The sequence below is a fragment of the Oncorhynchus mykiss genome, chromosome 1 (genome assembly GCF_057628025.1).
Source record: "Oncorhynchus mykiss isolate SJ-2025 chromosome 1, ASM5762802v1, whole genome shotgun sequence".
Classification (NCBI taxonomy): Eukaryota; Metazoa; Chordata; class Actinopteri; order Salmoniformes; family Salmonidae; genus Oncorhynchus; species Oncorhynchus mykiss.
The window spans coordinates 50,016,160-50,088,248 of NC_143022.1; the positions used below are offsets into that span (position 1 = coordinate 50,016,160).

Consider the following 72,089-nt stretch of genomic DNA (forward strand, 5'->3'; position numbering starts at 1 on the left):
GTGCCATTCAATATTCAAACAGTATTTCAATTTGTTGTTCATCAAGGAAATTCTACAAATCAATTCTGGAGATCAGCAATGTGTAGTAGTGTATAATTGTGTTAGATGACGATGATGATTAGTTTTCTTTGTGTTCAAATGCTCCCCCTGTCCTCCTCTCCCACACACAGATCCAAATGTCCCCACTTCGACCCCTGGAGGCACTGGGGGGTTATCTAAAGAAGAAGAGATCACTATTGGAATTTTAGCTGCCACCCTCGTTGATTGGCGCTACAATAGCCAGATTAAGTAAGCAGGCTGTTACATGTCCCTCTCTATCAGATAATACAGGTTTAACACTCATGTGTTATACAGTCACTATGCCTAGCCACCTAACTTGACTCTCATCATTTAACTATAATTGTTGCCTTCTGCATTTTTAAAGAGCTGTATGAGTGATTTACACATTATCATCAATGTGCTGTCTTTTGGCCAATTTATTTGAGTGATTGTCTCTTCAGGTGTCTTCCAGTGGCCTCTCCAGCAGTCAAATCAGGGGAACCCCAGTGCTATTCAGATTAACTGAAGAGTGTGATACTGTCAACTGAGGAAGAGTTGGACCTGCAGGGAATAGTGGTGTGCCAAGATGTGAATATCTCCTCCGATATATTTCTAACAAGGCAAATGTTGTCTAGGTTCTATTTAACCCCATGGTGTGTGTTTATCCTGCAACTGGAGGGGACAGTGTTCTCCTTAAGTTCAGGTGACGTTCAGCTCTATCAGCCAGGTTGCTTACTGTAGCAGTAGCACAATGCGTCTCCCCATCAAGCTGGGTTGTTACAGTATGATAGCTTCCACTCTGCACATTTACAACAGGCAAGTTTTAAAAACACTGCTTCAAACTAATTATGGTCTAGACCAGTGGTTCCCACATTTTTTATAGTCCCGTACCCCTTCAAAAATTCAACCTCCAGCTGCGTAACCCCTCTAGCACCAGGGTCAGCGCACCCTCAAATGTTTTTGTTGTTGCCGTCATTGTAAGCCTGCCACACACACACTATAGGATACATTTATTAAACAAAAGAATGAGTGTGAGTTTTTGTCACAAACTGGCTCGTGGGAAGTGACAAAGAGCTCTTATAGGACCAGGGCACAAATAATAGTATTATAATAATCAATCATGTTGCTCTTTATTTAGCCATCTTACATATAAAACCTTATTTGTTCATCAAAAATGGTGAATAACTCAGGTTAATGAGAAGGGTGTGTTTGAAAGGATGCACATAACTGTAATGTTGGGTTGTATTGAAGATAATTTTCTACACACTCTAATATTAAATAAGTCTCGAGGTATTGCTCGCCTGAGGTAGAGTACCTTATGATAAGCTGTAGACCACACTATCTACCAAGAGAGTTCTCATCTGTATTATTTGTAGCCGTCTATTTACCACCACAAAACTAAGCTGGCACTAAGACCGCTCTCAACCAACTCTATAAGGCCATAAGCAAAGAAAAAAATTATCACCCAGAAGCGGCACTCCTAGTGGCTGGGGACTTTAATGCAGGTAAACTTGAATCAGTTTTACCAAATTTTTACCAGTATGTCACATGTGCAACCAGGGGGAAAATATCCTAGACCACTACTCCACACATAGAGATGCATACAAAGCTCTTCCCCGCCCTCCATTTGGCAAATCTGACCATAATTCTGCTTACAAGCAAAAACTAAAGCAGGAAGTACCAGTGACTCGCTCAATACGGAAGTGGTCAGATGACGCAGATGCTACACTACAGGACTGTTTTTCTAGCACAGACTGGAATATGTTCTGGGATTCATCCAATGGCATTGAGGAATACACCACCTCAGTCATAAGCTTCATCAATAAATGCATCGATGACGTCGTCTCCACAGTGACTGTACGTACATATCCCAACCAGAAGCCATGGATTACATGCAACATCCGCATCGAGCTAAAGGCTAGAGCTACCACTTTCAAGGAGTGGGAGACTAATCCGGACGCTTATAAGAAATCCCGCTCTGCCCTCAGACGAACCAACAAACAAGCAAAGCGTCAATACAGGATTAAGATTGAATCCTACTACACCGGCTCTGATGCCGGCTTGAAAACTATTACAGACTACAAAGGGAAACCCAGACGTGAGCTGCCCAGTGACCCGAGCCTACCAGATGAGCTAAATGCCTTTTATGCTCACTTTGAAGCAAGCAACACTGAAGCATGCATGAGAGCACCAGCTGTTCTGGATGACTGTGTGATAACACTCTCGGTAGCCAATATGAACAAAACCTTTAAACAGGTCAACATTCACAAAGCCGCTGGGCCACAAAGCCGCTGGATTACCAGGACGTGTACTCAAAGCAGACCAACCGTCAAGTGTCTTCACTGACATTTTCAACCTCTCCCTGATCAAGTCTGTAATACCTACATGTTTCAAGTGGACCACCATTGTCCCTGTGCCCAAGGAAGCGAAGGTAACCTGCTTAAATGATTACCGCCCTGTGGCACTCACGTCGGTAGCCATGAAGTGCTTTCAAATGCTGGTCATGGCCTACATCAACAGCACCCCACCGGACACCCTAGACCCACTCCAATTCGCATACCGTCCCAACAGGTCCACAGATGACGCAATCTCAATCGCACGCCACACTTCCCTTTCTCACCTGGTCAAAAGGAACACCTACGTCAGAATGCTGTTCATTGACTACAGCTCAGCGTTCAACACCATAGCACCCACGAGCTCATCACTAAGCTAAGGACTCTGGGACTAAACGCCTACATCTGCAACTGGATCCTGGACTTCCTGACGGGCCGCCCCCAGGTGGTAAGAGAAGGCAACAACATGTCTGCTACGCTGATCCTTAACACTGGGGCCCCTCAGGGGTGCGTACTTAGTCCCCTCCTATATTCCCTGTTCACCCACGACTGCGTGGCCAAACACGACTCCAACACCATCATTAAGTTTGCTGACAGTGGTAGGCCTGATCACCGACAATGATGAGACGGCCTATAGGGAGAAGGTCAGAGAACTGGCAGTGTGGTGCCAGGACAACAACCTCTCAATGTGAGGAAGACAAAAGAGCTGATCGTGGACTACATGAAAAGGCAGGGCGAACAGGCCCCCATTAACATCAACGGGGCTGTAGTGGAGCGGGTCAAGATTTTCAAGTTCCTTGGAGTCCACATCACCAATGAACTATCATGGTCCAAACATACCAAGACAGTTGTGAAGAGGGCACGACAAAACCCTTTCCCCCTCAGGAGACTGAAAAGATTTGGCATGGGTCCCCAGATCCTCAAAAGGTTCTACAGCTGCACCATCGAGAGCATCACCTCCTGGTATGGCAACTGCTCGGCATCTGACCATAAGACGCTACAGAGGGTTGTATGAACGAGCGCCAAGTCTAGGACCAAAAGGCTCCTCAACAGCTTCTACCCCCAAGCCATAAGACTGCTGAACAATTCATAAAATTGCCACCGGCCAATTTACATTGACCCACCCTCATGTTTCATTTCTAAATGTCTGCGCAAGAGTGAAGGTTTCCCGCGAGAGAGTAACGGTTAATGTGATTGGATGTTAATTATTTGACGAGGCTACGTGTATTTGACATTGTTGTTATTTCGCTGAACACTAGATGGTTTCATTTTATTTTTAAAGGTGAAACGAGGCTACTCAGGTGAGAAAAAAACCTCAGCCAAATGTATAGCCCTGTAATAAAATATAAATGTACTGTCTGAAAATGTGAAGAAAAAAAATGTAATTATTTTTTTTTTTAAATGTGAATCACATTTTTATTTGGCGTACCCCTCGGGATACGCGTACCACAGTTTGGGAATACCCGGTCTAGTTTGAAGACCATTAACAGTCAGTTGATTAGCTGAATCAGTTGTGTTATACATTATTTACCTAAGCAGCCCATATATTTATCCCAGACTGTGAATACAATACTTTAAAAAATATATATTTAACTAGGCAAGTCAGTTAAGAACAAATTCTTATTTACAATGACAACCTACCGGGGAACGGAGAGTTAACTGCCTTGTTCAGGGGCAGAAGACATATTTTCACTTTGTCAGCTCAGGGAATCGATCCAGCAACCTTTTGGTTATTGGCCCAACGCTCTAACCACTAGACTGCCTGCCTCCCCATAAGGTATCATGTCATACTGGAGTTTGGGAGGAAAACAGGAAAATACTTTTCCGTGACCACTTGAAACAAATAGACATTTCTGTAACTAGGTTTGGTTGTGTAATTGACCTGATATGTAAATTCCTGTGTACAACTGCTCTGTGTTTGACTGAGAGAGCACTATGGGAACAACCCTGAAACAGAATACCGGATGAAAAGTTTAAACACTTTTAATCCGTTTGTATCCAGATTATGGATTTTGGTCAATAGGAGTGGAACTCTAAACCTGTTCCCTCTCCTGTCCCTTTCCTCTTTGTAGGGCAGGGTATGACCTCACCAGTTTTATAAATAGATGTGATTGTACTGCTATTCTCTTGCGATGTGCTGTGTAAATAAACACATGCTCGGACAGCGATCCCAGTTCTTTGCTGTTTATTCTGACCATAGACAAGGAAAGAGTACATAAGATGAGAAGCACTTGCACCAGGATATTGACGGCTGTAGAATCCTTTGCATGTAAATAGTAGACTGGGCTTTTTATAATTAAACATGTCAAACATAGGAAGGAATACAGATCATGCATGAACTACAAATATAAAAGGAAAAAACTTGAATTCATCTTGACATTATGACAATCTTTGATGGTTTGTAGTTTGCTAAGTAAACCCTCTTGATCACTCCAGATCGCTGTCTGAGCAGAATTTACAAATTCAAACACGTGGTCCCCGTATACAGTATTTTATTCTGGAGGCCTCTTCCTGGTCCACCTCTGCGGAATACTAACATCAATTAACCTCACCAGACATGCAATTACACTACAATGCAAAAACATAACTTCATATTTAACTTAATGTCACGTTCTGACCTTTATTTCCTTTGTTTTGTCATTATTTAGTATGATCAGGGCGTGAGTTGGGGTGGGCAGTCTATGTTTGTTTTTCTAGGTTTTGGGTATTTCCATGTTTCGGCCTAGTATGGTTCTCAATCAGAGGCAGGTGTCATGAGTTGTCTCTGATTGAGAATCATACTTAGGTAGCCTGGGTTTCACTGTGGGTGATTGTTCCTGTCTCTGTGTTTTGCACCAGATAGGGCTGTTTTTGGTTTTCCACGTTTATTGTTTTGTAGTGTTCGTGTTTATCTTTTTTTATTAAACATGAATCAATATAACCACGCTGCGTTTTGGTCCGCCTCTCCTTCACCACAGGAAAACCCTTACACTTAATATGTTCAAAAAAAGCATATCCAGCCCTCCTCACAGGGAAACCCCCTACAGAGAGAACGTGTTAGAGAGAGTGGTGCAATGGAACATTTCCCAGTTATGCTCATAGATTGTGGTAAGGATTTGGCGAGGGACACAACATTTCTCAGTCTTCAGTTCTGTCTTGTTTAATTTGTTGCTGTTTCTCCCTTTTTCATTTTTAATGTACTTCACAAATGGAAGCAGAGAATGTGTGGTAATTCTACTCTGTAAGTATGTGACAATTGTCTGTGGTCGTGTCTTGTTATCACCCCAACCCAGAAAATATACAGCAAATTTTGCTATGTGACAAACATTTGCAGTTTTATAGCTTCTCATGCTATTCTACAAAATATATTGGCGTGTTTGGGGCCCCCCCAGAGCCAGCTCTTTATTTTGACCACACTTTATTTTGACTTAATGCTGTTTTGAGTACCTTGTACACACATTGAAATCAAAGAGTAAAATATGTTCGCTGCATGGTCCTTGTGTACATGCTGTGACCAGCAGTTGGTGGAGGTGATCTTGAAGCGAGTCCCGCTCCGCTCAGCACACTACAGCTTGACTCGAGTCATTCCACATTGGTAGGCTAATTAAACTTTGTTGAAAATTAAGAAAATAGCCCACATAATAACAATATTCTACCACAAATTTACAAAAATATAGGACTAATAAAAGTGACATTAAAATATACTATACTAATTACTTGATAACACATTCGTTATAGCCTTCTGAAACAAAATAGCCTACTAAATACTCCAAGTCTATGTTGGGCAACCAGAATAATATTATGTGTGTTGCACATTACAGCACCAACCCTTTTCCCTCCTTATCGATAATAAACTAAGTCTGGAGGATTTGTCCTTCAGTTTAAACTCCCAAGTACTCGTTCTCATTCCGTTAATTTTTTCACAGGTCTTTTATGACGGCTGGTTGAGGGCGGAATCATAGTTTATCAAGCCAGCCTATCAAGAGACTCTTCTACTCTTCCTTACTTCCGCACTTTCATTCATTTCTGAACTTCTCGGAGTGGAAAGGAGTATACGCGTAGAGCGAGCAAGTTGAATGCAAGTTGCCGTAGGCAGTGTTTCAGAGACCCAAAGGCATTCCAGACGAGTTCAACCAACACACATCGAATTTACGTGAGTTTACTATTTCATTTGATTAATTGAATGTCCTACATTCTCATAGAAATGTATCTAGTTCTGTTAATTGTGTCCCTTCAACATTGAAAAGTATTTTGCCTTTCGCATGTTGAATTGTCATGTTGAATTCGTTCTTATGGCGCAGTTTATGTATTTTCTGATGATACAGATAATGTATAGGGCAGGCCGAGGCCGTCTCCAAAGTTCCATAGCATTCGGGGCTCAGCCCTGAAGACTAGGGTCTGAGGGGTTTGTCGTTCTGAGGGGAAAAAAATGGCTTTCTAAAATTATTTTACACGACTGGAGAGATTATTTTTTTTATATCACACAAATGATCAAAATGACAAGCGAACATTTGCATACCGAGATCAAGACAATGAACGACCAATGACTTAAAGGCAACCAATAGCATATATTCCAATGAAAAGTGGATACACAAAATTTATGCCTACAATATGAGGACATTATCTACAATTTTCCAGTTGCACTCACCTATTCAAACAAATTGTTCCCCCAGTTGTATTTTGAAAAACCTTCTAGCTACTGCCTGCTATTCATTGACAGCCACTAGTAAACAGTCAGCTGTTTTACATTTGCCTGCCGATTGACGAACTGCTGGATTCCCGACTAGACTAGGCAAATGCGCTCATAATATGGCAACACAATCTACAGCATTTTTTAAAAATCGGCTATTGGTCCTCTGTGGCTAAATTATACTGGTGTAGCATTTTCAATGATTTCATTGATTTATAGACGTGAGTCATTATATGGCATATGTATTTCAATCTATCTGCAGCACTTCCAGCACGCCTTCCTGCAGCGCTTCCATGCATGGTGCTCTCCCCATTGCCAAATAAATTAATCAACACTTCTTATTTTTAATTTAATCGATTGTGGTCAGTAACCGCATGTTGGGTTATAGTGTAGGTAGGCCTACTGTTACAATAATATTTTAAATGATCTATCACCAAGTAGACTATCCTACAATTTCGAGAATAAATTGAGTAAATTAAATCAATAGTGTTTTCAGCTATATTGTTATTGAAGGACCTTTTTTAAAACAGTACATGAATATGTCAAATGACTTGAATAGCCTATGGGAAAAGTGTACACGTGTATTCGCATTAGTAGGCTAAGTGACTGAAATGCATCAGGAAAGTTAATGATAACATTAGGGAAGCTCATCAGGTAGGCTATAGGCCTAATCTATGTGTGTAGAGAAAATTTGCATTGCTTTCAATTGCTAGACTAATGATCATGAGCACTCACCTCAATTTAGCTAACGTTTCTCCAAACGGAGATTCAGTGAAAAAAAAGATCTGACATTGATTGATTTATCAAGATGAGTTCCCATGCTTGGCTCAAAGCAGCGAAATAATACTGTCCCAATCAAAACGATGCTGGAATTATCAGTTGACCACCCATGGCAATTACTTCATATGTATTATAACCAGTGGTATAGTGCCATTTTGTTAATGTAGCCTACGGGAGCACCATTTTATTATCATTATTTAGCCATTTCTGAATGAAAGTTGGTACCGACATGAAGCCTATTGTATAAAATAAGTTTAGAATATACTTTTTTTATTTTTTATCGTAAAACACCAAATTAGGCCTACCACCTTATTAGAAAGTAGGCCATCATCATACATGAGAACATTTTCTTCATAATGCATTTGATACAAGGCTAAGTTGAACTTTGAGGGTTGCCAGATAGGACCAAAAAATGTATACATACAGTATATTTTTGTGTTATCAAGGAAGGTATTCAATTGGGGAATGAAGATAGTTGTATGATTGGAAATTATCATGCACACAAACACTAACACACATACAGTGGGGAGAACAAGTATTTGATACACTGCCGATTTTGCAGGGTTTCCTACTTACAAAGCATGTAGAGGTCTGTAATTTTTATCATAGGTACACTTCAACTGTGAGAGACGGAATCTAAAACAAAAATCCAGAAAATCATATTGTATTATTTTTAAGTAATTTGCATTTTATTGCATGACATAAGTATTTGATACATCAGAAAAGCGGAACTTAATATTTGGTACAGAAACCTTTGTTTGCAATTACAGAGATCATACGTTTCCTGTAGTTCTTGACCAGGTTTGCACACTGCAGCAGGGATTTTGGCCCACTCCTCCATACAGACCTTCTCCAGATCCTTCAGGTTTTGGGGCTGTCGCTGGGAAATACGGACTTTCAGCTCCCTCCAAAGATTTTCTATTGGGTTCAGGTCTGGAGACTGGCTAGGCCACTACTTACGGACCACTCCTTAGTTGCCCTGGCTGTGTGTTTCGGGTCGTTGTCATGCTGGAAGACCCAGCCACGACCCATCTTCAATGCTCTTACTGAGGGAAGGAGGTTGTTGGCCAAGATCTCGCGATACATGGCCCCATCCATCCTCCCCTCAATACGGTGCAGTCGTCCTGTCCCCTTTGCAGAAAAGCATCCCCAAAGAATGATGTTTCCACCTCCATGCCTCACGGTTGGGATGCTGTTCTTGGGGTTGTACTCATCCTTCTTCTTCCTCCAAACACGGCGAGTGGAGTATAGACCAAAAACCTCTATTTGCTTCTCATCAGACCACATGACCTTCTCCCATTCCTCCTCTGGATCATCCAGATGGTCATTGGCAGACTTCAGACGGGCCTGGACATGCGCTGGCTTGAGCAGGGGGACCTTGCGTGCGCTGCAGGATTTTAATCCATGACGGCGTAGTGTGTTACTAATGGTTTTCTTTGAGACTGTGGTCCCAGCTCTCTTCAGGTCATTGACCAGGTCCTGCCGTGTAGTTCTGGGCTGATCCCTCACCTTCCTCATGGTCATTGATGCCCCACGAGGTGAGATCTTGCATGGAGCCCCAGACCGAGGGTGATTGATTGTCCTCTTGAACTTCTTCCATTTTCAAATAATTGCGCCAAGTTGTTGCCTTCTCACCAAGCTGCTTGCCTATTGTCCTGTAGCCCATTCCAGCCTTGTGCAGGTCTACAATTTAACCCTGATTCCTTTCACAGTTCTCTGGTCTTGGCCATTGTGGAGAGGTTGGAGTCTGTTTGATTGAGTATGTGGACAGGTGTCTTTTATACAGGTAATGAGTTCAAACAGGTGTAGTTAATACAGGTAATGAGTGGAGAACAGGAGGGCTTCTTGAAGAAAAACGAACAGGTCTGTGAGAGTCAGAATTCTTACTGGTTGGTAGGTGATCAAATACTTATGTCATGCAATAAAATGTTAATTAATTACTTAAAAATCATACAATGTGATTTTCTGGATTTTTGTTTTAGATTCCGTCTCTCACAGTTGAAGTGTACCTATGATAAAAATTACAGACCTCTACATGTTTTGTAAGTAGGAAACACTGCCGATTTTGCAGGTTATCAAATACTTGTTCTCCCCACTGTTTACACACACTCACTTTGTTTGTGCTGTTATCGCCAACTCTTTTGTATTATTTATAATAAAATATTCTAGTTGTCATGTATTTCTTTAACTGGTTAAATGTTTGTAGTTCTCTGCTTGATTAGCTTTGGTATATTTGACATTTTTATATATAATCTGTATTTCCACTGAAGAAAGTAATAATTCCCTACTGTAAATAAATGGACACTACCTGTTATAAAACGAAAATTGCTCTCTGTAAATAGATGGTGAGAAATGCTTTAAAAGGGTTTAGTTACAACCTAAGCCTAAGATGTTAGGCAGAGCACCAGTATCCCAAAGTATTAAGCGAAAACAAGCATAGAAAACAGCATTGGCATTAACAAAAATAAAACCTGTAAGGCTGCTATTATATTTATTTCATTGACAACCTGTTTGATTAACAATATTGGGTTGTTAACATGTGGAATACAAAAAAGACAGTGTACAACACCATTGCCCAAAATGCATTGCTCCAATAAATTTCAAAAGATTGTTCTGAAGTTTGCCCAAAAAAAAGGTATTTTCCTATGAATGAAGTAGCACAAAAAAAGGTATTTTCCTATGAATGAAGTAGCACAAAAAAAGGTATTTTCCTATGAATGAAGTAGCACAAAAAAAAGTATTTTCACACATATTAAGCCACACACAACTGCACGAAATCTGCTGAAATTATTTGTATGCATATTTGCACGAATTGAGTGTGATATTGTGTTATACCAAAGCATAGACTACAGGTCAGGAATGCCATACATGCTTGTCTAAAGGTTCATATTACAATACGGAAGAGAAGAATAGATCTGCAATGTCCAACTGAGGTGGATTTGAGTTTTTTTTATTGCCTCAATAAGATTTACCAGGATAAATTAAGGTGGAAATAGGCCTATTAACATTGTTTAAAACTGAGCTTTAGGGGGATCACGTGACCCTTGAACGAGATGGCCGCATGAACTAAGAGCTCCGCACAAGTAGTTTCCAATTCCTAATCTTACCTCCACTCCAAGTTCACACTCATTTAGCTTTAGTAAGAAAAAGTCATGGCGGCTACAAAAGGCGACACTACAGGTGACATTTTTACCCGGACTCGAGTATTAGCGATGGAAAAAGCCTCCAAGAAGAAGCTAGCTTCAGAAAAAACTAGCGCCATTAGCCAGGAGCAAGAGAACCCGCTCCCCCACGAGGCACAACGAATGCCAACCTCGCACTCTGTCGAAGACATCCTTTCTGAGTTGAGATCCCAACGTACAGAACTAAACACCAAATTAGATGCCATTAACTCTCAGCTCAGTGCGATAGGGGGCAAGGTGACAATCCTGGAAAACGCTTTGCCTGACATCAACAACAAGATAACCATAAACGCGGGGCGCCTGGACGAGGCAGAGGGGCGAATCCTATCCATGGAAAACTTATTGACAGATGCCATGGAAACAATAGCATATGCTAAAAAGAAAATAGAGCATCTGGAAGAGAAAACAGAGGACCTGGAAAACAGGGGGCGAAGGAATAATTGTGTTCTATTCAATCTGGGCGAAAAAGAAGAGGGAAACATGCCACTGATCCGCTACCTGCAAGACAAACTTCCCGAGTGGCTCCAGCGCGCCCAATCACCATACGTTTCCTGAGATTCACCGACAAGGAACGAGTCCTACAGGCGGCGAAAAACAACACCATCACAGTGGGAAACGCCAAACTCGCTTTGCACCGGGACCTGTCAGCTGGAATACGCCGAAAGCGCAGAGAATTCGACGAAGTGAAGAAGTACTCCATTGACCGGGGCATCTTCGGGGGATTCAAATACCCAAACGAGCACAGGATTCTTCACCAAGGAGCCTTGCGACACTTCAAAACTCCCGAAGAGGCAAAACGTTTTTTGAAAGACAATCCTGGCCAATGAGAAACAGACCAATGACTAAATGCGATTAATGCCATTACTAAAAGAGGTAAGACGACATATAGCCGATATCCAGAGATCCACCCCCTAAATGTCATTATAGCCGTCCAATTTATATTTATTTTCCTTTAACTGAGAGGGATGGGCTGTATAGCCTAACCTAGGCCTACTAATGTTTCAGCCTACTTTTATTTCTCTGTTTTTTTTTGTTGTTGCTATTATTACCTGGGGTTCCCTATGTCCCTTGGGGGAGGCATATGTAGGCTGGGCTATTGATTTTATTTTTCTCCCCTCTTTTACTGTGGTCTGGACGAGGGCAACTGTGTTATTTACTCAATGCGGGGTGGAGAGGATGAGGCATTTCTTTGGTGGGGAGAGGGAGACGACGTGCGTTGCTAACTGTTCCCGGTTTTTGTTTTATTCGGAACACAGAATTGAGACTGAGCGGGGGGGTAATAGATCCAACGGGATGTGTCGAGTTGTTTGGGAACTCGGCTGGGGTGTTCAGAGATTATTATTTTATGTACACCATTTGTTTTCCTTTTATGTGAACGCAGCTGTAATTACTATCCACTTTTACCCAGCGATGACTTGCACTAAAGTTCGATTACTGCTCGATGACGATGACTAGTACCTTAAATCTATTGACATGGAACTGCCATGGTCTAGGGCAGGGGTGTCAAAGTCAAATGGACGGAGGGCCAAATAAAAAAATCAGCTACAAGACGAGGGCCGGACTGTTCGAATGTTCATTGAAAAAATTTTAAATGACGCATATAGTCTAGTGAACCTAATTGAACCTACTGAAAACCTACTGAAAACCTAACAAATATATTACAATATGATCAGATAAATAAAGCAATATTTTCTTATGGCTCTGTCAGTAATCTTTAATTTTCAACAGACACAAAAGACAAATTTCCTTTATATAAATATCCCCATAACATGAACATTAAATGAAAGAAACCGGTATTCAAGGCACCATCAGTAGACTATATTTTCTATTTTAGCAAAAGTGGGCTAAATTTACTTCAAAGAAAAAACAATAATAGCAATTTTCTATCATCCACTCAACTGAAATATTTTTAAAATATAATTGGATTGAAATACAAAAAAATAAAGTGCAAAAATCTATTAATCAAAAACAACACTTTGTTTAAGGAGAAGTAACATGCAGTGAAAACAAATATTACATTTTAACTTTTAAACTTGAACTGAGTAAAAACTCTAAATATGTGATTGCACAGTAATGTTCACTTGTTTGAGGTTGAGGGTGATACTTGGTGGTGTCCCATCTTTTCCACAAGTTCATCAATGTTCGGGGTAAGGCTCTGAGCTGAAGAAATCCTCAGAATTGAGTGGAGGTGTTCAGCAGTAAGTCGACTTCTGTGTGATGTTTTGTTCAGGTTCATCAAAGAAAACAGTTGTTCACACAGGTATGTGCTGCCAAACATAGACAACGTTTGAGCAGCCTGGATGCGCAGCTGGGGCATTGTGCCGGGGAGGAAACGGGCGAACTCCGCAGCACCCACTGCCGCATATTTTGCCCTCAGTGCATCATTGCATTGGAGGTCAATCAACTCCATTTGGAGGTTTGGTGGTGAGCTTTCCACGTCAACAGCAAATGGGTTACCGAGCAGTTCCAACCTGCTTTTTTGTGCTTCAAAGTCAGCAAATCGGCGTCGAAAGTCAGCGGCAAGCATACCTATTTTATCAGCCAACTGTGTGCTCGGGAACGCACTGGTAGAGAGCTTCTCTTTCATGGTCTGGCAGCTGGGAAAGTGGCTCAAATTTTCTTTCCGCATCTGCGTCTCCCACAGAGTCAGTTTGGTTTTAAATGCCTTCACTGTACTGTACATATCAGAGATGACACGATCCCGACCCTGCAGCTGCAAGTTTATTGCATTCAGATGACTCGTAATGTCACACAGAAAAGCCATTTCACACAGAAACATTTCGTCTCGGAGTTGTGTTGTCTTTCCCTTTGCTGTCCAAGAACAGACAAATCTCCTCACGAAGCTCGAAACATCTTTGAAGCACCTTTCCCTGGCTTAGCCATCGCACCTCTGTGTGATAAGGCAAATCACCATGCTCCGTTTCTAACTCCGTCAGAAATGCCTTGAACTGGCGGTGATTCAAACCTTTGGCTCTGATAAAGTTAACTGTGCGCGTGATGATGCTCATTACATGCTCCATTTTCAAGGCTTTACCGCACAACGCTTCCTGGTGTATGATACAATGATAAGCTGTCAGCTCACCTGTCGCGTTTTCCTCTTGCATCTTTTCCCGTATCTTCGCCACCAGTCCGCTCCTGTGTCCACACATCGCAGGTGCTCCGTCGGTTGTCAAACCCACGAGTTTTTCCCAAGGCAGCTCCATCTCATTTACACATCTTGACACCTCTTCATACAAATCATGCCCCGTAGTTGTGCCATGCATAGGACGTAAAGCCAAAAACTCCTCTGTCACGCTTAGGTTGGAGTCCACTCCGCGGATGAAAATTGACAACTGGGCAATGTCAGAAATGTCGGTGCTCTCATCCACAGCCAAGGAATATGCAATAAAATCTTTTCCCTTTTTCACAAGCTGCTCTTTTAGATTGATGGACAACTGGTCTACTCTCTCGGCAATGGTGTTTCTGCTCAGACTCACATTTAAAAAGAGTTGCCTTTTTTCTGGGCAAACTTCGTCACAAACTTTAATCATGCAGTTTTTGATGAAATCCCCCTCCGTAAATGGCCGGGCTGATTTAGCGATCTCTTCTGCCAAAATAAAACTGGCCTTGACAGCAGCCTGGCCTTGTGATTTGGCTTTTTTGAACAGAGCCTGTCGAGATTTGAGGCCTCGTTTTAATTCCTCTGCCTTTTGTAGCCTTTGTTCCATGTCCATATTCTTGTTTTTGTCCGCGTGTTTCGTTTCATAATGTCGTCTCAGATTATACTCTTTCAGTACCGCCACACTTTCTCCACACAGAAGACACACAGGTTTTCCAGCTACCTTCGTGAACATATACTCCGACTCCCACCTTGTTTGAAACCCCCGGTTCTCAGTATCCACCTTCCGTTTTGCCATTTTTGATGGGTATCTGAAAGTTAATTTTACTGTGATGCTGACGACTGCTGTGCCAATAAATATTGAAATGAAGCAGCCTACTGCTCGGTGCGTCACCTTTGCATTGTGGGAAATGTAGTATTGGTGCGTGTAAAAGATCTGCGGGCTGCCGGCTTGCTGCGGGCCGGTTCTAATAATAAATCAAGATCATCCCAGGGGCCGTAAAAAACCTTCTTGCGGGCCGGATGTGGCCCGCGGGCCTTGACTCTGACATATGTGGTCTAGGGCATGCAATAAAACGAAAAAAGATACTATGTGCTCTAAAAAAGGAAAAAGCAGACATTGCGCTATTACAAGAGACACACCTCTGTGATGCTGAACATGCCAAACTCTGCAGAGCTTGGGTGGGACAGGTGTATTTCTCATCTTTCAAATCAAACAGTAGAGGCACAGCCATACTTATCCATAAAAATGTTCCATTCATAATTGACAAAAACATATCTGATCCGGAGGGGAGATTTATTTTGATAACTGGGTCACTATATGGTCAACCAATTACTATATTAAACATATACGCCCCTAACACAGATACTCCTGCCTTCATGTCAAAAATTATAACCCTGTTCAATGAGCATTGTGTCTCCTTTGGCGTGGTGGCCGGAGATTTTAATTGTACCCTTAACCCAACCCTAGACAAATCATCTCAAGTCCCCACCACAAATCCTAGATCTGCAAAGATGTTAAACTCTCTTACTAAAGAGATGGGACTGATAGATATCTGGAGAGAGAATAATAGCTCATCTATGGACTACACATACTACTCTAATGTCCATAACACCTACTCCCGTATAGATTACATTTTTATCCCAAAGAGTTTCATAAATTCAGCCACATGTACAATCGGACCCATAGCACTTTCAGATCACGCCTTTGTCCACCTCTGCTTTGACCTCTGCAAAAACATCCCGAGGTCAAAGAGCTGGAAATTCAACACCTCCATGCTATCAAATGACGAGTTCCATACATTGGTAACTACATGGATAGACAACTACACACAAGACAATAAAGACTCTCCTGTTTCTCCGGCCACAATGTGGGACGCTGCTAAAGCCACACTAAGAGGTCATCTAATTGCATATGCTTCCTCTAAGAAAAAAGCAATGGAAGCACACAGGCTAGATCTTGAGAGGGAGCTGGAATGCTGTGAACAAATACATAAACAATCCCTAGACAGCACCTCCTGGAGTCATCTTAAAGCAGCCAAAGCCAAACTGAATTTGGACTACACTCGGGAGATAAAAAAAAAAAGTTTTCTTTACTAAACAGAAATACCATGAGTATAGCAATAGGCCCAGTAGATTGCTTGCTCACCAATTAAAAAAGGAGCAGTCAGAGCGTACAATCATGGCTATCCGAACAGCAGAGGACGAGGTCACATATGACCCAAAAAAGATCAATTTAACTTTTCATGATTTTTACTGCAAACTATATACCTCTGAGAGAAAACACACAGAGGCAGAACTCCACTCTTTCCTAGAGGGAATCTCGCTACCTAAACTATCAGAGACCGACCAGGAAGATCTCAACTCCCCCTTCACTCCTGAGGAGATACTGGAGGCAATTACCTCCATGCCACCTAATAAGTCCCCAGGCCCAGATGGATTCCCCAGAGAGTTCTACAAAGCTTTTTGGCCCCAGCTCAGCCCTATCTTCATGCCAATGCTGGAGGATTTTTGCAAAAACGGAGTTCTCCCAGACTCAATGCACACAGCTCGCATTACAGTGTTGCTAAAAAAGGACAAGGACCCCCTATCCTGCTCGTCCTTCCGGCCCATAAGCTTGTTGGATTTCGACTATAAAATAATTACCAAATTGCTCGCCAAAAGACTAAACACTCTTCTTCCCAAAATAATAAAAGCGGACCAAACTGGATTTATTAGAGACAGATACTCTTCTGATAACATTCGCTGTCTTTTTGATATTATTGATCAAGTAAACGCACAAAATACCCCTGTCCTGCTGGCTTCACTGGATGCTGAGAAGGCGTTTGACAGGATGGAGTGGAGCTTTCTGTTTTCAGTCTTAGAAAAGTTCAATATGGGCCCAAATTTTATTAAATGGATCATATCACTATACTCTCATCCAAATGCCATGGTGACTACTAATGGACTGAACTCTGACAGATTCCCTCTGGAACGGGGCACAAGACAAGGGTGCTCGCTGTCCCCGCTGCTCTACTTGTTGGGGGCGGAGCCTCTGGCAGAGCTGATAAGGAGCAATCCAAGTATTATGGGTGTTTCTGCAGGCGGCCTGCAGCACAAGATTTCGCTTTACGCGGATGATGTCTTGCTCTACATATCCAACCCTGAGAAATCCCTCCCTCTCATTTTAGACACAATTGCTCAGTATGGCAAGTTTTCAGGTTATAAGATCAATTTTAACAAATCCACTGCCTGCCCTCTCAATATTACACTCAGCAGCTCTATGAAGACACTTTGTCCTTTCCAATGGAAAACACAGGGGTTTCAATACCTCGGGATCTTCATAACACCAGATCTGAATAGCCTTTTTAAGGAAAATTATCTTCCACTCCTGGACCGAATCAAGAACGATCTTCAAACCTGGATCTCCCTCCCAATTAGCTTAGTAGGAAGAATTAATGTAATCCGTATGAACGTCCTCCCTAGACTGAACTACTTATTTCAGATGCTCCCATGCTATCTCCCAGTTTCCTTCTTCAAAACAACTAACCAAAGCATCACCAACTTTATATGGGGCAATAAAAAACCTAGGATCAAGTTTTCCACTCTATCGAAACCTGAATCTAAGGGTGGTCTTGCCCTTCCCTCCCTTCAATTGTACTACTGGTCTGCCCAAATCCGCAACATGCTAACATGGATCACAAACAGACAAAAGTCAACGTGGATTCAGATAGAAGCCCAATCCTGTGGTTCATTGCCCTTAAGCTCAATTATATTCATTAATAACTTTAGTGAAGTGGGCAACATAGCCAAAACCTTTGTGATTTACAGCACCCTACTAGCGTGGCGGGACTGTAAGAAATACCTGGGCATTTCCTCCCAAATATGTTCTCACTCACCTATAGTGGGCAACCCAGACTTGCCAAAAGCCCTGAGGGAGGCCAACTTTAATCTTTGGCATACTCTAGGAATCAGGACCGTTTCAGACCTATTTCATCAGAAAACCACTACACTGAAATCCTTTCAAGAGCTCTGCAGTGAATTCGATGTGCCAAGATCCTATTTTTTCAAATATCTTCAAATTAGACATGTAATTTCCTCATTTACCTCCAAGAGGAGGTTTAGAACTCAGTTGAATGAAGTTGAAACCCTTCTTGTCACAGCACAATCCATTAAAGGCAAAATATCTTACATCTATAGACTCCTTTCTGAGAAAGGAAGCTCCTCCTTTACTCCTTTGAAAATAATCTGGGAAAAGGACCTTGGTCTGACTATCAGTGATGAGTTATGGGCGGAGGTTTGCGACAGGGTATACTGCTCCTCTACCAGTGTAAAAATGAAAGAATCTAATTACAAGTTTTTGTACAAATTTTATTATACTCATTGAGACACCATAGAATGAAAACAGATATGTCTCCTAACTGTAAAAGATGTACCTCTGAAAGTGGAACCTATATGCATGTATTTTGGAGCTGTAGGGAGATTGCCAGATTCTGGCAATCTGTACATACTGCTGCACAGAAAATACTAGAGGTACAGTTTGATATGACACCGTGTATCTATCTTCTTAATGCCCAGCAGGACTTTGTTCTTGATCCTGACAGAGAAAATTTGCTTATGACTATTACATACTTTGCTAAGAAATGTATTCTTCTATTGTGGGCCTCAAATACCCCTCCTACATTTAAAATGTGGATTGACCAGATTGTTGACTTTCTTCCTCTTGAAAAGCTCACTTATGACCTCCACAAGAGACAGCCCAAGTTTGATAGACTCTGGTCTCCACTATTCAACTATATTTCAAACTGGACAGAGTGAACGGGGTGACTAGGGAAATGCGCAGATACATGTTGTGTAAGGTACTGTAAAACCTAAAAACGAACTATTGGCCCGTCGTCTCAGCGAATGCTTGAAATAGCTGGTAAGAACCTTGATAGTGCTGCTGCAAGTGTTATATGTTATTATTTTTTTTTGTGTGTTTTTATTTTAATTTAGTTTTTGAGTACGTGTGCGTATGTGTGGGTGTGTATGTATATGTGCGTATGTATGTACGTACGTATGTATGCATGTATATGTGTATGTATGTGTATATATGTGTGTATGTATGTATGTATATATGTATATATGTATATATGTATATATGTATATATATATATATATATATGCTTTTATTTGACTTTATCATTCATTTTAATTGTATTTTTATTTTTTCAAAAGTATTATTTTTTTAATTTTTAATTTTTTTAAAGCCTATCACATCTGTGAATGTGGAATGTGTTTTGTTGGTTGATTGAAAAACAAGAAAACTTAATAAACTTTAAATTGAAAAAAAAAAACTGAGCTTTAGGGTAGGCGAGGTACAGCCGAGGGAACATGAAACCATGGGGCTAAAATGGATATCCCTGAGGTTGGTTGATATCCACACACAGACTCAGAACCCTTTTAAAACAGACCCCTGGGAATGATCAGTCCAGTGGGGACGAGACTATAGCCTACTAGAATATAATATATGTACCTTCATGACTGGGGAAATCAAATAAAAAAAATCTAATCAAATGTATTTGTCACATACACATGGTTAGCAGATGTTAATGCGAGTGTAGCGAAATGCTTGTGCTTCTAGTTCCGACAATGCAGTAATAACCAAAGAGTAATCTAACTAACAATTCCAAAACTACTACCTTATACACACAAGTGTAAAGGGATAAAGAATATGTACATAGAGATATATGAATGAGTGATGGTACAGAACGGCATAGGCAAGATGCAGTAGATGGTATCGAGTACAGTATATACATATGAGATGAGTAATGTAGGGTATGTAAACAAAGTGGCATAGTTTAAAGGGGCTAGTGATACATGTATTACATTAAGATGCAGTAGATGATATAGAGTATAGTATATACATATACATATGAGATGAATAATGTAGGGTATGTAAACATTATATTAAGTAGCATTGTTTAAAGTGGCTAGTGATATATTTTCCATACATTTCCATCAATTCCCATTATTTAAGTGGCTGGAGTTGAGTCAGTATGTTGGCAGCAGCCACTCAATGTTAGTGGTGGCTGTTTAACAGTCTGATGGCCTTGAGATAGAAGCTGTTTTTCAGTCTCTCGGTCCCAGCTTTGATGCACCTGTACTGACCTCGCCTTCTGGATGATGCGTTGTGCAGACCTCACTACCCTCTGGAAAACCTTACGGTTGTGGGCGGAGCAGTTGCCGTACCAGGCGGTGATACAGCCCGACAGGATGCTCTCGATTGTGCATCTGTAGAAGTTTGTGAGTGCTTTTGAAGACAAGACAAATTTCTTCAGCCTCCTGAGGTTGAAGAGGCGCTGCTGCGCCTTCTTCACGATGCTGTCTGTGTGGGTGGACCAATTCAGTTTGTCTGTGATGTGTACGCCGAGGAACTTAAAACTTACTACCCTCTCCACTACTGTCCCATCGATGTGGATAGGGGGGGTGCTCCCTCTGCTGTTTCCTGAAGTCCACAATCATCTCCTTAGTTTTTGTTGACGTTGAGTGTGAGGTTATTTTCCTGACACCACACTCCGAGGGCCCTCACGTCCTCCCTGTAGGCCGTCTCGTCGTTGTTGGTAATCAAGCCTACCACTGTAGTGTCGTCCGCAAACTTGATGATTGAGTTGGAGGCGTGCGTGGCCACGCAGTCGTGGGTGAACAGGGAGTACAGGAGAGGGCTCAGAACGCACCCTTGTGGGGCCCCAGTGTTGAGGATCAGCGGGCTGGAGATGTTGTTACCTACCCTCACCACCTGGGGGCGGCCCGTCAGGAAGTCCAGTACCCAGTTGCACAGGGCGGGGTCGAGACCCAGGGTCTCGAGCTTGATGACGAGTTTGGAGGGTACTATGGTGTTAAATGCTGAGCTGTAGTCGATGAACAGCATTCTCACATAGGTATTCCTCTTGTCCAGATGGGTTAGGGCAGTGTGGTTGAGATTGCATCGTCTGTGGACCTATTTGGGCGGTAAGCAAATTGGAGTAGGTCTAGGGTGTCAGGTAGGGTGGAGGTGATATGGTCCTTGACTAGTCTCTCAAAGCACTTCATGATGACGGAAGTGAGTGCTACGGGGTGGTAGTCGTTTAGCTCAGTTACCTTAGCTTTCTTGGGAACAGGAACAATGGTGGCCCTCTTGAAGCATGTGGGAACAGCAGACTGGTATAAGGATTGATTGAATATGTCCGTAAACACACCAGCCAGCTGGTCTGCGCATGCTCTGAGGGCGCGGCTGGGGATGCCGTCTGGGCCTGCAGCCTTGCGAGGGTTAACACGTTTAAATGTTTTACTCACGTCGGCTGCAGTGAAGGAGAGTCCGCATGTTTTGGTTGCGGGCTGTGTCAGTGACACAGTATTGTCCTCAATGCGGGCAAAAAAGTTATTTAGTCTGCCTGGGAGCAAGACATCCTGGTCCGTGACGGGGCTGGTTTTCTTTTTGTAATCTGTGATTGACTGTAGACCCTGCCACATACCTCTTGTGTCTGTGCCATTGAATTGTGAATCTACTTTGTCTCTATACTGTCTCTATGCTTAGCTTGTTTGATTGCCTTAGCTACACTGTTTGTATTCGGTCGTGTTTCCGGTCACCTTGCCCTGATTAAAGCAGTGGTTCGTGCTTTCAGTTTCACACGAATGCTGACATAAATCTACGGTTTCTGTTTTGGGAATGTTTTAATCGTTGCTATGGGAACGACATATTCAATGCACATTCTAATGAACTCGCTCACCGAATCAGCGTATTCGTCAATGTTGTTGTTTGACGCAATACGGAACATATCCCAGTCCAGGTGATGGAAGCAGTCTTGGAGCTCGGAATCAGATTGGTCGGACCAGCGTTGAACAGACCTCAGCGCGGGAGCTTCTTGTTTTAGCTTCTGTCTGTAGGCAGGGAGCAACAAAATGGAGTCGTGGTCAGCTTTTCCGAAAGGAGGGCGGGGGAGGGCCTTATATGCGTCGCGGAAGTTAGAATAACAATGATCCAGGGTTTTACCAGCCCTGGTTGCGCAATTGATATGCTGATACAATTTAGGGAGTCTTGTTTTCAGATTAGCCTTGTTAAAATCCCCAGCTACAATGAATGCAGCTTCAGGATATGTGGTTTCCAGTTTGCAAAGAGTCAAATAAAGTTCGTTCAGAGCCATCGATGTGTCTGCTTGGGGGGGAATATACAGTGCCTTGCGAAAGTATTCGGCCCCCTTGAACTTTGCGACCTTTTGCCACATTTCAGGCTTCAAACATAAAGATATAAAACTGTATTTTTTTGTGAAGAATCAACAACAAGTGGGACACAATCATGAAGTGGAACGACATTTATTGGATATTTCAACCTTTTTTAAAAAATCAAAAACTGAAAAATTGGGCGTGCAAAATTATTCAGCCCCCTTAAGTTAATACTTTGTAGCGCCGCCTTTTGCTGCGATTACAGCTGTAAGTCGCTTGGGGTATGTCTATCAGTTTTGCACATCGAGAGACTGACATTTTTCCCATTCCTCCTTGCAAAACAGCTCGAGCTCAGTGAGGTTGGATGGAGAGCATTTGTGAACAGCAGTTTTCAGTTCTTTCCACAGATTCTCGATTGGATTCAGGTCTGGACTTTGACTTGGCCATTCTAACACCTGGATATGTTTATTATTGAACCATTCCATTGTAGATTTTGCTTTATGTTTTGGATCATTGTCTTGTTGGAAGACAAATCTCCGTCCCAGTCTCAGGTCTTTTGCAGACTCCATCAGGTTTTCTTCCAGAATGGTCCTGTATTTGGCTCCATCCATCTTCCCATCAATTTTAACCATCTTCCCTGTCCCTGCTGAAGAAAAGCAGGCCCAAACCATGATGCTGCCACCACCATGTTTGACAGTGGGTATGGTGTGTTCATCTGACCAGAGCACCTTCTTCCACATGTTTGGTGTGTCTCCCAGGTGGCTTGTGGCAAACTTTAAACAACACTTTTTATGGATATCTTTAAGAAATGGCTTTCTTCTTGCCACTCTTCCATAAAGGCCAGATTTGTGCAATATACGACTGATTGTTGTCCTATGGACAGAGTCTCCCACCTCAGCTGTAGATCTCTGCAGTTCATCCATAGTGATCATGGGCCTCTTGGCTGCATCTCTGATCAGTCTTCTCCTTGTATGAACTGAAAGTTTAGAGGGACGGCCAGGTCTTGGTAGATTTGCAGTGGGCTGATACTCCTTCCATTTCAATATTATCACTTGCACAGTGCTCCTTGGGATGTTTAAAGCTTGGGAAATCTTTTTGTATCCAAATCTGGCTTTAAACTTCTTCACAACAGTATCTCGGACCTGCCTGGTGTGTTCCTTGTTCTTCATGATGCTCTCTGCGCTTTTAACGGACCTCTGAGACTATCACAGTGCAGGTGCATTTATACGGAGACTTGATTACACACAGGTGGATTGTATTTATCATCATTAGTCATTTAGGTCAACATTGGATCATTCAGAGATCCTCACTGAACTTCTGGAGAGAGTTTGCTGCACTGAAAGTAAAGGGGCTGAATAATTTTGCACGCCCAATTTTTCAGTTTTTGATTTGTTAAAAAAGTTTGAAATATCCAATAAATGTCGTTCCACTTCATGATTGTGTCCCACTTGTTGTTGATTCGTCACAAAAAAATACAGTTTTATATCTTTATGTTTGAAGCCTGAAATGTGGCAAAAGGTCACAAAGTTCAAGGGGGCCGAATACTTTCGCAAGGTGTTTTATAATCGAAGAGAATTCCCTTGGTAGATAATGCGGTCGACATTTGATTGTGAGGAATTCTAAATCAGGTGAACAGAAGGACTTGAGTTCCTGTATGTTGTTGTGACCACACCACGTCTCGTTAACCATACGCCCCCGCCCCTCTTTTTACTGTAGTATGATCTAAAATAAAGACGCACGACAACGAGGTTCTAGCTCCAGCCTGTTTATTAACCTAACCCTTGCATGTCCTACATAGGTACGGATACCCCCAAGGGACATCCTACTACATCTTCCCCTCTCCCATGAACAAGAACTCAACATGCATAACCACTGAAGCATAACTGAAATGCAATATGGAAACCAGTATTATTCTCTAACATGCTACTTCCCATCCTGAAACAGTATGAAAGCATTAAATCACACAGTATGAACATTAACTTAGGTAGTCTCTTTTTGCTGGGTATGTTCCCCAGCAGTATGTTTTCTCTTCACGTAACATAGTCTTTCAGCCACTCTGGTGGCTTCACATCCCTTTTTGGGCGCGCTTTTGGCTCTGTGAGCATTCTCTCTCCTTCACCCTCTTTTTGTGCATTTTCTGTGGCCTCGGTCTGTGTGGCTGGTAGATCTGGAAGAGCTCTGAGGTGTGTTTTGTACCTTCGTACCTCTTCTGAGCCTGTGTCCACCACATAGGAGTGTGGGGCATCCGCTTTCCTCAGCACTATTGCTGGTGTCTTTGAGTTTGTAATCCACACGCGTTGACCTTCGGTCAGCTCTGGCCTCTCCTTAGCATGGTGTCTCAGATTAAAGTCTCCAGTTTGCGTTTGTTTCAGACGTTTGTCCCTCTCAGCGAAGGCCTTTCTGTTAGGCCATCGGGGTTTAAGCTGAGCCGGCGAGACAGGCAATGGGGAACGCAGCCTCCTGCCCATCAGGAGCTCGGCAGGCGACGGCTCATGATGCAGTGGTGTAACTCTGTAAGCTAACAGAGCCCTGCATGGACCCTTGTTCTTTTTCAGCAGTCCCTTGACTGTTTTCACAGCTCTCTCTGCCTCACCATTACTCTATGCATGGTAGGGGCTACTGGTCACATGTATGAAGTCATATTCTGCGGCAAAAGCAGAAAAGGAGCTCGCAGAGAACTGGGGAGCGTTATCTGTAACCAGGACCTCAGCGACCCCTTGCCTGGAAAAAATTGACTTTAATCCATTGATAACACCAGCTGATGTGGTTATGGGTGTCTTTGCTATTTCTTATTTTTTTAATTTAAAAAAACATTTTTACCCCTTTTTCGTGGTATCTAATTGTTGTAGTAGCTACTATCTTGTCTCATCACTACAACTCCCGTACGGGCTCGGGAGAGACGAAGGTTGAAAGTCATGCGTCCTCCGATACACAACCCAACCAAGCCGCACTGCTTCTTAACACAGCACACATCTAACCCGGAAGCCAGCCGCACCAATGCGCCGGAGGAAACACCGTGCACCTGGCCACCTTGGTTAGCGTACACTGCGCCCAGCCCGCCACAGGAGTCGCTGGTGCGCGATGAGACAAGGACACCCCTACTGACCAAGCCCTCCCTAACCCAGGCGACGCTAGGCCAATTGTGCGTCGCCCCATGGACCTCCCGGTCGCGGCCGGTTACGACAGAGCCTGGGCGCGAACCCAGGGACTCTGATGGCACAGCTGGCGCTGCAGTACAGCGCCCTTAACCACTGCGCCACCCGGGAGGCCGTCTTTGCTATTTCAATGTATCTTGAGTAGTAATCTACCACTAGCAGATAAGTGTCATTTCTCCAATAGAACATATCCGCCCCTACCTTTTGCCATGGCGATTTTGGCAGCTCCGTTGCCATCATTGGCTCCGGATGACAAGGTTGACATTTTGTACAGACCTCACACTGGGCCACTAGCTTGGCAATCTGAGTACTCAGACAACGCCACTGACTGTTGAGCCCTCAGTCTGCATTTGGTTATCCCCATGTGTCCATCATGCACTCTGTCTAGCATTTCTGGTTGTAGAGTCTCTGGGATAACTATCCGTTGTCCTTTCATGAGAAGGTCTCCATTACAGTGGAAGTCACTTTGGTGCACCCAATAGGGCTTCAGCAGCTGAGGCAGTTCCTCCTGCCTGGGCCATCCCTTTTTGCACTGCTGCACTATCTGTTGGTAGATGTGGTCTCGTTGTTGCTCCTCTGCAATCTGCTGCAGTTTGGTCTGAGATGCAGGTAGACTGTCCCTTATTGCATTAATGGACACCTGTACCTCACCCTCTAGACATTGCTCCTCCTCTGATAATGGACGCTTAATTGGGGCCCTGGAGAGTGCATCTGCTGTGATCAGTGCCTTCCCTGGCACATACACCATCTTGTAGGTGAACCTCAGTAATCTGAGGCGGAAGCGCAGAACTCTGGGAGGCAAGTCGTCCAGTGCTTTTTTCCCTAACAGAGCCAACAGTGGTTTGTGGTCAGTCTCTGCTGTAAACTGCCGCCCAATAAGGTATTGGCTGAGCCTTTCAAATGCGATAGCCAACGCCTCCAACGCCTCCTTCTCCACTTGAGCATATCTTTGCTCTGTGTCGGATAAGCTTCGGGAGATGTATGCTATTGGACGCCACTCCATGTTGTCCTGCATCTGTGTGAGGATCGCCCCTAGCCCAAAGGATGATGCATCTGCTGATACTTTTGTCTTAGCGTGGGGACGGTACTGGGCCAGCACTCTCTGTGAGGCCAGATCTCCTTTGATTTTGTCAAACGCTACCTGTTGCATGTGACCCCATGACCAGTCATTCTCTTTGGCTAGTAAGTCTCTCAGAGGTTTGGTTGTATCTGAGAACTGTGGGAGGAACTTACCCACATATGTGGCCATGCCTAAGAAGGTCCTGACTTCAGCCACATTCTGGGGTGTGGGCATATCTGTGATGGCGCTGATCTTCTCTGGGTCCGGCTCTATTCCAGCTGCACTGATTTTGTGTCCCAAGAACAAGACCTCTGATTGTGCAAAAGTGCATTTTTCATTTAGTGTCAGGTCAGTCTCCTGGAGTCGGGTCAGAACTGCTGTGAGCCTTACATCATGTTCTGCTCTGTCCCTTTCGCACACGAGCACATCGTCCGCGTGGGCTATGACGCCACTCAGCCCATCCAACAGCTGGGACATGCGTCTTTGGAAATGCTCAAGACCGGAAGCGATTCCAAATGGCAAAACATTAAAACAGTAACGGCCAAACGGTGTTATAAACGTTGTGAGCGCCCTACTCTCTGATGACGGCGGTATCTTCCAGAAACCTGAGCGGGCATCCAGCTTTGTGAAGACTTGTGAGCCATCCAACTGAGCCAGTGACTGCTCCACTGATGGTAAGATGTGTCTCTCTCTGCAGAGTGCCTCATTCAATTTAGTCATGTCCACACAGATCCTTATTTCCCCATTGGCTTTTGGGACCACCACCATCCCTGCACACCAGTCTGTGGGACTCTCTATTTTAGACACCGCCCCAATTTCTTCCATCCTCCCCAACTCTTCCTTTACTCTGGCCAATAAAGGGATAGGCACCCGGCGGGGGGTGGTAAGGGCATAGGGGACAGCATCCTCTTTCAGGCAAATTTTGTAGTCACCTTCTATCCTTCCTAGACCAGAAAACACTTTTGGGAATTTATTTTTGAAAACCTCACCTGGGTCCTCCAGTTCGCTCACTCTCTCAATGAGTTGCAATGCTTCAATTGCTGGCAGCCCCAGCAACGGTCTGGCTAGAGAGTCAATGACGAAGACAGGCTGGATGGCACTTTCGTTTTTACTCTCCAGTTTAATCACCAAGTGCCCTACCACTGGTAAAATGTTATTACTGGGCCCATACAGTTTTTTTGTTTGTAGAGAGCAAAGGGCCATCTCTGCTATAGCTATACAGCCTAGTTGGGATAGCTGTCACTGCTGCCCCAGTGTCTAGTTTAAATGACACAACCTCCCCATTGAGTTTAGTGTCTGAATGCCAGCCAGTATTGTTTCCCTTTACTTCTCCCAGAAAGATGCTGTCCTGCTGTACCTCCTCTGAGACCTCATGCATTTGCTTTAATCGACAGACAGCTGAAAAGTGTCCTCTCCTGTGACATTTCTTGCATTCCGCATCCTTTGCTGGGCAATCTTTCCATCTGTGGAAAGGGGATTTCCCACATTTGCGACAAACATTTGAACTAGCTACTGGTGCTGTCTGTGATTGTTTTCTCCACGTCTGTCTCTGTTCTGTGTTCCCCTCTGTTTTTTTTAGCTCTGTATGAAAATGCATGTATTTCCTCACTCTCTTCGTTCTACAAGGAGCTGCTGTCGCGCAGTATCGTCTGCTGTCTTTTTACTGTCTCACTCTGCCTAACCTGGTTTACAGCTTTGGACAAGGTAAGCTGGGAATCCAATCTCGGATCAGCTCTTCCCTGAGCACGCCAAACTGACAATGTTCTGCTAGTTTGTGAACAGCTGTGATAAAACTGTCCGTGGTTTCACCCTGCTGCTGTTTGCGCACATTAAACCTAGCTCTCTCAAAAATAATGTTGTGTCTCCCTACAAAATGCATTTCAAAACAGTCTTTAACGGCACTGTAGTTAAGTTTCTCTTCCTCGGTCAACGTAGAAGCATTTAATATATCCTCGGCTTCATCACCCATAGAGTAGATCAGTGTATTAAACTTGAAATGACTCATTTTTCACATTTTAAGCCTGATGCTACCCTGTACCTTTCAAAGCGCCTGATCCATTTTGGCCAGTTTTGAATGTCCATACAAACAAAATTCTCCGGGGGACTAATGCGAAATCCGTCAGCACTAGCCACTGGCCTGCGCCAGAGCCCGTTGAACTTGGAGTCACAAACCCTGAAATCCCGCCAGCTTCTTCCTCTTGCAACATGTTGCTTAGTTAGCAGTAGCTTAGTCCTTGCTCGTTAGCTAGCAAAATAATGATATGCTCCGTTTTATCTCCAACACTGTGCCCTCCCTGCTTTGAAACAGCCTGAATGTATGATTTACTTGGTACCTCCTTCACGTTTATGTGAATTTTAAAACCACTTCTGACACCATGTAGTATGATCTAAAATAAAGACGCGCGACAACGTGGTTCTAGCTCCAGCCTGTTTATTAACCTAACCCTTGCATGTCCTACATAGGTACGGATACCCCCAAGGGACATCCTACTACACTTACCAGAAAGATGTTTGTTTCTGTCGGCGCGATGCGTGAAGATTCCGTTAGCGTCTCTCGATTGAGCCATGTTTCCGTGAAGCAAAGAACGTTAGTCTCTGATGTCCCTCTGGAATGCTACCCTTGCTCGGATTTCATCAACCTTGTTGTCAAGAGACTGGACATTGGCGAGAAGTATGCTAGGGAGTGGTGCGTGATGTGCACGTCTCCAGAGCCTGACCAGAATCATTGTTGTGTTGTCAAAATATTTGTAACCCCACACCCCTAGATCCACCTGCTCAGTACTCTTGAGGATATTAGATTGATGAACGGCAGCAATGGTTTACATAATGTTTAGACTAAATGTTTTTTTTTTTTTAATTTGCAGATACTCCACAGAAACATTCAAACATGAATGGATCGATACTTCCAAGTAAGTCAACAATGTGTTTTGAGTTTTAGTCATATATAGATTACTGAAAGTGAGAAACCGTTAACAAGACCATGAATGGGTGTTTGTACTGTAGTGACATCCACATGCGTGAACCCTTGATTTTTATTTTTGCAGTCTGCCTGGCTCTATGTCTGGCTGGCTGGGCTGTATCTGGCACTTCTATTGAAGGTGAGCTGTTCTCATGCCTGCCATGCATGTGTTCAGTATGGCGTAAACATTAAATTAATACTGTACCTTGTTTTATACACTCTAAATAAGTCACTTCCCCCGGATTGTCACAGTTTCACAAAGTATTTTCACAAAGTATTGGTGCTGAAACACGGATCAGTCAGTGAAAGTTTCAAAGTGAAATATGAAAGTGGTGACAACTTGATCTCACCATTTAATTTGAGCATTTTCATTCCATAAAAATAATTCCTATATTCGTATATTAAAGCACAGTGAGTATGTATAGTATAGTACTGTATAGTCGTGTTTTGACCCAAGTGTAGTAACTGATATTTCATATTGTCTGGGGGCTCTGTTTAACTAGCTCTCTTCTTCCTGTTGTATTCTCACTTGCAGCTCAGAAGACCTCCTCTGTCTGTTACCTCTGTAACGATACTCAATGCCCAAATATTGAGTCTGTTTATGACCATTTGACGACTAATTCGACCCTGTGGTCACGAGGTGAAGTGGCTAAGCTGCCTCCCTGTCCCACAACCTCCCCTCCACCATCTGGAAAATGCTTGTTGTGTGTTGAGAGCCAGGAGGTCTATGCTGTGTGTGACTCAAAGATCATCAAGCCAGCCTTTGAGGGCCAAGGCAGCTCCATGCCTGTCATCGAAGCCAGTGAGTTTCTGTGAGGACCCATGACAGTACAACCTGGGGAAGAGGATAGATAGTCAACAGAGGGAACAAACTAAGCAGATTTCTGGAAAATCGTAATAGGTGTGAATTATTAATGCTAAGGGGCTGTTGGAAGTTGTAGTTTATTATAGAGCATGACGTGATGCTTTAGAGCAGTGTCTCAAACCAGTCACTGCTATGAGCATTTCCCAGCACATCTCTCTGTTGTTGTAGGGAATCATTCCTGTAGTGTCATTACAGATTGTCCCAGCATTGTTTCAACTAATCGTTCCTGTACTGTCATTACAGATTGCACCGGCATTGTTTCAACTGATCAGACGGGTGAGTTCCATTCAATATTCAAACTCTATTTCAAACAAAACATCTTATGGTAATGTTACATTACAAGAGCAAATTCCATAACAGAGATCAGCAGTCTGGGTATTCTATATGTGTTTTGTCTTAAACAGACGGAGGTTCAGCTTGGAGTCCTGGTGAGTGCAGAAACCCACAGAACAGCAATGCTCAGCTCAAGATCGTGTGCACCAAGAATAAAAGAGAGAAACTGAGTTCTTGCTCGTGTGTGTGATAGAGACTTCGTTGTTGTTCATCAAGGAAATTCCAAAAATCTGATCTGAAGATAGTAGTAGTGTTTAACAGTGTTAGAAGATGATCATTTGTTTTCTTTGTCCTTCAACTGCTCCCCCTGTCCTCCTCTCCCACACACAGATCCAATTGCCCCCACAATGACCCCTGAGGGCACTGGCAGGTTATCCAAGGAAACAAGAATCACTATTGTGTCAATCCTATTTGCTTTCTCCGTCATCTTCATACTCATTGTTGTTTTGCGCAGAAGAACCAGATCAAGTAAGCGGGGGGAGGGGGGGGGAGCTGTGTGACTGAAATATACAGTGCCTTCGTAGAGTATTCAGACCCCTTGACTTTTTCCGCATTTAGTTACGTTACAGTTTATATAGTTAGTTACGTTTATATATAAAAATCAGCAATCTACACACAATACCCCATAATGATGAAGCAAAAACAGGTTTTAAAATGTTTTGCAAGTTCAAAAACAGAAATACCTTATTTACATAAGTATTCAGACCCTTTATGAAACTCGAAATGCAGCTCAGATCCATCCTGTTTCCATTGATCATCCTTGGAGATGTTTCTTCAACTTAATTGGAGTCCACTTGTCGTAAATGCAATTGTTTGGACATGATTTGGAAAGGCACACACCTGTCTATATACAGTCCCACAGTTGACAGTGCATGTCTGTACAAAAACCAAGCCATGAGGTCGAAGGAATTATCCGTAGAGCTCCGAGACATGATTGTGTTGAGGCACAGATATGGGGAAGGGTACCAAAATATTTCTACAGCATTGAAGATCTCCAAGAACACAGTGGCTTCCATCATTCTTAAATGGAAGAAGTTTGGAACCTCCAAGACTTCCTAGATCTGGCCCCCTGGCCAAACTGAGCAATCAGGGGAGAAGGCCCTTGGTCAGGGAGGTGTCCAAGAACCCCTGAGCTGACAAGGTACAAATCTGTCGTTCTGCCCCTGAACAGGCAGTTAACCCACTGTTCCTAGGCCGTCATTGAAAATAAGAATTTGTTCTTAACTGACTTGCCTAGTTAAATAAAGGTTTTAAAAATAAACATTTAAAAACCAGATGGCCACTCTGACAGAGCTCTAGAGTTCCTCTGTGGAAATGGGAGAAACTTCCAGAAGGTCAACCATCTCTGCAGCACTCCACTAAACAGGCTTTTATTTTAAACTGGCCAGACGGAAGCCACTCCTCAGTAAAAGGCACATGACAACCCGCTTGGAGTTTTCCAAAAGGCACCTAAAGACTTTCAATGTCACGCCTGCTCCCGCTCTTCCCCCTGGCGCTCGAGGGCGCCATGCTCCCCAGCATTACGCACTCCTGCCACAATCATTATGCACACCTGCCTTCCCCCGTCACGCGCATCAGTGATTATTGGACTCACCTGGACTCAATCACCTCTGTCATTACCTCCCCTATATCTGTCTGTTCCCCCGCTTTGTTCCACGCTTCAGCGTTGATTGTCACTTTTTCTCCCCAATTTCGTGTTATCCAGTTGTTTAGTAGCTACTATCTTGTCTCATCGCTACAACTCCCGTACGGGCTCGGGAGAGACGAAGGTTGAAAGTCATGCGTCCTCCGATACACAACCCAACCAAGCCGCACTGCTTATCACAGCGCCATCCAACCCGGAAGCCAGCCGCACCAATGCGCCGGAGGAAACACCGTGCACCTGGCAACCTTGGTTAGCGCACACTGCGCCCGGCCCGCCACGGGAGTCGCTGGTGCGCGATGAGACAAGGATTTCCCTACCGGCCAAATCCTCCCTAACCCGGGCGATGCTAGGCCAATTGTGCGTCGCCCCACGGACCTCCCGGTCGCAGCCGGTTACGACAGAGCCTTGGCGCGAACCCAGAGTCTCTGGTGGCACAGCTGGCGCTGCAGTAGAGCACCCTTAACCACTGCGCCACCCGGGAGGCCCAGCATTGATTATTATATGTCCTTGTATACCCGTGTGCTGATGCTGTTCCTGTCTTGGTCCATGTCTGTTCCGATTAAATGTTTGACTAACCGTACCTGCTTCTCTACTCCAGTGTCGGTTCTTACACTCAGACCATGTGAAACAAGATTCTCTGGTCTGATGAAACCAAGATTGAACTCTTTGGCCTGAATGCCAAGCATCACGTCTGGAGGAAACCTGTTACCATCCCTAAGGTGAAGCATGGTGGTGGCAGCATGCTTTGGGGATGTTTTTCAGCGGCAAGGACTGGGAGACTAGTTAGGATCGAGGCAAAATTGAACAGAGCTATCCTACAGAGATATCCTTGATGAAAACCTGCTCCAGAGTGCTCAGGACCTCAGACTGGGGCGAATGTTCACCTAAGCACACAGCCAAGACAACGCATGAGTGGCTTTGGGACAAGTCTCTGAATGTTCTTGAGTGGCCCAACCAGAGCCCAGACTTATACCCAATCTAACAGCTCTGGAGAGACCTGAAAATAGCTGTGCAGCAACGCTCCCCATCCAACCTGAGAGAGCTTGAGAGGATCTGCAGAGAGAGACTCCTCAAATACAGGTGTGCCAAGCTTGTAGCGTCATACCCAAGAAGACTATGCTGTAATCACTGCCAAACATGCTTCAACAAAGTACTGAGTAAAGGGTCTGAATACTTACATAAATGTAATATTACTTTTTTAAATAAATTAGCAAAATTCTCTAAAAGCCTGTTTTTGCTTTGTCATTATGGGGTATTGTGTGTAGATTGATGAGAAAAATTCTGTAACATAACAAAATGTGGAAAAAGTCAAGGGGTCTGAATACTTTCCGAAGGCACTGTACAGTATATTATCATTGAAGTGCTCTCTTTTGGCAGATGTATTTGAATGGTCTTTTTTTGTTGTGCTCGTCTTCACAGGTGTTGTCTGGTGTCCACATCAGATATCCACTTCAGAAGTCCACTCAGAGCAGCACCAGACCCAGTTAAAGTTATTAAAGAGAAAGGTTGATATTGTGTAAGACAAGGATAAGAGGAAGTGATGGACCTGAATGTTGTCTACTTCCTGGCTATGGTTTAACTTGAGGAAACAGTAAGCTCTGTTAGAAAGGTTGTTACATTTTGATAGCTTTTACTCTGCACTTTTGCAGCAGGGTACATGAGTGTCTTGGGATTCCTAGGGCCTGGAAGTAAAGTCAGGGAGAGATCTCAGTGCCAGACCTACACAGAGGGTCCTGCCATTTTAAACCACATACTTTTTGATTCGCCAAGTTTGCGTGTTTTGCACGTCTATATGGTTGATTGAAACATATGGAGTTAATAATTACGTTATGTTTTATTTATATTAATGTATTTTTATTATTGATAGTGTTTACAAGGTACTGTAATTGCAAGTGCTTCTCATCGTATGTGCGCTTCCCTTGTCTAATGTCAGAATAAACAACACCAAAGAACTGGGATCACTGGCTGGGCATGTGTTTATTTACACAGCACAACACAAAATAATATCTGTACAATCTGTTTATAAAACTGGTGAGGCCATGCCCAGACTTACACAGAGGAATGGGACAGGAGAGGGAACAGGTTTCGAGTTCCACTCCTATTGACCAAAATCCATAATCTGGACACAAACTGATAGAAAGTTTTTAAACTTCTAATCCAATATTCTGTTTCAGGTTGTTTCCACAGCGGTCTCTCAGCCAAGCATAGAGCAGCGGTACAGAGGAATTTACATATCAGCTCAATTACACCACCAAACCCAGTCACAGAAATGTCTTTGTTTCAAGTGACAGTAAATACCAAAAACAGAACAAAACAGGAGTCTTTTCCGGTTTACCTCCCTGACACCAGAATGACATGATGCCTTATTGTGTTTACAGCCTGGGAAAAATATATGGACTGCTTAGGTAAACAATCTACAACACAACTGATTCAACAAATCAACCGAATGTTAATGGTCTTCAATCTAGACCACGGTTAGTTTGAAGCAGTGTTTTACCAAGGAGCTGGACTGGAACAAAAGTATCCTGCCGTGCTATAGATAACAATAAGTGATGAAGATACTGCGTAAAAGCAATCTGAAACATTACCCTCAACACCATAAAGTATGGAATACAATGAGCAGTTAAGAAAAACATTTTGATTAAGAAAAACAGCACCAGAGTCTCTACCCAGAAAAAAATTCAAATCAGCTTCCCCATGATGGCCTAAGGCAGGCTCCACTGTACATCTCACAGACTCACCACACCCACCCTCTGTCAGCTCTGACAACACAAATCTCTCAAAAGCATAACCACCCGTCTGTGGCAGACTATCACAAAGGTGTGATGCTATCATGAATCGAAATATGCCTCATACTCAGTTTTCCTCTGATTACGTTACAGCTTCACCTCCAACTATTCAGTTAAACAATCTGTGCAGGAGAAGAATATTGTTGCTACCTCTCCTTCCAACCTTCCAACCCCCCCCTCCCCTCTTCTCAGCAGTCACTCACGGCACATTCAGCCCCTGAATATGTATACTACGAGGGGGGTTAATAAACCTCAAGGGAATGATTAAGCTCTGACAACACAAATATGTCAAAAGCAAAACCATCCTCTGTGTCACGTAAACATTCCTGACACTCCATTAACCAAACAAAATAAACCGTTTCCCTCTGGTTACGTTACAACTCCACCTAGGTAGCTAAACAATCTGTGCAGGAGAAGAATACCGTTGCTACCTCTCCTTCCAACCAAGGTGCAGAAAGAGAAGAGCAACCCCTCCCCACCCCTCTTCTCAGCAGTCACACCACACTCTCAGCCTCCCACTTCCACACACACCTCACACAATATGATATACCAGACTAGTTCAATTGAAGGTTCTGTATCACAATCCTGTCCCTGTCTGAAACCAGTCTGAAACATGGCACCTCACAGTACCTACAGACTGCGCTAAATGCATATGAAATACTAAGGAAGAATAGACACACTTCACAACTATAATCTAAAACCTGGAGAGCTACCCTCCTGTAGATTTTCACTCCAACCCCAGTTGTAATTAACCTGATTCAGTTCATCAAGCAGCTAATTATTAGAATCAGGTGTGCTGGATTAGGGTTAGAGTGAAAACCTACAGGAATGTAGCTCTCCTGAACAGGGTTGAAGAGCCCTGGTTGAAAACATTAGACTCAACTTTCATATTGCCAGAGACTTTGGAAACAGTGTGCAACTTATTTTGTTGATCTACCAGAGCAAATAAACAGGCTTAAAGCTGTAATATGTAGCCTATAAGGAGGGTTGGGGGGGTGCAGAAATGTGGCAGTTATTCAGCAGGTTACCATGGACACGGAGGGGAGAGAAGACGAAGAATGCAAAAACAAAAAACTTGATTGACAATGACTCACCGTCACCTTACCTCTGATGTTTGACTGTGTTGACCTGTACTCTTTTCCAGGTTGTATGGCTCACTGGGGAAGGTAAACTATAGTGACTTCAGTGCATTTGAAAAGTATTCAGATCCCTTCACTTTTTCCACATTTTGTTATTTTACAGCCTTTATTCTAAAATTGATTTAATAGTTTTTTGCCCCCTCATCAATACACAATACCCCATAATGACAAAGCAAAAACAGTTTTTTATCATTTTTAGCAAATGTCTTAACAATAAGACACTAAAATATTGCATTTACATAAATATTCAGACCCTTTACTCAGCACTTTGTTGAAGCACCTTTGGCAGTGATTACAGCATTGAGTCTTCTTGGGTATGACGCTACAAGCTTGGCACACCTGTATATGGGGAGTATCTCCAATTCTTCTCTGCAGATCCTCTCAAGCTCTATCAGGTTGGATGGGGAGCGTCGCCACACAGCTATTTTCAGGTCTCTCCAGAGATGTTCGATCAGGTTCAAGTCTGGGATCTGGCTGGGCCACTCAAGGACATTCAGATACCACTCCTGCGTTGTCTTGGCTGTGTGCTTAGGGTCGATGTCCTGTTGGAAGGTGAACCTTTGCCCTAGTCTGAGGGGACGGGGTCGAGCAGGCTGAGGACTTGAATCTGAATCTGAAGCTCGGCTCGGAAACAGATTTCAATAGGCCCACAGCCTCAAGTCACACCTCTGTACCATGGGTGCGGGTACTCTCGTTTTCTCTGAGCAGGTGGATGATGCTGTCCAGACACTAACCGTGGCCAAATTACCAGTCCATCGCTGCTCAAGGAGCCGTTTCACTTTCTCTCCCATATATTGCGCAGCCACAGTTGGTTTCCTGAAACTTGTAAAGGGAATTACACACATGAAAAAATTCATACAATGCAACCTCAGAGGAAATAGCGTGCATTATGACTAAATGCAGCTGGTGGTAAAAGCAATGCCCCCATGTTTACCAGACATCACACTGGCCCTATCATAACATTGACTAAGAATCTTCTCGGTGCTAAGGCCAAAATGTGTAATCTCTGACAGGATGAAGTTAGTCAGCGATAAAGCATCACATTCTTTACTCGTTGCCATTGACAGTAGCTGTCCACAAACACGCTCGTTTTCGCCAACGTAACGGAGTACAATTGAAGTGTTCTCGCACCCGGTTGGGTCTTTAGTCCCATCCACTATTAGTGTGTACAATGAATCATCTACTTCTTTCACAATTTCCTCTGTGACTACCTCACTCATGAGCCCAATTATTTTGCTTGGGATGTCATAAGATGTGCATATGGCATTGTGGGGAATTGTGCTTAAGGCACTTCATAGTACTTAAAAAAAAATGTTTTACCTTTTTTTTTAACTAGGCAAGTCAGTTAAGAACAAATTCTTATTTTCAATGACGGCCAAGGAACAGTGGGTTAACTGCCTGTTCAGGGGCAGAACGACAGATTTGTACCTTGTCAGCTCGGGGGTTTGAACTTGCAACCTTCCGGTTCCTAGTCCAACGCTCCAAGAGAGTTGGACTAGTAACCGGAAGGTTCCAAGTTCAAATCCCCGAGCTGACAAGGTACAAATCTGCCCCTGAACAGGCAGTTAACCCACTGTTCCTAGGCCGTCATTGAAAATATGAATTTGTTCTTAACTGACTTGCCTAGTTAAATAAAGGTTAAAAAAAAGTAATAATAATAAATAAATATAAGCAAACCTAAATGGTCAAATTGACCCCGCCCTTCCATTGTAAAGGCCAATCCCAATTATTATTTTTTTCAACTGATAAAATGTGCATGACTTATGTATGATGTGTGCAGGAAGATGCATGAATGAAGCATACACAACAAATTGGTTGGCCATGTTGGAGGGGGCAGATTGTGGGACAGAATAGGGATACAAAACTGAGGGGGCACAGTATTCCAACTAAGGGGGCAAGACCCCCTTTTGCACCTTCGTGTCCCCCGGGCCTGCTCTGCCTCGACACAATCCTGTCTCGGAGCTATACGGACAATTCCTTCAACCTTATGGCTTGGTTTTTGCTCTGACATGCACTGTCAACTGTGGGACCTTATATAGACAGGTGTGTGCCTTTCCAAATCATGTCCAATCAATTGAATTTACCATAGAGATGGGCTCCAATAAAGTTGTAGAAACATGTCAAGGATGATCAATGAAAACAGGATGCACCTGAGCTCAATTTAGAGTCTCATATCAAAGGGTCTGAATAGTTCTGAAAATACGTTTTGTTTTAATTTTTTATTATACATCTGCAAAAAAATCTAAAAACCTGTTTTTGCTTTGTCATTACAGTGTATTGTGTGTAGATCAATAAGGAACAAAAACAATTTAAGCAATTTTTGAATAAGGCCGTAACGTAACACATTGTGGGAAAAGTGAAGGGGTTTGAAAACTTTCCGAATGCACTGTATATCAGGGATGACCACATATCAGCTTAGCAATCATAACTGTGTATCAGAGAGGACCTGTGTTTCTTTAATGTGGAGTGTAGTGACACGCTGTCCCGGTATGCTGTGCTCCCTCTGCGCCTACAACTGTGTGTGTGAATGTGTGTGTGTGTGTGTTTAACTGTAGCTGTGGCAGAGCATGTGGCTGTAAATATGAATGAAAAGCGCCAAGTCACTACATGTGTTTCATACACTGCCAAGTTTCCTGGTCAGCTGGCTAAGCTGAATAGGAAGTTGGAAACGCTGGAACCACATCAGCAAGCGGTCTGTGATAAAAGTATTACAGTTGTGTTGGTCACGTTCACAAATTAGCATGTTTATTTTATAAACCTGAGAAAAATCCAACCAGGAAGTGGGAAATCTGAGGTTTGTAGTTTTTCAAAGCTTGGCCTACCGAATACACAGTGTCTATGGGGTCAAGTTGCACTTCCTACAGCTTCCACTAGATGTCCACCGTCTTTAAGAAACTTGTTTCAGGCTTCTGCTATAAAGGAGGGGAGGGAATGCGAGCTGAATGAGTCATGGGTCTAGCAGAGTGTCTCAGGCTCGTGACGCGTGCTCCCGACAGAGTTAGCTCTCGTTCCAGTGCTTTTCTTCAGACAATGAAATTCTCCGGTTAGAACCTTATTGATGGTTTATGTTAAAAACATCCTAAAGATTGATTCCATACATCGTTTGACTTGTTTCTACGACCTGTAACGGAACTCTTCGAGTTTTTGTCTGGACGAAGGCCTCATGCCTCATGAAGATGGATTACTGGGAGTGCCAGTAATCATGCTAACAACAAGTGGCTATTTGGACATAAATGATGGACTTTATAACTTTATGGAGCAAATCAGTCATTTATTGTCAAACTGGGATTCCTGGGAGTGCCTTCTGATGAAGATCATCAAAGGTAAGTGAATATTTATGATGTTATTTCTAACTTCTGTTAGAAGTTTGTCATTTATTGTCAAACTGCTGCTGTCCCTGTACAGGGATCAACATCAGCGGACATCAGCGGAAATTTCAGAGTGACAACTAATAGTACTCGATACAACTCAAACTTTCATTAAAACACACATGCAGGGTACTCAATTAAAGCTACACTCGTTGTGAATCTAGCCAACATGTCAGATTTTTAAAATGTTTTTCGGCGAAAGCATGAGAAGCTATTATCTGATAGCATGCAACCCCCGAAATACACAAAGGGGACGTAAACAGAATAATTAGCGTAGCCGGCGCTACACAAAACGCAGAAATAAAATATAAAACATTCATTACCTTTGACGAGCTTCTTTGTTGGCACTCCTATATGTCCCATAAACATCACAAGTGGGTCTTTTTTTCGATTAAATCCGTCCATGTATACCCAAAATGTCCATTTATGAAGGCCGTCTGATCCATGGAAAAGCACCGCTCCAAAACGCACCGTCATTTAAAAAAAAAAAGTTACCTATAAACTTTGACAAAACACTTCAAACTACTTTTGTAATCCAACTTTAGGTATTAGTAAACGTTAATAATCGATCAAATTGATCACGGGGCGATCTGTATTCAATAGCAGCACGTTTTGAAATCATGGTCCACATTCTCTCTTTCATTACTTCCTGTGGTGTGGTCGACGACAGGAAGTGCCTATTCCTCATGTTACCAAGGATTAATTTAAAATCAATTGATCAGTACTGGCGACATCGTGTGGAAGCTGTAGGCATTGTAAACAGGGCCCTATCTATTTTCCCTTGCCATAGACAATACAGAGACTGGCGGAGGGATATTATTTTGTTTTTTTTTGTGAACAGTTTTCCTTGGGATTTTTCCTGCTAAATGCATTCTGTTATAGTCACAGACATGATTTAACCAGTTTTATAAACTTCAGAGTGTTTTCTATCCACACATACTAATCATATGCATATACTATATTCCTGGCATGAGTAGCAGGACGTTGAAATGTTGCGCGATTTTTAACAAAAAGCTGCAAAAATTCGCAGCCTCTTTAACAGGTTAAAAACATCCTAAAGATTGATTCCATACATCGTTTGACTTGTTTCTACGACCTGTAACGGAACTCTTCGTGTTTTTGTCTGGACGAAGGCCTCATGCCTCATGAAGATGGATTACTGGGAGTGCCAGTAATCATGCTAACAACAAGTGGCTATTTGGACATAAATTATGGACTTTATGGAACTTTATGGAGCAAATCAGTCATTTATTGTCAAACTGGGATTCCTGGGAGTGCCTTCTGATGAAGATCATCAAAGGTAAGTGAATATTTATAATGTTATTTCTAACTTCTGTTGACTCCAACATGGCGGATATTTCTTTGGATGGATTGTGCTCTGAGCGCCATACTCAGATTATGCCTTTTCCGTTAAGTTTTTTTGAAATCTGACCCAGCGGTTGCATTAAGGAGAAGTCTATCTTTAATTCTGTGAATAACACTTGTATCTTTTATCAATGTTTATTATGAGTATTTCTGCAAAATCACCGGATGTTTTGGAATCAAAACATTACTGCACGTGACGCGCCAATGTAAACTGAGATTTTTTTTTGTCTCACATAACAGTATTCAGTATTCTGTTTCCCCTCATGTCTTTGTCAGAGATCGTTTGTTGTTCAGATTTCATGTTGTTTGTATTGGTGCGCAACGCGTCCTCGTACTCACTTTGTTTTATATTATTCATTCGTTTTGGAGTTATGTTTTGTTTAAAGTCATTAAACAACTCCATTCTACTAAGCTTGATTCTCCTGCGCCTGACTTCCCTGGCCCCTTGGTGTGTTTGGACCATTCTAGTTTGTTGTTGAAATGGACACCAAGGAATTTGAAGCTCTCAACCTGCTCCACACAGCCCCGTCAATGAGAATGGGGACGTGCTCGGTGCTCCTTTTCCTGTAGTCCACAATAATCTCCTTGGTCTTGGTTACGTTGAGGGATAGGTTGTTATTCTGGCACCACCCGGCCAGGTCTCTGACCTCCTCCCTATAGTCTCGTCGTTGTCGGTGATCAGGCCTACCACTGTTGTGTCGTCAGCAAACTTAATGATGGTGTTGGAGTTGTGCCTGGCCATGCAGTCATGGGTGAACAGGGAGTACAGGAGGGGACGGAGCATGCACCCCTGGGGAGCTCCAGTGTTGAGGATCAGCACATCAGATGTGTTGCTAACTACCCTCACCACCTGGGGGCGGCCTGTCAGGAAGTCCAGGATCCAGTTGCAGAGGGAGGTGTTTAGTCCCAGGTTCCTTAGCTTAGTGATGAGCTTTGAGGGTACTATGGTGTTGAACGCTGAGCTGTAGTCAATGAATAGCATTCTCACATAGGTGTTCCTTTTATCCAGGTGGGAAAGGGCAGTGTGCAGTGCAATTGAGATTGCATCATCTGTGGATCTGTTTGGGCGGTATGCAAATTGGAGTGGGTCTAGGGTTTTTGGGATAATGGGGTTGATGTGAGCCATTACCAGCCTTTCAAAACACTTCATGGCTACGGACGTGAGTGCCCCGGGTCTGTAGTCATTTAGGCAGGTTGCCTTTGTGTTCATGGGCACAGGGACTATGGTGGTCTGCTTGAAGCACGTTGGTTTTACAGACTCAATCAGGGACATGATGAAAATGTCAGTGAAGACACCTACCAGTTGGTACGTCACATGCCCGGAGCACACATCCTGGTAATCCATCTGGCCCCACAGCCTTGGGAATGTTGACCTGTTTAAAACCTCTAGCGACTCCCCATCCCGCATGAGGGAGCGTAATCATCGACTGACACTAATTAGCATAACGCAACGGACATAAATATTCCTAGAAAATATTCCTATTCATGAAAATCACAAGTGAAATATATTGAGACACAGCTTGGCCTTTTGTTAATCATCCTGTCATCTCAGATTTTCAAAATATGCTTTACAGCCAAAGCTAGACAAGCATTTGTGTAAGTTTATCTATAGCCTAGCATGGCATTTTCTCCAGCTAGCAGCAGGTAACTTGGTCACGGAAATCAGAAAAGCAATCAAATTAAATCGTTTACCTTTGATGAGCTTCGGATGTTTTCACTCACGAGACTCCCAGTTAGATAGCCAATGTTCCTTTTTTCCAAAAATATTATTTTTGTAGGCAAAATAGCTCCGTTTGTTCTTCATGTTTGGCTGAGAAATCGCCAGGAAATTGCAGTCACGAAAACTCCGAAAAATATTCAAAATTAGCTCCATAATATCGACAGAAACATGGCAAACGTTGTTTGTAATCAATCCTCAAGGTGTTTTCAAATATCTATTCGATAATATATCCACCGGGACAATTGGTTTTTCAGTAGGACCGATTGAAATAATGGCTACCTCTGTATTTTACGCAAGAGTCACTCTGGGTTCCATCAGGTGACCAGTTGCGCAATGTAGCCGCTTACGGGTATTCTTCAACATAAATGCGTAAAACTACGTCACAATGCTGTAGACACCTTAGGGGAATACAGAGAAAAGTAATCTGGTTGATAGCCCATTCACTGCTCAATAGGGACGCATTGCAACGCAGCGCTTTCAAAACATGAGGCATTTCCGGATTGGATTTTTCTCAGGCTTTCGCCTGCAACATCCGTTCTGTTATACTCAGACAATATTTTTACAGTTTTGAAACTTTAGAGTGTTTTCTATCCTAAGCTGTCAATTATATGCATATTCTAGCATCTTGTCCTGACAAAATATCCCATTTACTACGGGAATGTTATTTTTCCAAAAATGAAAATACTGCCACAGTGACCACCTAACTATGCACAACATGTCAACCACACCAGACTGTTTAGTTAAATAGAAGGTTCTGGATCACAGTTTGGTCCCTCTCTGACACCAGTCTGAAACATGCAACCTCAGAGTACCTACAGTCTGAGCTAAATGCATAAGAACTACTAAAAATGAAAAAACACCTCACTACTATAATAAAATAAAATTGTATTTGTCACATGCCCTGAATACAACCTTACCGTGAATTGCTTACTTACAAGCCTTAATCAACAATGCAGTTAAGAAAAATAAGAGTCAAGAAAATATGAACAAAAAATATATATATTTGAAGTAACAGTAAAATAACAAGAACAAGGCTATATACAGGGGGTACCGGTACCCCCAAATTGTACCCCCGATATGCGGGGGTACAATTTAGTTGAGGTAATTTAGGTACTATGTACATGTAGGTATAGTAGGGGTAAGGTGACTATGTATAGATAGTATATATTGTGTAAGATGGCAGGGAGAGGTGAGGGTAGTGGTTATTGAGGGGAGATATCTGACAGCCTGTTGGCTCCACCACAGGGCCTTATATGGACTTCCTGCCCCAACAAGGAAAGGCTGTGGGTCGTTAAGCCAGGGAGTACTTGGGGATAAAGGAGGAAGCAGCCTGCACAAAAGGGCAGAGTAGGAGAGAACCAAGAGTGGTATGAAGCGTGAGAGAAGTGAGCGCAATATCTGTGTGATTGCCTGGACTTTTGGATTACCCCCCCTGTGTATCGGACCGGATTGGCTGAGAACCCGAGGGTGAGGATTACCCCTGAAAAATGGAATGGACAACATGAAAGGCTTGTGGACTGTGAGGTGATTGGTGAATTCACAATTCTTTCCCTGTGTACAAAAACCTCTAAACTTCACTTTTGCATTCTATTTGTGCTACTGGTGCCTGTTTTGTTATTGAACTTGGTGATGTGGAAACCCCACACCCTTGAGCCTGCTACAATATAGAATAGCAGCAGCTTACATTTTTCAGGAGGGGGGGGTCAACGCAAATAGTCTGGGTAGCCATTTGATTAGCTGTTCTGCAGTCTTATGGGGGGGGGTAGAAGCTGTTAAGAAGCCTTTTGGACCTAGACTTGGCACTCTGGTACCACTTGAAAGTGTGTTAGCAGAGAGAACAGTACATGACTAAGGTGGCTGGAGTCTTTGGAAATGTTTTGGGCCTTCCTCGGTTTACCACCTGGTATAAGGTCCTGGATGGCAGGAAGCTTGGCCCCAGTGATGTAGTGGGCTGCACGCACTACCCTCTGTAGCGCCTTGCAGTTGCGATACCAGGTGGTGATGCAACCAGTCAGAATGCTCTCAATGGTGCAGCTGGAGAACTTTTCGAGGATATGAGAACCATGCCAAATCTTTTCTCTCGAGGGGAATGGGCATTGTTGTGCCCTCTTCACGACTGTCTTGGTGTGTTTGGACCTTGATTGTTTGATGTGGACACCAAGGAACTTAAATCTCTCAACCTGCTCCACTACAACCCCGTCAATGACAATGGGGGTGTGCTCAGCTGACCTTTTCCTGTAGTCCAAATTAGCTCCATAATATCGACAGAAACATGGCAAACGTTGTTTATAATCAATCCTCAGGATGTTTTTCAAATATCTATTCGATAATATACCTTACCACACATCAAAAAGACAGATGACGCAGTAAATTAAGTCTAGGTTCAACAATCACAGTTCAAGTTGGTGGGACTCGGTGAATGAGCGTGCTCTTCACCTCCCCATTCAGATCAAACATTTCTCAGAAACAGACAGGATATCAGACCGGTTCTGCTTTCAAAACAACACTACCCCCCCCTGCCCCCGCCCTGTGAACTTCCCAGCAGCAATCATGTAACACTTTCACATCCCCTCCATCCAAGTCAATCACACCAGACTGTTTAGTTAAATAGAAGGTTCTGGATCACAGTGCTGTCCCTCTCTGACACCAGTCGGAAACAGGAGACATCACAGTACCTTCAGTCTGAGCTAAATACATAAGAACTACTAAAGAAGAATAAACACTCTTCACTACTATAATCTAAAACAGATTCACAACTTTCACATTTCCAGAGACTTTAGAAAACAATGAGCAGATAGCTGTGGATAACAGACTACTGTTAGATATCAGGGCAAATAAACAGGGATATATCCTTGACAGGGTAGCCTACAAGGAGGGTTAGGAGTGTCTGACGAGTTGTAATAAAAAATATTACAAGCATCCAGGGAATGATTAAATGAGCAGCAATGCGAGTGAACCACTTCCCCACAGGAAGTGTGGAGATTGTAGAGGGACACAGGACCACAACCAGGAAACCACCAAGTCTCCCAATGATGGTCCAAGGCTAAGTCACGGTCACGTTTCTGTCCCTCAAATCAGTTGGAAAGGTCAACTCTAATCACTACTCAAAACAGAAGAATGAGGTAGCTCCATGCCAAATGGTAAATATCTATCATACACACAAATCATGAGCTTTGTGCCACATCTGAAAATGTGCTTCTGTGACTAAACTCTTTGTGAGTAGAGGTGTACACGTTTGAAATGCCATACACCTACTTATTTGTCATTATGTTTGATGGCATCCTCTCTCTCTGCCTCAAGTCTACTTGCCTGTCTGGCTGAGAGGGAACTGGGTCCGTGTCAAGGCTAAGGACTAAGGCCACCACAGTACCACCGTAAATCCGTAGGGGGGGGGGGGCAGACAGGCAGGTTATACCGTGAAAGGATACGCTCTCTTTCTGTCTCATGTAACAGTATTCAGAATGATTAAATGGTGTGACTACATCATTGTGTGGGCTGTGGTCTGCGGGCCTGTAATCTCGGTTAACCCAGAACTAAATTCCTGAGTAATTGGTCAGATTAATGTTCATGTAGTCTGTCCACGAGAGATTAGTGGGCCTGATAAACATGACTTGAAGTGCTTTGCATCCTCAGATCTGATACCAAATAACTATCAATGATATGACAGAACACAACAGTAGCAACATTAATGCCACATTCTGTAGTATTAACTAAGTGACTCCAACTTCAACTCATGACTGAAATAGGACGCTAAGCCACTAACGGCAGTTTACCAGGTCCACAGACCACAAATGATAGGGAAGGTAAGCCGCAGCCTTCCACCTCTGTGATCATTGCTCTGCTCAGGCAGCTCAAGGAGGAGTTTGATATTATGACAGCCAGGAAGCAACTGTTGTGTCAGTCCATCTCTGTTTTCTTTCTCTAGTTGGTGAGAGTTTGCCTGGTGCTTGTTGACTAATGACTAAATTACTGTTAGAGTAGATTCGGGAAGTATTTAGACCCTCTGACTTACTCCACATTTTATTACATTACAGCCTTATTCCAAAACGGATGACATAGTTTTTCCAGGTTTTCATCAAGGATCTCTGTGTATTTTGCTCTGTTCATATTTCCTTCGATCCTGACTAGTCTCCCAGTCCCTGCCACTGAAAAACATCCCCACAGCATGATGTTGCTGCCACCACAATGCTTTACTGTAGAGATAGTGGCAGGTTCCCTGTTTTCGCTTTGTCATTATGCGGTATTGTGTGTAGATTGAGTATTTTTGACTTAATCCATTTTATAATAAGGCTGTAATGTCACAAAATGTGGAAAAAGGGAAGGGGTCTCAATATTTTCCGAATGCACTGTATATCCTCATCTGACCTCACTGAAAAATGTGAACCATAGTAATCTATGACTATGCAGGCACCTTGGGCTAGTTCTCCTACCTTCTCAACCAACCACCTTTCCTGTTTACCTCCCTCACTCCAGTATGACATGATGCCTTACTGTATTCACAGTCTGGAATAAATAAATGGGCTGATTAGGTAAACAATCTATAACACCTGATTCAACTAATCAACCAAATGTTAATGGTCTTCAATCTAGACCACGGTTAGTTTGAAGAAGTGTTTTACCAAGAAGCTGGACTGGAACAAAAGTATCCTGCCGTGCTATAGATAACAACAAGTGATGAAGATACTTCACAACAGCAACATTACCTTCAACACCATAAATCAATGGGATACCATGAGTAGATACATTGTGGTTAAGAAAAAGAAACAGGCCCCCACATCCTGTGAACTTATCAGTCATCATTCCACCCTTTGTCGCCACTGAGACAAACACAAAACCCACAATTTATGAGTGATGTGTCACTTTACAGCTTGCTGAAAAAAGGAAACCACAGTGATCAGATCTGCTCGCAATATGCATTTCTTGCCAGAAGCAGGAACGCAGTACATGGGCACCGACATTCGCATTACCATGCGATCATTATGAAGGGACTCCATATATGGTCATAGAGCAGTGACCATGCCAATTTGCTGACCTGCATCCAATCTTCATTAGTCACAAGCCCGCCTCACTCACCTGAATCATCTTGTTTAATCAACCAACAGTTGTACGGAGGTTGGAACCAAAATCATTTTCAAATCGTTTCTGAACATAACTGTTTTTTTTCCCGGTTCCAACCAGCAAAATTAAGTTTGAACCAAAAAAAGTACTGGTTTATAGAGTTCCTTTTTTAAAAATATGTATTTTTACATTAAGCTCAACATTAAATGTCTTCAATCAGTGTGACTAGATTAAGGTTAAGTGCCTTGCTTTTTTTTGAGGTTCTGACTTGCTACAGGCTGTCTGGCAAGAACCCCTCCACCCAAACACAACTCGCTGAAAAAAGGAAACCACAGTTATCAGCTCTGCACACAATTTGCATAACTCAACCACACTGAACGTGTTGCTTATAATGCAGGAGAGCTTGAAGCTTCAGACCACAGGTCTTAATCTGCAGCAGGATTTCCATATATGGGCTTTGTCTTCCGAATGGTAATGGCTTGACAATAAGATACTCTCTTGCAGTAATTTCAAAAGGCACATAACACTTCCGATTGTAGCTACAATCATGCAACAGTGACCTGCAAATTCTGTAATTAGACAACTTGCATGAGCTGGCCAACAGGTAAACAATGCTACCAGCTGACGACAGTACAAATAAGTTAGATGAAACAAGATACCTATATCTAGCAAAGTTTCATTACCAAGCAGTTATTATTGTCAATGACAGTCAATATCACGTTGTTAGCTCAATGGCTGAAGTTGGAAACTCACCACTGCTGAAGGCGATGGCTCGCATGGTGGAGCAGGTAGGGACCCATAGGCAAGGCTCCTCGGGGATCTAGAGGCAGGGGCCGGCTGGTCCCCAGTGATAAGGTCAGGTGGTTCCACAGGTGCAATGCAGGAGGGTTTTCCAATGCAGGAGCCAGGTGGCCCTCCAGAACTGGAGAAAGCAGGCCACCTGGGTCAGGCAACGTGGGTCCCCCAGGTCAGGGGGCTGAGGGCCTAGCAGGGCAGGAAACTCAGCAGTAATTCCCCTGAACTGTCATCCCCTAAAGCTGAGGACTGCAAGCCTGGTATGGTGGAAGGCTGCAAACCTATCTAAGCAGGGAACTTGTAGCCTAGCGCTAGTATAGGCGACTGGGCGCCGGCTGGGGGCTGCGAACTGGCTAGGAGCAGGGACTGCACATCTAGAGGAATAGATAACTCAGGGTTTAGTGGGATGGGAGACCCAGGGCCTAAAATTAGGGCAAGAGATTTAGCGTGTAGCACTGAGACTGCTTGCTAACTAAGGCTGCGGAAACTGAGGGCAGAGGCTGCAGACCTACCGGGGAAAATAACTCATAGCCTGGCGGAGCAGTAGACTGAGAGCCGACTAGAGCTGGAGACAGCAAAACCAGAACGACTGAAGGTTGGGAGACAAGTGCTGATAACATTGGGCCAGACAGGGAAACTGATTCTGGACCTGACAGGGAAACTGATTCTGGACCTGACAGGGGCAACGACTGAGGGATAGGAGAGCACAGCTAGGACAGCAGGAGACTGAGGACCTAGTGCTAGCGAATGAGGGCCGAGGGGGGCTGAGGACTGAGAACCTAGCACAGATAACTTTTGGCCCAGCAGGACAGGAAGCTCTAAGCCTGGTAGGCTGAGGAACCGTGGAGACAGCAAGCCTTGTACAACAAGCTCTGGGCCTAGAATGGAAGGAGGTCCTAAACCTAGCAAGCTCGGCAAGTGCCTACCAACTAAGTCAGGGGGCTGCGATCTGAGCAGGGCAGCAGACTGCAGGCCTGACGGCGAAGCAAACATGGGGCCTAGCTGGGTAGGGTGCCTATGGCCTGGCAGAGCAGCAAACTTAGGACCCACTAGTGCAGGAGACTGTGGACCTAGAACGGCTAAGGACTGGGGACCTAGCGCTATGGCTGGGGTCTGAGAACCCAAGTCAGACAAGTTTGAACCTGCAAATGGGGCCTGAGACTGAGGGCAGCCCCTCTGGTTCGTGCCATGGTGGAGATCTTTGTGGGCTATACTCAGCCTTGTCTCAGGGTAGTAAGTTGGTGGTTTGAAGATATCCCTCTAGGGGTGTGGGGGCTGGCAAAGTAGGTGGGGTTATATCCTACCTGGTTGGCCCTGTCCGGGGGTATTGTCTGACGGGGCCACAGTGTCTCCCGACCCCTCCTGTCTCAGCCTCCAGTATTTATGCTGTAATTGTTTGTGTCGGCGGGGCTAGGGTCAGTCTGTTATGTCTGGAGTATTTCTCCTGTCTTATCCGGTGTCCTGTGTGAATTTAAGTATGCTCCCTCTAATTCTCTCTCTCTCTCTCCCTCCCCTTCCAAAGGACCTGAGCCCTGGGACCATGCCTCGGGACTAGCTGGCCTGATGACTCCTTGCTGTCCCCAGTCCATCTGGTCGTGCTCCTGCTCCAGTTTCAACGTTTCTGCCTGCTGCAATGGAACCCTGACCTGTTCACAGGACATGCTACCTTGTCCCGGACCTGCTGTTTCGGACTCTCTCTCTAACGCACCTGCCGTCTCTAACTATGAATGCTCGGCTATGTAAGGCCAGCTGACATTTACTTCTTAGTTGCTGACCTGTTGCACTCTCTACAACCGCTGTGGTGATTATTATTATTAGACTCTGCTGGTCATCCATGATAGTTTGAACATCTTGGCCATGTTCTGTTATAATCTCCACCCGGCACAGCCAGCAGAGGACTGGCCACCCCTCAGGATACTCAAAACATAGACACTTTACACCTGCCAAGTAGGCAGAAAACTGAAACTCCCCTGCCGGAAAAGAGAACTCTGATCCTACTGGAAGGCAAATGTGTTCAATTATAGCCATGGTATAAAAGGAATAATCAACTCGGGGCTCTGTGCGTTCTCTGGTAAATAATGCATCTCTGTATAAGGTCAGTTCACACTTTCCCCGTCGTTCATTATTTCCATAGAACAACGTATAGCCCCGTGTTCATTATCCCTTGCATACAGTGCATTCTGCAAGTATTCAGACCCCTTGACTTTTTCCTCATTCCGTTACAGCCTTTTAAAAAAAATGGATTTTAAAAAATGGCCCTCAATCTATACACACACACAACACCCCATAATGACAAAGCTAGAAATGTTAGCAAATTCACAAAATAACATCTCATTTACATAAGTATTCAGACCCTTTGCTATGAGACTTGAAATTGAGCTCAGGTGCATCCCGTTTCCATTGATCATCCTCGAGATGTTTCTACAACTTGATTGGAGAACACCTGTGGTAAATTCAATTGATTGGACATGATTTGGAAAGGCACACACCTGTCTATATAAAGTCCCACAGTTGACAGTGCAAACATGTCGAAGGAATTGTCCTTAGAGCTGAAGGGACAGGATTGTGTCGAGGCACTGATCTGGGGAAGGACACAAAATGTCTGCAGCATTAAAGGTCCCCAAGAACACAGTGGCCTCATTCTTAAATGGAAGATGTTTCAACCACCAAGACTCTTCCTAGAGCTGGCCACCCGGCCAAGTTGAGCAATCGGGGGAGAAGGGCCTTGGTCAGGGAGGTGACCAAGAACCCGATGGTCACTCTGACAAAGCTCCAGAGTTCCTCTGTGGAGATGGGAGAACCTTCCAGAATGACAACCATCTCTGCAGCATTCCACCAATCAGGTCTTTACGTTAGAGTGGCCAGACGGAAGCCACTCCTCCGTAAAAGGCACATGACAGCCCGCTTGTAGTTTGCCAAAAGGCACCTAAAGAACTCTTGGACCATGAGAAACAAGATTCTCTGGTCTGATGAAACCAAGATGAAACTCTTTGGCCTGAAAGCAAAGCATCACTTCTGAACGAAACCTGGCAACATCCCTACGGTGAAGCATGGTGGTGGCAGCATCATGCTGTGGGGATGTTTTTCAGCAGCAGGGACTGGGAGACTGGTCAGGGTCGAGGCAAAGATGAAAGAAGGAAAGTACAGAGAGATCCTTGATGAAAACCTACTCCAGAGCGCTCAGGACCTCACTGGGGCAAAGGTTTACCTTCCAACAGGACATCGACCCTAAGCACACAGCCAAGAATCTCTGAATGTCCTTGAGTGGTCCAGCCAGAGCCTTGACTTGAACCGGATCGAACATCTCTGGAGAGACCTGAAAATAGCTGTGCAGCAACGCTCCCCATCCAACCTGATAGAGCTTGAGAGGATATGCAGAGAAGAATGGAAGAAACTCCCCAAATACAGGTGTGCCAAGCTTGTAGCATCATATCCAACAGTCTCAAGGCTATAATCGCTGCCAAAGGTGCTTCAACAAAGTACTGAGTAAAGAGTCTGAATGCTCAATATGTAAATATGATATTTCCATTTTTTTTATTTTTTTATTAATCAGCAAAAATGTCTCAACCTGTTCATGCTTTGTCATTGAGGTATTGTGTGTAGATTGATGTATGGAAACATACACTTTAATAATGGGAATTGATGGGAAATTATGTAAATATATCACTAGCCACTTTAAACAATGCTACCTTATATAATGTTACTTACCCTACATTATTCATCTCATATGCATACGTATATACTGTACTCTATATCATTGACTGTATCCTTATGTAATACATGTATCACTAGCCACTTTAACTATGCCACTTTGTTTACATACTCATCTCATATGTATATACTGTACTCGATACCATCTTCTGTATCTTGCCTATGCTGCTCTGTACCATCACTCATTCATATATCCTTATGTACATATTCTTTATCCCCTCACACTGTGTACAAGACAGTAGTTTTGGAATTGTTAGTTAGATTACTTGTTGGTTATTACTGCATTGTCGGAACTAGAAGCACAAGCATTTCGCTACACTCGCATTAACATCTGCTAACCATGTGTAAGTGACAAATAAATTTGATTTGATTTGATATTTGATGCATTTTAGAATAAGATTAATGTAAAAAATGTGGAAAAAGTCAAACTGTCTGAATTCTTTCCGACTGCACTGTATCTGAGAAGTGAAATGTATTCATGGATGCCAAGGGAAGCCAGGATTCCCCAAAATATTTCATCAATAATAAAATGTATTTAAAATGTTGTTCTTCTCTCTCTGTGTTTTCATAACTTTCCGTCAATTCGCAAGTGGCTGATGCTCACCAGAGAAATCCTCAGAGCGAGCGAAACAACTCCCATCTGTCTCAGTATGTGTAGCCCATGTATCTGATAATATCTGGAACAAAAGAGTATAACATGTTGACACCATAGCGTTTGATCGATTGATACCAGCAAGTACTTGGCCTACTTTGATAAAACATTTTGAAAATAATTAGCCAATCAGTTGAGCTGAGCTGTCCTGGTGAATCTCACCGAAGATATCACATGAGCGAGGTTAACAGCACCCCTCTGTCTTAGTATGTGTAGCCCATGTATCTGATAATGTCTGGACCAAAAGAGTAGAACATGTTGCTACTGTAACATTTGATTTATACCAGGAAGTATTTGGCCTCCCTTGATTAAAAAAAGAAGAAAATAATTAGCCACATCAGCATTGAGCTGAGCTTAACTGTTTTCTTGTCTTGGTGCAGCAAAACACCCCCCAAGGGAGGCCAGTTTGGATGTGGCTTCAGACCAATCAAATCACTTCCTAAGCAAAAAATAAATAAATGAAAAACATGTCTGTTCCTTGTCGGCTTATGTTGATGTCTGGGAGTAGCTAGCTTTCTAAATCAGCCCTTTCCTAAACCATAGATGGAGACGGGGATTTGGACTTGTGGTTTTGACTTAATTCTCTGTACAGGCCAATGATTATGGCGATTCGGATCTAACCATGATTGAAAATGTTGTGCCACTGGCCTGAAACGATTAAAAGTCACTATATAGTGTTATATAAGTATTCATACACATAGCTCATATAAACAAAGACATTCCGTCGTAAGAACACATACACCCAGCCACAAGACTGACCCCCTCTATTGGTCGGATGCTCAGGATAAGGCTCTGCTGTGCACCAATGGGGCTTCTGCTCTGGCTAGAGCAAGGCCCGCCTCCAACCCTCCGACCAGTCAAGAAGACCGAAACGACAAGACTCCACCTACTTTATTCTATGTATAAAAATGAATGTAACCGTTGTATAGGCTCTCTTTTTCACCTGGCTCCTTGCCGAGTTATGTGAACTAGGTCCGTGCACGTAAAACTGCGGGACAAGATATCTCTGACTCATTAAAACTGTCTTTTGTTACAACTGAAATCCACTCTGTCCAGCGTCTGTGATTTGGTCTCAACTCTCCAGTATTTAAACACTAACAGAACTTGGTAGCAGAGTTTGGTTATTCTTGAATTCGATCTATTATAAGTTAGTGTGAGAGGACGAGACTGATCACGGCTAAAAAATCAGACGGAAGAGTGACTTCCCCAGCCATTCATCTTGCCTCAGGAAATCTCTCTATATAAGGTGAGCAGAGCCCGTTATATCGAAATCTGCATATTGTATTATAGCCTAAACCAAATTTTGATCAGAAAGTACTGGGCGTGAGTATGAATCGGTGCCCAAATTTTTTACATAAGAACCTAAGACATTGATTAAAGATATCTTGTTTTGTAAAAAAAATAAAATATATATCTATATATATATATATATTCTTATTAATGGGCCTATACTCAGTTATTTTAATAGGAATGTGTGAATTGTGATTGACCAATGTGTTAAATTCCTCCAGGGACCCTATTTGTTCTGAAATCTGCATAGAAAACTGTCCTAATTATATATGTATTGGGTTGTGTATAGAGGTGACGTTAAATAGTGGCTGTGTTTTAACACGTAAAGGACACAATTATGGATGTTGGAAATTCAATGAGAATTTCATACGAATGAATGAATGATAAATGAACCGAATCTGCAAGTAAAAATGTCCTATTTTGATACGTTCTGTACTATCGAATAAGGTCTTGTGGAGGTGTGGTTATAGTTGAATTATAGATGAACCGAATCTGCAAGTAAAAATGTCCTATTTTGATACGTTCTGTACTATCGAATAAGGTCTTGTGGAGGTGTGGTTATAGTTGAATGATAGATGAACCAGATCTGCAAGTAAAATCTCCTGTTGATACATATAACATCGAATAGGTCTTGTGGAGGTGTGGTTGGATTGAATGAATCTGCATGAAAAATGACCTATTAAAAAAGCTGTGTATTATTTAATAGGTTTTGTAAGAGGTGTAGTCGAGTAGATACAGGATATGTAAGTTTGGCGTTCCACAAGACAGAGATCGGGAATGAGGTGGCTATTGCACATCAAACAATAAACATAATATGAACCAGAGTTGACATTCCATGATTTGGAGATGGGGGAAATTAAATTGAAAGAAACGTTTGTCGCGGAGTAGGTTGGGATACGTAACTGGGCTATTAGGCACACGTGCTGATAGACAAAGCCACCTTAGTATCGAATGGCCGTGCAACTTTGATTGACAGCAGCCGGGCTGGAATACTGATTTTCGTTTTTTTCATTCCTGTTGATATTGCCTAAAGTTTAAAATTATTCTGACAATTGCTATAGAATCGCTGGAATTTACTGATATAAGTTCATAAAGGAACTTACTGAATTGTTTCTAGAAAGTATTTAAATAAGCCGCCGAGCTTAGTACAGACTTTGTTTGACAGACGCTAAAAGCTACACACTGATTTTTGGGTTTTTCTATTCTATCCATATTTCCTAAAGATATAGAATTATTCTGACAATTGCTATAGAATCAATCGAATTTACTGATATAAGTTCAAAAAGGAATTTACCGAATTGTTTACAGAAAGTATTTAAATAATTCACTGAACAACTCTTAGTTGTCTAGAAATTCTATCTATATTTCCTAAAGAGCTAGAATTACTCTGAAAATTGTTATAGAACCGCATATATTCACTGATATATTGTTCCAAAAGGAAATCGCCGAATCATTTCTAGAAAATACCTAAACGAATCGCTGAACAAATTCAAATAAAATACCGGAGAAACAGACACGTGGCGGGCGTCACATACTGATAACCCCCTTTGTATGCGAGGGTGGGGGTGGAAGAGATAAGCCACAGCCAGTACAGCAGTACATCCCTGGTCTCGACCAGGGACGGGCTAAGCATACAACGATAGAAATAAACACCACATAGTAAGGATTGAATATACCTAAAATAATGCATTATACACATTATCAGACGAACTAGATAAAATGTCTGCAGCCACCACGCCCAAACTAAAATTCAATGAATATTTAGATCAGAGTATGATTGATAGAGCGGGAGGTAAAGAACAGTATGGGAAAGTGGAGAAAGTGTGGAAAGGATTACGGATAAGATGGACACAAGCAGGTTATTTTAGCGGAGGACCACCTACAGGGGGGAAACTCCAAGATATGCAGACAGAATTAGAGGACGCAGTAGAGCATGCAAAAGCGAGTGAGGCGGAGAGAAACAAGATACACAGGTTCAAAAAAGTAGGTACAAGAGAGAGAGAGAGAGCGGAGGGGGAGCTCAAGATAGGTACATGGGCCATACAGGAGAGTAGGAGGGTGCTACCCAAAAACACACCAGACATGATGTGCGTGGCTATTGTGGCGTCGGGGGATGTTAAAGCTCCGCCTGAGAACTTGCCCACGGCTCCCCCTGTGGCCGTTTCTCCCTCACTATATCCACAATTGACAATGGAGGCAGTTCAGCCCCCGCCATACTCAAAGGGACAAAATCACCGGAGCCCGTCACACAACCCATTCCTGCCCAGGGCACCTCCCACAATACAGGCTCCAGTTCTGAGAATAGACCAAGGGGAGTTAAAAGGGGAAATTACCCTGGGGATAACGGCTGGCCATATGGTATGTGAACAGTTCGAAACTGGGATTCCAGGAGCAGGAGACCTCCCCCAGGAACGGAGGCCGCAATGCTCCTCTGTGAACTCTCTCACCTCTGAAACCAGAGGACACCTACAAACAAGATTAGATTCAAACCACTTCTATCAGACGGATAGGGAGGACTGTCATCAGAACATGGATATCGAAAACGAAGAAGAAATTGACATCGTGCTCACCCCAGCTCCGATGGGAGCTCCAAACGTGACTAAGATGCAGGAGCTGCTGAAATCATCAATAGCTCGAGCTAAGGAACTCAGGGAGCTAATAGCTAACCAAGATAACAACAGAGAGGGAGCCTACCGTGTGGAAGGCATAATGAGAGGAACAGTAACCAAAGTTACCGAATCAATGGGGTCCGAAACACTCCGTCGGTCCTCCAGAATTGCTGATAGAAGAGAGCGAGAGCAGGAGATGGCAGGACAGTACCCCCTGCGACCGACACCAGGTGATGCACACACTGTGGAGTACCAGCCCTGGAAAATGACTGATTTAACAACACTGATGGGACAGATGCCTAGCCTACATGGAGGAGCTTCAGCGTGGCTACTTCAACTGCAGACACTTACGTCAGGCCTGCAACTCTGCCTAGGAGACATGAAAGCACTTCTAGCAAGAGCCACCGACCACGGAACCATGGAGGCCCTCATGACAGCAGCTGACCTTGGATGGCGGGCCCCAACACTGCCCATAGACCACTTCCGTACCAGATTATGGGAAGTTCTACGGAGAGCATACCCTACAGAAAGAAACCATGCCACCTTATCCTCCTTTACAATCAACCCAGGTGAGCAACCTGCAGCATACCTGGACAGGGCTAAGACCACATGGAGATCGGTCCACGAAGAACCATTCGATCACACTGATACCACACTCAGCATGTGGAAGGAAATGGTGGTCAACGGGTGTCCTGGAGATGTTAAAACCAAACTCAGAGGAACGGTAGGGTTGATTGCACTTCCTCTGACCCAATTCAATACGCATGTGCACCACCATGTGACCCAGCACAACAAGGAAAGAGGGGGTGCTGAGAGCCAGGTGCAGTCCCTCCAGGTACAACTCCTGAAACTCCAATTGAAGGAAGCACAACAAGGAGAAAAACCTAAGAAACAGATGGTGGCGGAAGAAACGAAGGAGCCGGGAACCAAAACAGACATCTCCCAAATAGTGGCCCAGACTGTCTCTCAGATGATCCAACAGCAGGCAGCCTCACTCACGGCCACTAGGGGGGCCCAACCACCCCAATACCCTCCCCCATAGCAGTATATCCTGCAACAACAACACCCAGTATGGGCTCGACGGGGTCCCTACACTGGACAACACAGAGGGGGAAACTACCAGTGTTTTAACTGCGGAATTCCCGGTCATTTTGCCAGAGATTGCATGAAACCACTCTCCCCGCAGCAACAGCAATGGAGAGCAAGAGGAAGTGGGGGAAACCCACCTCTGCAACATCAGCAACCAGGACCCACACCCATGCATCAGCAACAGCCAGCATACAACCACCCAGAATCTAGCCACATGCAGCAGGAGCAGCAAGATTACAACCAACCCTCCCACTTCAACACCTGATCACCCAGTAAGAATGATGAGGATGCCACTCCTGCCGATGACCACACTGTCTGAAGCCCAAGAAGTGTACTGGCTAAAATGCCTACCCACAGGGCCTGCCACCCCTCACATCCAGTTTAAGTTCAACCAACTGAAAGCTCAAATCTACACTCTGCACCCATATAAGACTCCCCAAGCTGAGATCCATTGCACACTCAATGCAACAGAAACTGATGACTGCCTCTACACTGCAGACTGGGACGAAGACATGATGCACCTGACCCCACCTATCAGGTGTTGTACCATTGGGTGTGGCCCAGAGGGGGTGGCAGCACCGGTCATCCTACGATCAAGGAACCTCCATGCACCCCTGGTCTGGACGGCTGAAGCATCAACAGCCATAGCACTCCTGAAAACAGATCTATCAGCGGCAGCAGCTCTGACTGCACCTGACTACAAGAACAAGTTCCATTTGGATGTTTCTGAAAGGGAAGGATTCACCTCATCCGTCCTATTCCAGAAACAAGAGGGGGAGAGAAGGGTCTTGATGTACTACTCTTCAAACTTGACCACGTTGAGGTAGGACAGTCAACATGCTCCAGATACGTTGCTGCAGTAGCAAAAGCTATTGAAAAAACAGCTCACCTCGTGATGTCACCCTTCAATCAGCCATCATCCCTCAACCAGCATCGGCCAAATTAGCTGAAATCATCGGATTGACGCAGGTCCTCATCAGAGGAAAAGGAAAGACTGAATATCTATACAGACTCAGCCCATGCCCATGAAGCAGGCCACACTGATGGACCCAGAACTTTTATGAGAAACACATGGCCCCACACACGAAGGCAAACTAAAGACCCTCCAAAAAGGCCTCGCACATCTGGTGGCACCCTCACATAAAAAATATGACTGACTTATTTTATGACGATGATTTATTTTGTGACGAATGCAATGTTTGTGACAGACACAACCCAAAGAAACCATATCGAACACCAATGGGCTCATACTTAATACCTAATGCATGTTTTCAGGATATTAGTATAGACTACACCGACATGGGCCCCGACAATTTATCTAAAGGCAAACGCTATCTCCTAGTTATAGTAGATAGGTTCTCCAAATGGGTAGAGGCAATACTAACAAAAGGGGAGGATGCTAGGTCAGTCTTTGAGTGGCTACAAACCAAACTAATACCCAGGTATGGCATCCCAAGACAAATCAAATTTGACAAATGGCTCACATTTAACAAACACCTGAGACAGGTGGAAGAAAGATTTGGCATAACCCACAGATTTGGATCTAAGTACAGGCCCCAATCCCAAAATCTGGTGGAACGTCAAACCAAAAGCAAAAGCTAAGATAGCTAAAGTATGTGCCTCATGGGATAATGACTGGTAGAGTCATGCATGGTCCACCAAGGGAGGGAGGTCATATGCCCGCCCTTGATGTACAACAAATTGTAATGTCTAATTATGTGAAAAAACTGACGGTTCTCTCTGCAGCACTCTCTACCCAGGTTCACAAGGTCCAGGAGGGGGAGCTGCCGGGGGACACGCCACTACTGAAGGTAAAGGTTGGTGACTGGGTGAGGGTTACAGTCCACAAGAGAAAGTGGCTGGAACCCAGGTGGACTGGACCGTACGAAGTGAAGGAGGTTACTTCACACTCAGTCCAGGTCAAAGGTAAATCAGGCACACCTTGGCACCGCCTTACACATTGCACCCCAGCCCCAATTCCTTCTAGAACACTGACTGAAGTCAGAGCTGATTTGAGCGGCCTAAATTCGATTCCAAATGAAGACACTCCTTCCTCAGGTGATGCGGCATCAAACTCCGCCTCCCCTGAGAAGGGAACCTCGCCCAGTTAGAGGGACATTTCTCCCTCTCTGGGTGAGGCTGGGGATATCTGGTCCCTTATTTGTGATATTCCTACTGATATTTGGAGTAACCCTAGGACTTTCACATGGTTAATTGAACAACTATTTCACCCTGCCACATCACGTACACCAACCCCTACACATGTCCCTAACTCCTTTCCTGATATCACTCCCTCCAATCACTCCCGTCCCAAACGTAGCACTACACCTACAGACCCACCATGCAAACCAGACAAGGTTAGGAGCACCACCTTATGTATACCCACGATTGCAACCGCCACCTTTCTGCTATAGTTTTCACGTCTAATAGACGTGAAGAGAGGGAATTGTTATATAAGTATTCATACACATAGCTCATATAAACAAAGACATTCTGTCGTAAGAACACATACACCCAGCCACAAGACTGACCCCCTCTATTGGTCGGATGCTCAGGATAAGGCTCTGCTGTGCACCAATGGGGCTTCTGCTCTGGCTAGAGCAAGGCCCGCCTCCAACCCTCCGACCAGTCAAGAAGACCGAAACGACAAGACTCCACCTACTTTATTCTATGTATAAAAATGAATGTAACCGTTGTATAGGCCCTCTTTTTCACCTGGCTCCTTGCCGAGTTATGTGAACTAGGTCCGTGCACGTAAAACTGCGGGACAAGATATCTCTGACTCATTAAAACTGTCTTTTGTTACAACTGAAATCCACTCTGTCCAGCGTCCGTGATTTGGTCTCAACAAGTATTTAAACACTAACAATAGCCTAGATGTAGCCTAGATGTAGCCTAGCAGGCTCATGTTAACTAGCTAGCTAGCTAACTTAGCTGGTTCACTGTTGCCCATGCCAGGAAGATAGGCTACCTAGCTAAAATGCTTGCTAGCCTATGACAACAAAAACAAATAGTAATGTATGACAGAGTCATAGACCGTTTTTGCCAGTATGAAAGACAGGAGGATGGCATTGACATTCAATTAGTCTACAAGTAGGGTGAGTCAAAATGTTCTGCGCAAACAATTGTCAAAGACTCCAATCCCCCCCCCCTCGCCCATCTTTTTACTAACCTGTACCCCCGCACATTGACCCCCTGTATATAGCCTCGTTATTTTATTGTGTTACTTATTTTACTTTAGTTTAGTACATTTTTTCTTAACTACATTTTTCAAAAAACTGCATTGTTGGTTAAGGGCTTGTAATTAAGGATTTCACTGATTTAATCTTTCACTGTTGTATTCGGTGCATGTGACAAATAACATTTGATTTGATCTCACTTTTAAAGTTTCAAAACATCAATATTCTTTGACGGCTAAAACCATGATTTGGGTCAAACAGTAAAGTGCATTATCCTCGTGTAATGAAAGTGTCTGCCCAGCCCCTGGGCTAGATTCGCAGGGGCCTGTTCCGCTGGGGCCTGCTGCTGCTGCGAGCCATTTGTTGTGTGCTCCGGGAGATAAAAAAAATCCAATACATAGCTTTGGAAGCAACTATTGTTGTTCTCTTTCTGTGAGTATGCTTTTAAAATGTGTAATCTCTTAATATTGAGCTGAATAGCAACTATTTTACAACAGATTTTTGATATGGCTTTTAGATTGCCATATCGAAATATTGCGAGAGCATAGGATAACAGGCTACAGCTGCATTTTTTTTTAGGACATTTCATTTACTGTTAGATTAATACACGACTAGTAGCAGTGGGTATTATCTTTAGAGTTAGGGATCTAGCTAATTTGTTTTAAGTTTAAATGTGGTGAATAAGCCACAAAAGTAGCCGATGATATTTGTACACATAAACATGTAGGCAAATTCATCTCTATTGAACAAAATTCAGAAAATAATGGAGCCCTATTTCAACAGCAAAATATAACAATAAAATGTGTCAACTCACAACTCACTGGATTATCTTGCACATCAAAATATTTTGAATAATGCATTCCTGCTTGGACTTGTTAGATGAAAACGTATTTATTTAATAGCGTACCATCTTAGTAAACTAAGCAAAAAAAAGAAACGTCCTCACACTGTCAACTGCGTTAATTATCAACTGACTGAACATGTGTAAATATTTGTCTAAACATAAGATTCAACAACTGAGACATAAACTGAATAAGTTCCACAGACAGAAATGGAATAACGTGTCCCTGAACAAAAGGGGGGGTCAAAATCGCAAGTAACAGTCAGTATCTGGTGAGACCACCAGCTGCATTAAGTACTGCAGTGCATCTCCTCCTCATGGACTGCACCAGATTTGCCAGTTCTTGCTGTGAGATGTTACCCCACTCTTCCACCAAGGCACCTGCAAGTTCCCAGACATGTCTGGGGGGAATGGCTCTAGCCCTCACCTCTGATCCAACAGGTTCCAGGCATGCTCAATGGGATTGAGATCCGGGCTCTTTGCTGGCCATGGCAGAACATTGACATTCCTGTCTTGCAGGAAATCACACACATAACGAGCAGCATGGCTGGTGGCATTGTCATGCTGGAGGGTCATGTCAGGATGAGCCTGCAGGAAGGGTACCACATGAGGGAGGAGGATGTCTTCCCTATAATGCACAATGTTGAGATTGCCTGCAATGACACACCGCCCCAGACCATGACGGACCCTCCACCTCCAAATCGATCCCGCTCCAGAGTACAGGCCTCTGTGTAACGCTCATTCCTTCTACGATAAACGCGAATCCGACCATCACCCCTGGTGAGACAAAACCGCGACTCATCAGTGAAGAGCACTTTTTGTCAGTCCTGTCTGGTCCAGCGACGGTGGGTTTGTGCCCATAGGCGATGTTCTTGCCGCCGGTGATGTCTGGTGAGGAACTGCCCTACAAAGGGCCTACAAGCCCTCAGTCCAGCCTCTCTCAGCCTATTGCGAACAGTCTGAGCACTGATGGAGGGATTGTGCGTTCCTGGTGTAACTCAGGCAGTTGTTGTTGCCATCCTGTACCTGTCCCGCAGGTGTGATGTTCGGATGTACCGATCCTGTGCAGGTGTTGTTGCACGTGGTCTGCCACTGCGAGGACAATCAGCTGTCCATCCTGACTCGCTGTAGTGCTGTTTTAGGCATCTCACAGTATGGACATTGCAATTTATTGCCCTGGCCACATCTGCAGTCCTCATGCCTCCTTGCCGCATGCCTAAGGCACGTTCACGCAGATGAGCAGGGACCCTGGGCATCTTTCTTTTGGTGTTTTTCAGAGTCAGTAGAAAGGCCTCTTTAGTGTCCTAAGTTTTCATAACTGTGACCTTAATTGCCTACCGTCTGTAAGCTGTTAGTGTCTTAACGACCGTTCCACAGGTGCATGTTCATTAATTGTTTACGGTTCATTGAACAAACATGGGAAACAGTGTTAAAACCCTTTAAAATGAAGATCTGTGAAGTTATTTGGATTTTTACGAATTATCTTTGAAAGACAGGGTCTTGAAAAAGGGACATTTATTTTTTGTTGAGTTTAGTATATTACACTGTCTAAAGCACTGGCAAATATTTTATAAGGTAAACAACGTTTTTATTGCGTGACCTCCCAACAAATAAATGGTGTGATCAGGTCGAAACTTAGTGTTTGCAGGTTCCAAGGCAGCAGATGGTTGAACCTTGGGCGCCTGAGCGTCTGCCTCGACTAGCAGGGCATCCCCACTGGGAGGAGAGGACGACTCCGCAATGGCAACCAGAACAGGCCCCATGACAGCAATTGGGTGTGGCTCCACGATTTGAGCGGGGGGGGGGGGGGGAGCAGCTAATAGATTAACTTTCTATGAGCTCCCTCTCTCCGCTCTGATAGACATGGGCCGGCAACTCTCATCTCTCCAGTCTTGCACTTCATTTATTTCTTTATAGAATCATATCTTTTGCGAAGGGTTCTGGAGGAGCTGCATCACCCCTGATAAATTGAAAAACATTTGCCAAAGTTATAGATGAACTGCTGTCTGTTCATAAATATACGAAATCATTCAGAATAGCCTACTACACCATGAAAATGCCCATCGTTTAGCCACAGAGGATCAAAAGTCTCTTTTTAAAAGTTGCCTAGCTGTGGATTGTGTGGCCCAATAACAAGGCATAGCCTAATCAGGAACACGTGGCAAATCATTCAGTGAACAGCATGCACACAAAACAGGCCTTTCGCTAATATTTCAAATACAATCACGGGAAAACACAGGTTGGAAACCAAATGGCACTGCTGAAAAGAGAAGACTAATCTGTCTGCTCTAGGCTAACAAAATATTTGATCAACTTCCAAATATCGTTTTACAAAGTTAAACAAGAGCGAGATATAGGCTTTTGGCACGAACACGTCGGCCATCACCATCCAGTGAGCTGCACATCATTGGGTGAGTTAGTGAAACTGGAAAGCATTTTTCGGACTATAATTTCCTCCTCATATTGTAGCAACAATATGTGTCCCCACACAACTAGGCTCAAACCGTTGCGCGTGGCACCTACTACCATCCCCCTTTCAAAGGCACTTCAATCTTTTGTCTTGCTCATTCACCCTCTGAATGGCACACATACACAATCCATGCCTCAATTGTCTCAAGGCTTAAAAAGTCCTTCTTTAACCGGTCACCTCCCCTTCATCTACACTGACTGAAGTGGATTCAACAAGTGAAATCAGGGATCATAGCTTTCACCTGGTCAGTCTACGTCATGGAAATAGCAGGTGTTCCTTATGCTTTGTACACTCTATCTACATAGGCTATTGTTACGTACGACTCTTGGACGGAACGCAACACCCTTCTACAATTCAACTCCCTGTGGAGTGAAAAAGGTATGTGATTGTAGGTGCAGGTAAGGACGAGAGGCAGAGAATATTACAGTTTACAGGGAATTTATTTCCTTAACACGGTAATGTGAAAAAGGGCTGGACAGAACCAAAGAAAATCAAGTAAAAGTTCAAGTCCCCTCTCCTACCTACATATTTTAGCACCTCCTGGCAGGCTAACCAAAATACAGGGGGTGGTCCGCCCAGGTCTTAGTGTGCGTAGACAGTAAATACTACGGGTTATGTATGTCCGCAGGCCTCTTGCCTAAAAACTCCTAAGGTGACTCCCCCCGGGAACAAAAACGGAACAATTACTAACTTAAAGTGAACAATTTCAATAATCACAAACACAGTCCTTTTGGCATACACACACCTCAGAAGTAGCTGCTACAAAAGACTTTCAACAAAACTGTTACTAGGCAACAACCAACACAGGACATCAAAGAAGCTCTCTCTTCCTGACTAAGGAACACAGGCTTTTATCCAGCTGGAGAAGGAGTTGGTAATTGGAACCTTTATTTAACTAGGTAAGTCAGTTAAGAACAGATTCTTAATTACAGTGATGGCCTACCAGGGAACAGTGGGTTAACTGCCTTGTTCAGGGGCAGAACAACATATTTTTTACCTTGTCGGCTCGGGGATTCTATGTAACAAGATAACCAACACTAGTAGGTTTCAGTAGCATGTATTAATCATCATCAACAATATGAGGCCCCAACTTACATTGCGGAACGCACAGTTCTATAAAACACACTGAACTTGGTCCACAGCCAAACTTCTTCATCTTTGTAATCTGGTTGGCGGATCGCATCCAGCTTTTAGGTGCATACACCGCCACCTACTGTACTGGAGAGTGAGGCCAATCACGGCCAACCTACTGTACATCAAATTCTCTCCATTAGTCCGGTTCCTCTAAGAAATTGAAAAATAGCCCTAAACACCACCACCTAGACTCATTAAAAACCCACTACCCCATTCCACTACTTTGAAACTATCTGCTCCTGCACCATGCCAACGGCTCGGGAGGACGGGACACCACCCCTCAACACGCCCTGTAACTCTTCTGAAGTCAAATCTTGTATACCCAAATACATCTTTTCAGCTGCCACCATAACATCTATTTTCTGTGATTCACATTCCATTTCTGCGATACAGTTGATAACCATTGCTATGAATGCTAAGGAGCCAACCTTACTGAAGCATAAATCACTCGTTGGCCTATCCCTCTGTGCTGGCACAGATCAACTACTCACAGGGATCCTCTCAGGATCCCTCACCCTTGACCCACCTTCCTCTACTTTCTTCACTGTCTCAGCATATGACACCTTCTGCACTACTCTGACTCTAGCCACTTCAACCTGCCTCTCTTGCACCGGACACTTCCGATCCCCAGCAACATGGGCACTCCTACAGTTAACACCACAACTTTATCCACCAAAACTAAACAATCCTCTGTCCCATAAACGTGGCACCTGAAACACTGCAGTGGATTCGGCACAAAAGCTCTAACAGGATAACTGATATATCCTAACATGAGCTTGTCTGGTAGAGACTGGCTCAAAACTCAAAAAGGACTGACAGTGACTACTCTGTTTCACCACGCTCCACACCAGGTCTGCAACGCACCAAACGGCGGGCGTCACAAACACCAACAATCTTCACCTTCAATTGCTCCAACTCCACACTTAAGGCTACCCCAGAAATCATTCCTTTCAATGGTGCTCTATTCATTAGAGCAAAGGAAGAAACAGATCTTGACCAAAGTTGCGTGACACTGGGCACCTACTCCCCCTGGTCAGAAGAGACACAAACAAATAGCACAAGTCCCCTACTTGTTACCTTCACTGATTCAACTGCACCCAAATCCTTTCCCACCCACCCTGAAACCACAAATGGATCTGCCAAAAGGCAGGGGTCCACTTTCTCCAAAAATGTCACTTCTATTGGACCATATTCTTCTTTATCATGTCCAAACTCAGCTCCTCCCTCACCACACCGTTTCCTTCTACACTCAGCTCCTTCTCGGCTGTCATCACTGCAACTGTCACCGCAGTTAATTCAACCTCACTCTTGTCAGGTTCAATTTCGGTCTGCTCTTCCAAAAGCTTTGATATCCTTCGTTCCATATTCACTCATTCCATATTCCACTTCTCCTTTTTTCTTATCCACCATCTTCTCCTTCATCAGATCTTCCAGAAGACTGCAATCCCTCACTGCATATTTACACATAATATGTTACATCAAATCAAATGTATTTATAAATCCCTTCTTACATCAGCTGATATCTTAAAGTGCTGTACAGAAACCCAGCCTAAAACCCCAAACAGCAAGCAATGCAGATGTAGAAGTACGGTGGCTAGGAAAAACTCCCTATAAAGGCTAGAACCTAGGAAGAAACCTAGAGAGGAACCAGGCTATGAGGGGTGGCCAGTCCTCTTCTGGCTGTGCCGGGTGGAGATTATAACAGAACATTGCCAAGATGTTCAAATCTTCATAGATGACCAGCAGGGTCAAATAATAATAATCACAGTGGTTGTCGAGGGTGCAACAGGTCAGCACCTCAGGAGTAAATATCAGTTGGCTTTTCATAGCCGATCATTCAGAGTGTTTCTACCGCTCTTGCTGTCTCTAGAGAGTTGAAAACAGCAGGTCTGGGACAGGTAGCACATCCGGTGAACAGGTCAGGGTTCCATAACCGCAGGCAAAACAGTTGAAACTGGAGCAGCAGCATGGCCAGGTGGACTGGGGACAGCAAGGAGTCATCAGGCCAGGTAGTCCTGAGGCATGGTCCTAGGGCTCAGGTCCTCTGAGAGAGAGAAAGAAAGAATTAGAGAGAGCATACTTAAATTCACACAGGACACCAGATAAGACAGGAGAAATACTCTAGATATAACAGACTGACCCTAGCCCCCCGACAGATAAACTACTGCAGCATAAATACTGGAGGCTGAGAGAGGAGGGGTCAGGAGACACTGTGGCCCCGTCCGACGATACCCCCGGACAGGGCCAAACAGGCAGGATATAACCCCACACACTTTGCCAAAGCACAGCCCCCACACTACTAGAGGGATATCTTCATCCAACAACTTACCATCCTGAGACAAGGCCGAGTATAGCCCACAAAGATCTCTGCCATGGCACAACCCAAAGGGGGCGCCAACCCAGACAGGAAGATCACTTCAGTGACTCAACCCACTCAAGTGACGCACCCCTCCTAGAGATGGCATGGAAGAGCACCAGTAAGCCAGTGACTCAGCCCCTGAAATAGGATTAGAGGCAGAGAATCCCAGTGGAAAGAGGGGAACCAGCCAGGCAGAGACAGCAAGGGCGGTTCCTTGCTCCAGTGCCATTCCGTTCACCTTCACTCTCCTGGCCCAGACTACACTCAATCATATGACCCACTGAAGAGATGAGTCTTCAATAAAGACTTAAAGGCTGAGACCGAGTCTACATCTCTCACATGGGTAGGCAGACCATTCCATAAAAATGGAGCTCTATAGGAGAAAGCCCTGCATCCAGCTGTTTGCTTAGAAATTCTAGGGACAATAAGGAGGCCAGCGTCTTGTGACCGTAACGTATATGTAGGTATGTACGGCAGGACCAAATCGGAAAGATAGGTTGGAGCAAGCCCATGTAATGCTTTGTAGGTTAGCAGTAAAACCTTGAAATCAGCCCTTGCCTTAACAGGAAGCCAGTGTAGAGAGGCTAGCACTGGAGTAATATGATAAAAATGTTGGGTTCTAGTCAAGATTCTAGCAGCCGTGTTTTGCACTAACTGAAGTTTATTTAGTGCTTTATCCGGGTAGCCAGAAAGTAGAGCATTGCAGTAGTCTAACCTAGAAGTGACAAAAGCATGGATACATTTTTCTGCATCTTTTTTGGACAGAAAGTTTCTGATTTTTGCAATGTTACGTAGAAGGAAAAAAGCTGTCCTTGAAACAGTCTTGACATGTTCATCAAAAGAGATCAGGGTCCAGAGTAACTTTGAGGTCCTTCACAGTTTTATTGGAGACGACTGTACAACCATCAAGATTAATTGTCAGATTCAACAGAAGATCTCTTTGTTTCTTGGGACCTAGAACAAGCATCTCTGTTTTGTCCGAGTTTAAAAGTAGAACATTTGCAGCCATCCACTTCCTTATGTCTGAAACACAGGCTTCCAACGAGGGCAATTTTGGGGCTTCACCATGTTCCATTGAAATGTACAGCTGTGTGTCATCTGCAAAGCAGTGAATGTTTAACATTATGTTTCAGAATGACATCACCAAGAGGTAAAATGTATAGTGAAAACCTTAGTGGTCCTAAAACGGGACCTTGAGGAACTCCGAAATTTACAGTTGATTTGTCAGAGGACAAGCCATCCAGTTACATTTTCCTCCTTTTTTCCCTGTCTGCCATCTTACCGCCCTAGCCTTCCGCCTCCCCAGCCAAACTTTGCGTCCTCATCGGCTGAAGATGACAGCCACTCTGAGCTAGAGAGGGAGGGGCCAGAGTCCAAATGTCAATCATTCTCAAAGAGTCTTTGCAACCGAGCTGTATGTCTGTCATTGCAAGCCTCTGTAATAATAATAATTATTATTATTATACCTTTATTTCAACAAGGAACACAGACTGAGACCAAGGTATCTTTCACAGCTGGGCCCTGCAATGATTAACAAACTACACAAGACAAACAAAATGATCACAGATAACAGAAAAATATACATTTACACACAGGTTATTCCCCGAACAGCACAGGAACTTGCAATACCAGAAACAGTTACAAGCAATACAAAAATAAAAATCCTCCAATAAATATTTAAAATGGGCAACAGGGGGGCAAGAGGCTCAAGTTTAAGTTGAGTCTGCAGGCTATTCCATAGGCAAGGAGCGTAACAGGAAAAGGCAGCCATACCCAACTCTGTGGAGATCGCATGGGCCTCAAGTGTAATCCATGCTTCAGACCTTCAGAATGTTGATGAGTGATGATAAATAAGAAGGTAGCTTATTCAGAAATCATGGGACAAAGTTCCTTTCAATGAGATGTGCATCTCAGGTGTCTCAATAACAGTTACTGTCTTACTGTCTGTCACACCCATTAAGAATGCGAGAATGACATCTTCAAATCGGCAAGCGTATGTTAGAATTGCTTTGGAATGTTTCCACCTGATTTCCAACTTGACGGTATCCACAACTTAAGCCCAATGTGTTGGCACCAATGAATCACTAATGAATCAACACAGACAAATAGGAGATAAAATAAGGCAATGGTAGACTTGAAAGATAACAAAATGCTAATAACAGGCCTATAGTGTCTTAAGCCTCAGTTTGTTGCAAAACCGTCTGGCCTTGTGACTCAATAAGGAAGTAGCATTAATACTGGCAATTATCACAGTTAGTCATCAAGAGTCTACTCTCTCTGGCCTCATACTGGCAAGTAGGCTAAACCACAAGTGTCACGCCCTGACCGTAGATTTCTTTGTATGTTTCTATTTTTTAGTTTGGTCAGGGTGTGATGTGGGTGGGTATTCTATGTTGTATGTCTAGGTGTTGTGTTTCTATGTTTAGGCCTGGTATGGTTCCCAATCAGAGGCAGCTGGTTATCGTTGTCTCTGATTGAGAACCATACTTAGGCAGCCTGTTTTCCCACTATGGGTGAGGGTAGTTGTTTTCTGTCTTTGTGTGTCCATCCGAGGCACACATTGGCTGAAACCAGGAGGCTGTGATAGACAGCTGAGAAAGGAAAAGTCACCCTAAAGGGACTGTTGGGAAAGTCACGTGCACAGGCACGTGGCCTTTTTACACAGATTGTCTGGTCAAACACATCTTATCTTTTGTTGACATTACAACTGGAAATGAGGGTATAATAGCTTAAATAGGGGAAAGTTGATACAAAGAAAATGAAACCCTGGTATTAGTGATTACAAACATATAAGATATAATTAATGCTATTTGTAGATTAGGATTCAGGGAGTAAACTTCAAAATATACTGTAAATACATAAGAGTAGGTTGCAGTCTTTATCAGTATGCAAAATATTTCACTGAATTAAGAGACAGGTGAAGAGAGGTTATATAGTAGTGAATGTGTTTACTGTTGTCAATCACTAGGCTACGTTATATCAAATGTGAAGTAGTTTACGTGTCAAGGAGAGAAGGATAGACAACGGTAATACTGTATGGAAATAGTATCAACATCAAACAAAACCTTGAGACACAGAGTGAGCATGAGAGAGGCGCGGGATTCCCCCAGCATTTCCCTACGGCTCCATTTTGGCCTAATGCTGCATTCATAACCAAGTGGGAAGGTGGTAATAGCATAGTGTCCCATTTCAATCAAAAGTAGGGATCACCTGACCATAAGAACATGGACAGTGCCACAGGAAAAGCTGCAAGACATCAGCGAGGGGCCTATTTGAATCAGGGGAGCAGCAGAGGTAAGCCACCCTAAAAAAAAAGCTGCATTTCCCCTGGTTGTGAAACTTAAAAAGGGAGAAACATTGCATTTTCCCCTAGTTTGAACAAAAAGCAGTGATAGTGAAGGATCATTGATGAATTAATTCCATTAATATTAAGTTAACTATGAATAGACAGAGACAGGGCTCCACAGCTTTGACCAGTAAAACCCTTTCTGTCTATTGCCTCTGCCTGGTCTTAATTGAAAGAGTATAGGCTCAGTATATACCACAGAGGAAACCTTGTTCAGTTAGCATGTTATTTCTATGACTCACCGGTGACATGACTGATATTCCGTGATAAAGTTTGCTCCTTCCCAACAAGCTTGAATTGTTATAGGGTGAGAAGATACCATCTCTTTTTTTCGCCTCACATAAGTATTCTGAAATGATTCAATGATGCGACTATGTTTGAAATACCAACACCAGACAATGAACAAAAAAACGTTTCATAAATGTCCTTTCATTTAATCACGGATATTTCTTGTTGTACGACAACCGTTGTTACATAATTACAACCAGTGCTATTGGAAATACGCCCCATGTTATGTCATTAATGATAGCAGCATGGTACGTGGAGAAAGTATGAGTTCATGTTCATCATGTTCATCATGTTCATGCTGTGAAGGTGCCTTGACAGGTTTGTTGGGATGATCTCTTGGTCAAGTCCAAAGGTGGACATTTCATGAGGGGACCAGACTGGAACAGAACAATACCGGGTGTGAGGTTGCAAGATTTTTTCAGACTGAACACAGGCATGTCTCTCTTACCTGGTTACCATGGGGACATGTACTGTACATGTCAAAACATGGGACAATATTGTCATGCCCTGATCTGTTTCACCTGTTCCTGCGATTGTCTCCACCCCCTCCCGGTGCCGCTTATTTTCCCCCGTGTATTTATCCCTGTGGTTCCTGTCTCTCTGTGCCAGT

At 43.6% G+C, this 72,089-nt stretch overlaps 3 long non-coding RNA genes across 3 annotated transcripts; all 3 read left to right on the top strand.

Moving 5' to 3' along the window:
• Positions 1–6,355: 6,355 nt before the first annotated feature.
• On the top strand, positions 6,356–30,659 carry LOC118964788 (uncharacterized). The gene is made up of 5 exons (XR_016495492.1): positions 6,356–6,504; positions 29,340–29,384; positions 29,520–29,573; positions 29,970–30,236; positions 30,543–30,659. It is a non-coding gene; the product is annotated as an uncharacterized LOC118964788 (long non-coding RNA).
• Positions 30,660–34,235, top strand: LOC149985551 (uncharacterized). Its single transcript, XR_016495493.1, has 3 exons — positions 30,660–30,727; positions 30,963–31,100; positions 33,697–34,235. It is a non-coding gene; the product is annotated as an uncharacterized LOC149985551 (long non-coding RNA).
• Positions 34,236–43,963: 9,728 nt separating this feature from the next.
• Positions 43,964–52,767, top strand: LOC149985552 (uncharacterized). The gene is made up of 2 exons (XR_016495496.1): positions 43,964–44,182; positions 50,034–52,767. It is a non-coding gene; the product is annotated as an uncharacterized LOC149985552 (long non-coding RNA).
• The last annotated feature ends 19,322 nt before the right edge of the window (positions 52,768–72,089 follow it).